At 35.9% G+C, this 72,089-nt stretch overlaps 2 protein-coding genes across 3 annotated transcripts; both read left to right on the plus strand.

Moving 5' to 3' along the window:
* The first annotated feature begins 18,690 nt into the window (after positions 1–18,690).
* On the plus strand, positions 18,691–50,131 carry LOC123528594 (acyl-CoA:lysophosphatidylglycerol acyltransferase 1-like). 2 transcript variants are annotated; one of them, XM_045308420.2, is made up of 6 exons: positions 18,691–18,777; positions 33,244–33,478; positions 34,739–34,953; positions 38,714–38,850; positions 41,241–41,356; positions 43,915–50,131. In XM_045308420.2, exons 2-6 carry the CDS (start codon positions 33,259–33,261, stop codon positions 44,349–44,351), a joined length of 1,125 nt encoding a protein of 374 aa, XP_045164355.2. In that variant the 5' UTR covers positions 18,691–18,777; positions 33,244–33,258; the 3' UTR covers positions 44,352–50,131. The 2 variants fall into 2 exon arrangements, with proteins under 2 accessions (XP_045164355.2, XP_053374934.1); XM_053518959.1 differs by lacking the exon at positions 18,691–18,777 and adding an exon at positions 21,719–21,782.
* Positions 19,057–20,569, plus strand: LOC123540063 (uncharacterized). The gene is made up of 4 exons (XM_053526484.1): positions 19,057–19,071; positions 19,326–19,988; positions 20,344–20,515; positions 20,547–20,569. Exons 1-4 carry the CDS (start codon positions 19,057–19,059, stop codon positions 20,567–20,569), a joined length of 873 nt encoding a protein of 290 aa, XP_053382459.1.
* Positions 50,132–72,089: the final 21,958 nt, after the last annotated feature.

Raw genomic sequence — 72,089 nt, forward strand, 5'->3', positions numbered from 1 at the left:
AAACCATGAGTATACGAAGGTTTTCATAGAAGTAATCGAACGTGTTTGCGAGTAGCCTAAATGAGCGAATTTTGATGTGATGCACACAAAAGTGTAGGTATTTATTTTTTTTTAAAGCTCTAGCTTTTATAAAATAATGGTGGTTGTACGTTGGATAATTTTTTTTCTGAAAAAAATAATTTGACTTGTTTGGAAAATTTAAAATAGTTACGTGACTTTTGTGACTTTTTAAATTAAGATGTTGTCATAAAATGAGACAAAATGTAAGATAGCTTAAATATTTTTCATGATATTCACAGAATAATTATGTAAGCGTATACCAAATTGCAGAAATGTTGCCACGTCTGGCAAAAACAAAAACAATCAAACAACAACAATAAATGTTATGGTAGAAGATTTATTACTGTATGTACGTCATGGAATACCTGTTACCTGGTCTATTTCAAACACCGATTTTCATGATCAGTGAAATGATCGGAATTTAAGGAATTTCTTACAATTAACAATGACACAAAACGGAATGCTTATGATGACGAAAATACAAGTCAGACTTATCATAAATAAATATATATATATTATGGTTACTATCATATAAAACTCCAAGAGAATGCCTGGTCCAAATGGTTAAAACTCTATCCACTGGCTGAGCTGACCACCGGATTAGTGTTATTTTTACTAGTCTGTTAAAATGGTATAATTCAAGTTCAGGTTCAAGTATAATAGGATAGTAATAATAATGAATGAAAAAACGCACGACTAAACCGTATCAAAACCCTTGAATGAAAATAGACAGACAGACAGACAGACAGACATTTTATTTCAAATCAAATAGGCTAAAAAGCCCATGATGACATACATTTGACACAAATACAATAGCGGACAGTGTACAAAACAAATATAGTATTTCAATGACACATACTAATATAGTAACATAAACATCTAGCAAAACTGACATTGAGTTTAATGAAACCCTATTTTCTGAGGAAAGTACATATATTCACCCGGAGAAGGCCGGTAAGAAATAGAAATAAGTTATCAAAAATAATGTCATAGCAGAGTGCATTTCAAATGTATTAACCTTACAGCGATTTTAGAATGTCAACATTACACCTTTTAGTTACGTTCAATGTTTACCGGAAAGAAAGATAATTACGAGACTGGTAAGCCAATTTCAAATAGCAGTTTCACAATCAGTTTAAGGATATTTATGTAACATATTTGAAAACAATTTTAACAGAGACAACAGGACAACAACAACACACTGTCACATTAGCTATATAAATACAAAAGTACATAAACAACATAGTACATTATATTTTTTTGCTACAATATGGATGCAAAGCCTTGTCGAAAATAAAAATACAAGGCTAGCTATCCTACAGATGATTTACATTAAACAACATGTAGCTTAGGAAGACCTTATACGAAATCATCGAAAAATAAGGTCTAATTATTCTTGCTCTAAATAAAACTAATATAAATACTTAAAATTTCCTTTACTTTTCGTGTATGCATACTCAATACCTTGCAATGCATATACAAGTCATCTGTGTGATATACATTTAATTATCTATACGTTCTCAAGTTTCTTAATTCAAAGGCATGATATGTATACATACCTAAGTTTTTCAACAGTGTTTTATTCTCGGAAGTTACTAGCTCTACAAACTTATACATACTAGGATTTGTCCAGAACCTTTTTGGTATATACATTTTTCTAATATTTTGGTATAAAATACATTCAATAACAAAATGATACTCATCTTCTAATCTGTTACAAATTTGACATTTTCTATCGTGTAATGGTATTCTTAGTGGTTTATTCCACCTTCCTGCTTCAATTAGCAATCTATGGGATGATACTCTTAAACGAGACAAAGCTTGACTGAACTTACTGGTATTAAAACTTTCAAGATATGGTTGAAACTTGAATGATGCGATTGATCTATAAAATAATGCTCTACTTGAGTTATTTAATCGATCATCCCAATTTTGCACGAACTGATCATTTAACCGTTGCTTTACTAAAGAAAGAAACATTTTATCATTACCTACTCCTTGGTACACCCACGCTTCTGCCAAACCAAGAGAACAAAGCAAATTTTTAAGTAAAGTACACCAGTTAACCTTGTTTGGATATAACTCCATGTCGTTTCTCAATAACTGATAAACAATATACACATATTTGTCTTGCCTTAATGTCAATATTCTTAACCAATACTTTATAGCCTGAAGCATTTGAGTAGTTTTATAAGAAACCCGTCCAAATTCCCCATAAATAAAATCATTTTGTGTGGTTTTCTTTACTCCAAGTAATTTCTTACAGAATTGCATATGAACCCTCTCTAAAGACTGACCTTTTGCAAAACATGTAACTTCACAGCAATAATTTAAAATAGGAGAAACAAGTTTGTCAAACAACTCTAATTTATGTCTAGGCGGAATGTAAGTGAATTTATATAAATATTTATCTAGTTTATACATGGCCTTAAGGGCTTGTCCGGCTAATGTATCTTGCGCACTACTAAGAGATCCTCCAGTAGTAAAAACAATACCTAAGTAGCTAAATTTATTCACTATTTCAACCACCTTACCATCATAATAAAACGTTGTGTTTCTGGGAACGGAACCACCCTTTTTAAATATTACTACTTTTGTTTTTGAAACATTTACCTTCAGTTTCCATGTGCAGCAATAATCATATAATAAATATAAACTCCTTTGTAATTCTTCAGCAGTATTAGCAAAAATAACTATGTCATCAGCATAAAGCAACATGAATACTTTAAACATATTAACGTTAATACCTTCCATGTTACTATTTATAAACATTTCTTCTAGGTCATTTAAAAACATAGAAAATAAAAAGGGAGACAAACACTCCCCCTGTCTTACCCCAAGCATACATGTATATTCATTACTTAATTGGTTACAATGCTTAACTCTAGATTTGACTGATTCATACATGGACTTTATGACATTTAAAATATTTCCTCTAAGACCTAGCTTAATTAACTTGTACCAGAGATTATCACGTACAACATAATCAAAAGCTTTAGTGTAATCCACAAACAATGTATAAAGGGTTTTTCCTTCATTTAATACATGCGTTATTAAACCATTCAATACAAAAACATTATCGACTGTGCTCATTTTTGCTCTAAAACCTGCTTGTGCCTCAATATACACATTATAGTTTTCGGCCCAATCTTTCAGTTTGTTATTTAAAATACGTGTGAACAGCTTACCTAAACAGCTTAAAAGAGTAATACCTCTGTAATTTTCTACATTGTTTATACTTCCCTTTTTATGTAATGGTATCACATAACCTTCAGACCATCTAATAGGAAAATATCCGATTTCAAAAATCTTATTGAATAATACATATAGTACAGGTAATAATATGTCCTTACCAGCAACAAAAAGTTCATTTACAAAAAGGTCAGGACCTCCGGACTTATTATTTTTTAACTGATTAATAGCAATGTCAATTTCTTCAAGAGATAGCTTACTATTAAGTTCTTCAAACATGACTTTAAACTCATTATTTTCATACCTATGTACAAAATCTATAATATCATCATCCGGTACAAAATATCTGTCCTCAGGATTATTTACTGCTCGAAAATAATGTTCAAAAGTTGATAATGAAATATTTGACTGTTTGATTCCGGCAGTTTCTTTTAACATTTTCCAATATAGGCGGGCATTTTTACCTCTACTGTCCAAAAGTTTCTTTGTTTTATCATTATCATAATTAAATCTACATTTTCTCAATGTTGTCTTATATTCTGATCTCGCTGACACCATATTTACTCTATTTATTTCATTGTTACATTTCCTATAGTTATCTAAACACTTAATAAATTTATTTTTCTTTTCATAACAGTCTTCATTAAACCACGGTTGATGATTGCTTGAATGGGAAATTTCACTATTATTTTGTTTATCCGATCGCTCAATAAACGGAGAAGCCGCATTACTTAATATATTTTCAAAATCTAAAATACAACTGTCAACATTTTCATTAACTGTACATAGATTAATTTCGTCTAACAACTCACTTAATAAATTTGAACATTTTCTGCTACTAAGTTTATCTACATATTCTTGTTTATGTTTAGGCTTCCATGAGCATTTATATTCAATTTGAATCGGTTTATTTTCAGTAGGTACACCTGGACTAGATAATGTATGTTCAGCTTCTTTATCAAATGCATATGTAACAGTTATCAAACAATGATCAGATACAATATTTGGATCACCAATATCAAAAGAAACAATGTTATGAAACAAATCAGATTTACAAAGTAAATAATCTACAATGCTGCTACCCCTACTGGTTACACAGGTATATTTTCCCAAGTTATAATCAGTACCTTTTCTACCATTTACAATTCTAAAACCAGTTTGCTTGCAAAAGTCTAATAATAACCTGCCGTTATTGTTCACGTGACCACGATCACATGGCATACCAGAATCAGTGTCTTTAATCACAGTATCTGTCTCGTAGCCGTCGGGCAATAAATCGATATTACCTGTATTAACACTGTCATGCTCGACAAAATCTGGCAAAGTTGACGTGCGAGAGTTAAAATCGCCAAAAATTGAATAATAAGAATCATCATTTGCTAAGTTCTCCACATATACAACAGACTCTATCAATCTATCAAATACATTGTTATCAACCATTGAGTTCCTGCTACTGTCATCCGGAATAACATAGCATAAACCAATGTAGAAATCTTTTTTAATTGACAATTTTTTACCAGAAAGACGTAACCAAATTATATCATCCTGTGACGCAAAAATTTGACATTCTCCATCAACATATTGACTTTTAACATAAATAATAATACCACCCGAGTTACGTTTCGAATTATATTTAATATTTTGCCTATTTAGAACAAAGTATTCAAAACCATCCATCTGTAACTCTGAAAAGGAATCAGACCATGTTTCTGTAAATAATAGTACATCATTTTTACTAAACAAATCCTTCACAAAATCAGTATTTAGTTTATTTGTGCGTCTACTACACAGACCATTTATATTCATATACGCGCATTTAATCGTGACCTTCTCCTGTATGTCCTAGCTTTTAACTTCACTCCCACGCTCCTGTGAATTCTGCACGTGATTTTCAGATGTTCTATTTTTAGACGTAGGGGAAAACCTATTCATATTGCGTCCATATGGACTCGAAGAATGCGTGCGCCGTTGAGTTCGATCTCCACCCTTAGCCGTCAAAACAATTTTTACGCACGACTTGCATGATTTTTAAATACCGGTCGTCATTGAAATCCGATAATTACCTTACATTTATTTCTACTGCATTATAGAAAGTCCCCCCCCCCCCCCAAAAAAAACATAAAATTATTCACGTTTTTCATCGTCTGCTAACTATTTTGTCTCCAGTTCCCGGTAGTTATTATACCGCGTTTTCTGCTTGCAATTCACGAATTTCTCATGTTTTCAGTGCACTATATAAGTAATTGTTAATTGATATTCTTCACTCGAGGTTGAATATTTGACAGCATAACAAGTATTTTGATTATTTGTTTATTCTCGTAAGAAAACTTTACAAACCCTTATGAGACGAATATTCAGTTTTTGGACATCATTTGCATCTGGAAATGAACACTCAACGTAATACTCAGCGAAAAAGGTAGCAATTTCGGAAAGGTAAAGATTTATTATTTTTTTTCTATGTTCCGTAGTGTTTTGTCAAAATGAATATTTTTAGTTTGAAAATTTGACACGTGTAACGGGAATGTCCTAGAATTTATCAACATACTGTTTCCACAAAATGAGACATTTCATATTGCTTAAAATTTTGATTTTGGCTAGAATATATTTTACAAAGATTATTGACATGGTAAGGTTCATCAACACTAAGGGATATATGCTAATACGGATTTACAAAATATCTTGTTTTAATTTCGGCCTACTGTGTACTTGAATTAGTGGTAATGTTGGCTGTAGAAATTTGAAACAGTTTATCAGTAAACATTTTGAATATTTTAAGCGGCGGATATGTTACCTATATAGCAAATTTGTAAGTGACGAACTTCATAATCCTTTGCTATTCGGTTTTAATAACCGCAGAGAAGGTTTTCGGGTCACGAAGTTTTCGTGCAAATTGTGCAACAGATTACTCCGTCTGGTCAGACTGTTCAAATAAAGAAAACGTGCATATTAAAATTTGTTATCTGTTTTGTATATTTTCAGTTAGTTTTATGTATGGTACATGTGCATAAGGTTTGTATAACACATATAGATGCGTTTATTTGTTTTTCTCTGTGACTTTGCAGATGTTTTCTTGCTTAATGTGTTATTTTATTGTTAATGTTATTTAATATAAATTCACGATGAAAAAACCTGCTATTGAAGGAAAGTAAATATTACATGTATATACTTCTGGGACGAGATTTATGAATTAGTACATAAAAGGAGTGCATATTGTATCAGTAAGTAGAAGCGAAGCGAAGCATACGTATTCGTACTTTAATTTATCGGGCGTAAATGATTCAGTAGTTACAGCTCGGTCGTATTTAAAGCGTTAACAATTCGAGTTAATATAAGATATGTTAATTATTTTTTCTTCAGATGATGCTATTGGCTTTTAGCATAATCAGAGAAAACAACAATAGAAAGTTGCTGATTGATTTTGAATCGTGTGATGTTGTGATTAGCACAGAAGCTTTGACTTGCTTAAATGTAGACCACGTGGTGGATATGGTTTCATAAATTAAATTGCAGTGAAAAGATAAGTATATGTTTAGATAAATTTGGTTTTTAAAGCTAATTGCCCATAGTTTAGGTGAAAAAAATTCAATGTTAATTTCCGCCATGTTTGGCATAGAATGTATATATGACACTGAAAAAATGATGAAGTGGGTGAAAATAAAGTTAGATAGTGGAAACAATGCAAGAATAATGTAAATTGGCTGCAATACTTCGAAAGCGTTGAAACTGTTTGTTCCTTCTGCACACTATATTTGGTTATTTTTAAAGAGGCACCACAAAATAACTGTATTCTTTTGTATTTCCATGGTAATTATACATGTTTTGCATGAAGAAAATGAGAAATAACAAGTATCTAGTTACAAATTGACAGGGACATATATATGGCCAAGACAATGTGTGTAATGTTTTAAGATTTTATTGAATTACTGTAGCAATATGTACATAAATCAGTGTTTTAGTTAAATTTCGATCATATTTTGTTTCAACAGTTTAAGATAGTTATTCATATATATATTTTTGAAACTATGCTGAAAAGAGATTTCCTGAATAAGTTTGCAGATGAAGTTGTCAAAACACATTTATTCAGGAAAGGCCTAAATTGTCCACCTAAAATCTTGAGGTATAGCTGTATTTTAAGAATGATTTTCATGAAGATTTTGTTGGTGAAAAAGTAGGTCACTAGGTCGTGGTGGGTCTTTAGGAGTATCTTTCAAAAATTCTTATGCCACTAGTCACTTCAGAGTACCCTCTTGTTATGGAATTTTGAGAAAAATTATTAGAGATGATCAGCTTAACGTAGAGATCGCTTATTGATGTGCAATTCAGTATTCAGAACTGGTTAGAACTATGATAAAAATTTAGTATTTGTTCTTATATTTTAGTTGTAACATGAAGTCACCAAAACGTCAGTTATGTTGATTTTGAATCGTGTGTTGTTGTGTTTAGCACAGAAGCTTTGATATGGTTAATTGTAGACCACGTGGTGAATATGTTTTCAAGAATAAAATTGCAGTGAAAAGGTAAGTATATGTTTTAGATAAATTTGGTTTTTAAGACTACTCGGCCATAGTGTAGGTAGCATTTTCAATATGTTCATTTCTGCCATGTTTTGCACATGACACTGAAAAATGAAGTGGGTGAAAATAAAAGTTAGATATTGGGAAAAAATGCAAGAATAATGTAAAATGTGTGCATTATTTCAAAAGCGTTCCAACTGTTTTATACTTTCTGCATAATATATTTGGTTATTTATAAAAGTATCTTGCAAAACTCTTATGCCTATAAATTCGTACCACTAGTCATTTCAGAGTACTTTTATGGATTTTTGAGACAATTTATTACTGAGTTAGCTATGTTGCTTTTAGCCTTTCATGCATTAGTACGTGTTCTGCCATTAAGTCATGCATTATTGTGTTGACTGTCTTATTGCAGTTGTGTGATAAATTCAACTACAAAAAGAAGTACATCTGTGAAAGATATTGTTTTGGTATATTGAGCTGTTTTAAAGAACGACCGTGCTATGATGCATTTGTTTTTACATTTTTGCCGTACTGTGAGACCACCGACCGTTTTATTTTTGTTATACTATGAGAGTTTTATATGCAGATCAATCTTCAATCTGTTGATTGTTGTTTTCAGATGTCGTGATTAGGAAAACGTTGATTGGTAGATGATATTTATTTTAGAAGTTGTAAGGCTAACAAAAAACTACAATGTACGAAAAACTGCTTTGAAAATATGAAATATCTAATATATAATGTTCTTTTCAATGACGTTATTAGCTTAACGAAGAAATTGTTTGATTGATATACTGTTTAGATATTTTAATTAAAAATATGTGAAAATTGCGACGGAAGATAAGTATTTGGCTATAATGCGGAAATAGTGACCGTTTTACTTTGGTTGTGCTGGGAAAGTATTTGCGTTTCTTGGTGAAAAAGGAACATTTTACTGTGGCCGTGCTGAGAAAGCGTTGGCTGTTTATTTTAACCGTACATTATTGCGTTGACTGCCTTATAGTCAGTGTTGTGAAAACATTAGCTATGACACTTTTACTTTTGCCATATTTTGAAAGTGTGGGATGCTTTGTTCTAGTCGTGCATAATTGCGTTGACTTTCTTATTATTAGTGTTGTGAAAACGTTAGGTATTGTAATTTACGTCGGCTGTGCTATGGAAGTGTTGGCTGTTTTATTTTTGTCGTGTATCATTTTGCTGACCGTTTAATTTCTGTGTTGTGAAGTCATTAGCTACAGCATTGGGTACTGCATTAATGAATGATTATTATATTTTGATAAATGAAGTTGTTTTGAAAACGACAGTGATTTTGTCTTTTCATTTTTGACATATTCAATTACGTTATTGTGCTGTGAAATATATATATTTATTTTATCTAGATCAATCGTTAATCTTATTATGTTCTTTTCAGATGTAGTGATCAGTGTTACCTTGTTTGGTGGATATTTATTTCTGTTGAGCTAAGAACAACAATGAATAGATAGGTATACATTTGTAATATAGGGAGTCGCTTTAAACTTAATTTAAAAGGATACGCGAAAGCACTGATTTATTACATTGTACTCGTACGGCTAAGTGTTACCTGTTCAAGCTCAATTTGCTAAGGAAGTTATGTCCGTTTTGCTTTAACTGTACTGTAAAAGGTTTTACTGTTTTGACTGGTTATAACGCAAAAGAGCTGACTAGTCAAACAAGTGTTTATATTAAACTCTGCAGTAAGTGTTACTTTTAGATGTTGTGAATAGTTTAACGTATATCGTTTTAGCGAAACTTTGATAACAAGACATGATGTTGTTTTTTTTTTTATATTTCGAGTCCGTGATGCGAAAACATTAGCTGTTTCATTTCTGCTAAACTTTGAAATGTTGTCTGTAATTTATTTTTGCCAAGTTCTTTCCAAATGAAATATTTAATATGTAAATTAATATTTTCAGATGGTGTGCAAGTTGTAGCTTAATGTAGATAGTAAGATGGATATGTAAATCATATAAAACTTGGTGAAAACTGCAATGAAAGATAAGTTTACTTTTTGAGTATCACGCTATGTGTCTATTTTACTTCAGCTGTTCTGTGAAAGCGTTGGGTGTTTGGTAGTGCTGTTGAAGCGTACGCTGTATCGAAAAAGTGACCATTTGGTCGTGTTGTGAAAGCGTTTGCAGTAAAAAGTGATATTTTGCTTTGGCTGTGCTGAGAAAGCATGGGTTGTAAATTTTAGTCGTGCATTATTGCGTTGACTGTCTTTTGAATGCTTTGTCTATGATACATTAATATTAGGCCGTGCTGCGTTTACTTTGGCTAGCGTTCTGAAAACTTTGGATATTTCTAAAAGAATCTTTTGAATTTATTACACTACAATTACCTTCTTTGTTTAGCTCGATTGGAATGCTGTCAAATACTAAGACCTGTATCCTATATTTGTGTTTGTTGTTTTTGTAGTTAGGAACATGAAATTAGTGAATAATTGATTTACTCACGACATAGAGTGAGTAAATAAAATTATTCACGTTTTTCATCGTCTGCTAACTATTTTGTCTCCAGTTCCCGGTAGTTATTATATACCGCGTTTTCTGCTTGCAATTCACGAGTTTCTCATGTTTTCAGTGCACTATATAAGTAATTGTTAATTGATATTCTTCACTCGAGGTTGAATATTTGACAGCATAACAAGTATTTTGATTATTTGTTTATTCCCTCCCACCCACCCTAACAGACATTTCAAGTTTCTTAATAGTTATTGCTGATGGCTTGTAACTGTATTCGAATATCAAAGGCAGATTTGACTTTTTGACTGTGATTTAAACAAGAGTAATCATTTAGTTCTAGAGAGATTCCTCAGGCCAGACATTACGTCTCCTTTATGTTCTGATAGAAAATAAGGTTCAGTTACTGTACCTTATATTTCAAGGGTCTTTAGACATGAACAGTTCCTTGATAATTATTACTGTTGAGTATTCATGTATTACTAGAACTTTAAAGGCAGATATACATTTAACATTATATGAGAACATTTGAATTCTTCATGCCAGACTCGGTATCTACATCTAGAAAAGTAACATTCACAAGTACGCATTTAATTCTATATCTATATATTTTATGCTGTTTTTTCCCATGCAATGTTATTCTTTCGTTATCAAATGGAAATTGCCGTTATCCTCTTTTGAGCTAGTTTTCATTTTATTTTTGATTTTACCTTGAAAGAATGTTATGTTTTATACACTGCACATTTTTTTCTTATTTTGTGGTAATTCAACGAAGCTGAGAGAGACCAGAATTGCCATCTTATATGCTGTTTAACTATTCTAGATAAGATGAGTTCAAGTTTTTACATTTGGTTCATTCGGGACCTAAAAGAAAGCACATTTTTACAGTATAGATTTTCCTGTACATCTGATTGTATGTTTGCCTCAAATTTTGATAGTATGTTTTCAGGCTGAGTGGTGTACAAAGATAAAGATAACCACATTTACCCCACTTCTACTGGTCGATCATCAACACATCGCACAACATCGTACCGTCTGACATTTGCAAGACAAATATATTCGTAATTTTTGTACATTGGAATGCTGTCAAATACTAAGACCTGTATCCTATATTTGTGTTTGTTGTTTTTGTAGTTAGGAACATGAAATTAGTGAATAATTGATTTACTCACGACATAGAGTGAGTAAAGCGATTTATTTTTCTTTTGAATTGATATAAATGATAGCATAAAGGTTTCACCCCCTTTTTCCTTTTTTTTTTCATTCTTTTTCTCATTCTGTTTTTTTTTACCATGCATCTGGTTAAATGATCGTTTTTTAGTTTTCTTCAACTTTTTTACATTTGTACTTACATAAGAAGTGTATACTTGAAAATATATCTTATGTATACCTATACCATGTCACAAAATATCTAAAACATTATTTTCACTGTATACTCATGTGTCATGTATATGATTTGAGTTAATAAAGTTGTGTTCTGTTCTGTTCTGATAGTAAATATGTTAAACTGTAAAATCTGTGGATTAGTATAATGTGTAATTTTCATGCATTTTCAACAATATTGGACAAATAGTGCAAAAAGAAAGCATCCACTTTGATCAACAGAGTACACTGCAATGCTGGTTTTTGTACAGTCAAACATGTAACAGCTATATAAAAGTGACCATAAAGTGATATAATGTGACGGTTTTGTTAGTCAAAAGGCGTAGGGTATGACAGTGTGCAGTAAATTACATTATCACATGGTAGAACACTGCATTTTAACCTTTACCCTGCTATATTTCTAAAATGGACTGGTCCATCCAATTTGGTGAGTACCACTTACCATTCAAAGGGGTGTTCACTGAAAATTTACTGACTGAAAAGCGAACAGTGCAGACCATGATCAGACTGCACGGATGTACAGGCTGATCTTGGTCTGCACTGGTCGCAAAGGCAAAATCACTTGCCGCCAGCAGGCTAAAGGTTAAAAATGACTACCTCGTAAAGGATCATGTCTATATCTCAGGCTAACTTCCGTGGTAAATTAAGTTTGTTGTATGTTTATACTTCTAATTCTCAGCTTTCGAGCGGAAGGCGGTTGTTCAGTCCATTCATTTTGCACTATCGGTGATATGTTAAGTATACATTTACTTCCTAAATAATAAAAACATACAATTATCTCTAGCAATTTTGTTTAATGGATCCTGTTTCTTAAAATAACTTCGAATCAAAATAGAGTACCATATTTAAAATGTCATGACATTTAACTTGACAAAAGTCATTCAATCAATTTAGTTGCACTAAACCGCAGTATTTATATGCGAAAGGTTCAAGAGGTAGTTCGGTGACGGCATTCAGAACGAAAATATTTATAAAAGAGATAAAAACATGTTGATATATAGGTCCTATATCGATTATGAAAAACTTGTTCAAACTAATATAACATTCTATTATAAAACTTCTATAAATCGCCGGCCCATAGTTTGTGCGCTGCTACATGTTCGACTAATGTCAAAAACAAAATAAGAAAACAAAAACGCATCCGCGCAGCACTGAAACCATTACGGTTAATGGTGCTATAAATGGTGATCTATACTTACCATATGATTTATTTATTTTATTTTATTGGGTTTAACGTCGCACCGACACAATTATAATACGACTTACCGGCTTTGATGGTGGAGGAAGATCATAGGTGCCCCTTCGTGCATTATTTCATCACGAGGGGGCACCTAGGTAGAACCATCGACCGTCCGTAAGCCAGCTGGATGGCTACATCACACGAAGAATTCAACGCCTCGGGTGAGGCTCGAAACCACATCGATGAGGGGCAAGTGATTTGAAGTCAGCGACCTTAACCACTCGGCCACGGAGGCTACACTTGCTAGATGAATCCCTTACATGCGCGTACCATGGTACCAAAAAGCATACGGCATATAATAATAAAAATGATTGTGTCAATTTAAATGGAAAGCAAGAATAACGAACCTGAAAGCCTAAAGCTCTATTTGCTTGAGTTAAACACGTTGATTCAGAGCTCACAATGCTTAAAGAAAGACAGTAACAGAAAGCCTGCCAGAAAATCTCGAATTTTCCCTCCGGCCAGAAATAAAAACATTACAATATAAGCTTTTAAAGTAATAACAAAGAGAAGTAATTCTAAAAACAAGGGTACCTCACGGTGGTGAATATTTGTGCCAGGTTACAGCAAAATCCCTCCATGCATAAAGAAGAAATGCTACGGACAAAGTCATTCTTGAATTTGACCTTTAACCTCTAAGTGTGACCTTGACCTCAGACCTAGGGACCTGGTTCTTGCGCATGACAAATCAACTCATTATAGGGAACATTTGTGCCATGCAATTTTAAAATCCCTTGATGAATGGCAGAGTTATTGACCGTACAAGAAGCAGACCATGTTAACCTTTAACCTCTAAGTTAACCTCTTGACCTTAGAACTAAGGGTTGGGGCCTTGCGCATGACGCGTCCTCTCATTATGGGGAACATTTGTGCTAAGTAATTTCAAAATCCCTTGATGAATGGCAGAGTTAGGGACCGGAGACGAAGTGTGACGGACGGACGGAAGGACACAGCCTATTTCTATATCCCCCTTTTTTCTTCGAAAACGGCGGGGGACAATAATTATGGAAACCAATACAAATCACACTTGCTTGTAACACAGTTTTAAAAACCTATAGGCGAAATGTAAGCGTTCCAAGTATGCATACTAAAATTCAAAATCCAACAGTTCATAGACGTCTGGAAGCGTATTTCATAGCATTGCATCCACTCCCAAATAATATAGATTTCTTTTCCGTAATATGAGAGCCACGAGGCTGGTCTGGCTGTTACATATCTTACATAAATCATTTTCATAATGTCGCCCATTCTACAGCTATGACACGATGGTTTAGGTGACATAGTGTGATCAGCAGATGCTATTACGAAAGATATTTGCTGGAATTACACAACGTTTCCTTATGTAAAGTACTGTCTAACTAACACTGTATTAGCTTTAATGCAATGAACAGACCTAATACAATGTAAAAAAAGACCCTTGCTATATAGTAGAACCTGTTATTATTGGAAAATTATATCAATGGACTTTGCTGACACGTATTTTCTAAACTCAGATAAGCTAACGCTTTGAATGGTGAAACGGGAAAAGAAAAGAAAAGGTGACCTTATTACGAGAGTCCTTCAAAATTTGTTGTCATTGAGGTTGAATTTATGAAGTGCAGCTTTTTATCGAAAATATTTTATTGCAAACTTTTTAAGTATCTCCTCCTTGAAAGTAACATATATTTTTATAAACATTTTACCCAGTCGTGAAATTCAGGTAGATGGTTCTTTTCCGTATCTGTTGGAGACACTGGTATATAGCGCTGCCAAGAGAACTTCTTGACTTACATATCATTCCCAAGAAAGCATTTTGTTAAGCCTTTGAAATAAAATTAAATCACGTGGCTTCTGTTCTAGTAAGTAAGGCGGTTGCACACTTTCAGACGCCAAGAAAGCCTTATCATCTTGCACCTGTAGCATGAGTTGTTTTCAGGAATCAGATGGATGACTGTCCATCATTTTCTTGGATGCTTCTTATTTTTCTTCTGCACATAGTTCTTATAGAAACGTCTTGTAACTGCATGACCCAATGGTCAATGCACTAGAACAACTGGCCCGCTAGAATTAAAGATAATAGTGTACATTTTCTTTTTCATTCTGGCAATGCATGTGCGTGCTTCATCGTTTCCATTGCTTGTTATTAACCCTTCTCTGTTGCTCAAACGTGTGCACCCAGGTTTTGTCACCTGTTAGAAAATTAGAAATAACCAGACTATCACAGCTGTTGTATATGTTTAGAAGTTCCTTGACACATTTTTTCGTTTGCTCCTCAGTGAGTAATTGGCTGTTTTTTCACCGACAATTAGGCATACTCTTCCGCCCAAGACGACAAAAATGAAAATGTTGCTGGCTCGAATTGACTCGGCCTTCATGGACGGTAGTGACAGCGCATGCTATCATCAACGCCCTCAGGTCAGGGTTGAGCAGAACTAAACATTTGCACATGCTACGTGTTTCAAAATAAAATATAGAGACAAACGTAGAAATGTTCATGTAGGCTGGCGTCATCTTTGATAGACAATTACACATCTTTAAAAGCTTAATCCTGTCTAAATAATGTGCGCATGGAAATTAACTGAAGTCCATACATATCACATTAATCTAATGAGGCATTTTATATAATAAAATAAAACAGTGGAAAACTACAGGTCACCAAACACAACATAAATGAAAATGTTGCAGGCTCGGTTTGATTGAGCCTGTTCACGGACGGTAGTGGAAATGCAAGCTACCGTACACGCCCTCTAGCCCCGGGTTGAGCAGAACTCAACATTCACACATGTTATAAGTACCAGAATATAATTTAGAGACATCCGTAGATATATTCATACGGCGGTGCACATGGAACCTTCAATGATGCGCAGAATGAAATTCCATGAAAAGCAGCGTATGGTCCCCAGATAAAATAATGACTTTGCCCTAACCGAGAAAACAATGGGCAGAACTAAACAAACTGGAATTTAGAGAGGGGATCTGTGGTTATGGAGCCTGCATATCACAGAAACTGCCAAAAGACAAAATTAAAAAGCAGGCACCATATCCAAGGGGTGATTAAACAATACCCAAAGCTTTTAAAGTTGGAGTGTGGGAACCAACCAATCCGAAAGTTCGAGCTGAAAAAATAAACAGTACACAAACACAACATAACATAAATGTTTTGCTGAACGATCTGAGGAGATCGAAATATAACAGCTCTGATTGAAGCTTTTTCAAGGTAATTTGTGTACAGTCATCAGTGTATATGACATTTAAAAAAAACAACAACAACTGGCGACTGACTCATCAGACACACCCTGGCCTATAGACAAATTCATATAGTTCCAGTTATTTTAAGTTGTATTCTCGTCTTATGGAAAACTCCCGTCTAAAACTGCTCCATTGCCCACGCTTGAATCTTTCCAGCAGGCGGTATGCATATGAAATTTATTCTAGTAAAGTGCGTTTTAACCTGATTTTACTACTCTTGTCGGTATATCTAACACTTTTTACTGTTTTCAGTCTCGATCGCACTTTTTAAAAAATATTTCTCTTGCACTGACTGTGCGTCTTTTAATAATATCCGAAGTGGGAGTTAAACAGCAATCGAAGAGAGAGATATTGCATATAATTCAACCTAATCATATCGGTCATTTGCACGGCACAAACGGGTATCTTTAGCTTTTGAAAACGGGATTGAATAGCAGTGAAGCGTTTAGAAATATACCAGGCGTAAAATTACGGAATACCATTAGTGACAAAGCGTTTACTAGACACTTAGACAGGCTCATATTAGTGGCATTTATTTATTGAATAATAAAGACCTTGAGTGGTTTGTCGCCTGATTTATTACGGTTCAGAGTTAAGATGTACAGGAATTGAACCACGAGGACATTAGCCCGGGTGATGAAATATCTAAGCATCTGAACGATGAACCGTGGTAAACTAAAAAACAACAACAAAAACACGAGATGTCTTATCTATCTCGTTATTCAACAAGATATCCTCTTTTGTTTCGTAGGATGACTGTTAAATAAAAATGAAATATAAATCATGAAATTGTACCAAAAGGTACAAATACAAGCTGTTACTGCTGCTCATTTGTCCTGTTGTAACTGTTCTTCTCTTATGTACACCACAGGTTATGCAGTTGTGAAATATCTATATGACATTTATCAGGGTAATATAAACATGAAAATAAATGTCTTTTAAAAGGTCAAGGTTATGTTTCTTTGCATAAGATCAATCTTTGTAAATCAATAAGATATTTTAAAAGCATAGGATGCAACTTGATTGAGTCTGTGAAAGAGCAAGGTCAATATCCAACAGGAAAAGACACGTTCCAAAAACACAGCCTCCTCAAATCGCAACCCCACAGTGCACAATACCTCAATCTTATCCCCCACCCACTCCCCGCACCATGTGCAACTGAAAGAGGGCATCGAAAAAAGTTATCCCGCCAAGAGAATCCCCAACACACGCACTGATTACAGAAGCCATATTTTGTAAAACACTAAAATGCGTTCGTTAATTTTTGTAAAAAACATGCCAAAAGAACATTAATTGCATGTAATCAGTGCCTTTGCAGAAGATAGAACATGAAACACTCTTAATAGGTCGACGCAGCAGGTCAGGAATTGGATATTACAACAGCTCTGACTGGGTGGGCTTTAAGAGGTACAATCAACAAGGAAAGCGTACCGTCCAACTCTTAAATGTCGCATCTAACCTCTTTTTATTAAATATTTTATACCTTTATTGGACAATTGCAATGACCGAAAATCTTACGAATTTTGTAAACAACATCCCGACTGTTCCAGTATTGAAAAACTAGTTTTCCAAACCTAAACGGGCATGACTAGATACCGGAAAGGGCCCTTTCCGAGGTATTTGATCGGAAAGGGCTTAACATGATCGGAAAGGGCCTGTCATATGTTTATTATGGGAATATATTTAATTATTTCTTCATATTTCATTATGATACAATAAAAGAAAATAAATTATGAAAAAAAGTTATCAATTTGTTATTTTTAGATGAATTATTGACAAAATACGAGTCATGGCATAAACCGCGCTGATCGGAAAGGGCTTAACATGATCGGAAAGGGCTCGTATTTTGTCAATAATTCATCTAAAAATAACAAATTGATAACTTTTTTTTCATAATTTATTTTCTTTTATTGTATCATAATGAAATATGAAGAAATAATTAAATATATTCCAATAATAAACATATAGAAGGCCCTTTCCGATCATGTTAAGCCCTTTCCGATCAGCGCGGTTTATGCCATGACTCGTATTTTGTCAATGGCAGGCCCTTTCCGATCATGTTAAGTCCTTTTTGCGGAAAGGGCCCTTTCCGGTATCTAGTCATAGCGAACCTAAACACTACACAGTCACATATACCCAGTGACTAACCAAATAGTTTTGGGATTTTGTTAAAGTTCTTAGCATACAATGAGTCAATTAATATTGTCGGTTCAAAAGCTCGCATGAGCTTGGTTTGTAGTTTTTAAATAAATCTTATCTTATCTAAACTTATAGTTGGTACCAATTTCAATGTTTTAATTAGTACTGAAATATTTTAGATGCCGTTGTGAAAGGGCAAATGAGAGGTCGGGTTCCAGGCACCAAGTATCTGTGAATTGAATGAATAAAAAAATTATTTCATTCTAAGACTTAATTAAGAGTAGGAAATGTTTTTCTGAATGAATAATTGTTATTGTTTTTTATAAGTTAAGTTGCTAATTAGATCTATACATAGAGCTCCGAATTCGGCTATTCCTATCGGGCCTCAGTCAAACGGCAGCATGTCAGTACTTTTTCGAAGTTCGCAGGGGACCCAGTCTACAGTCTATTTAGCTCTTCACCTAAGAAGATAGAAGGGAGGTTACTCGCACTAACTAATGAATTTTTCTCTGTGCGAAGTGCCCAATTTCTTCTTACAACTGTAAGCTAACAAGCGAATTCCTTAATATTAGAGTTAAAAGGGTCTATTAGTTGTCTGAATAATCAGGCATGTGTTTGATAATCTATTTAAATAGGCTACAGCCACAAACGACACTTGACAGTCATATATCCCTTCGGCATCTCTTTCCGACGTACTTGTCTTTCTGACGGTTGGCATTTAGGGCTTTCTGTAATCTCGCGAGACGATATTTCACGCTTGATTTGACCGCACTGTAAACAAGGGGAGGAGTTTCGTTCATTTTGACAGCCGGATAAAAAAATGGAAATAAGACAGGTAATTCTACTCTAAAAAATATATAACTTACCTTCTTACATGTTCTTTTGTTAATTCCAAAAATTCCAATTAAAAAATCATAAAATTCATCATTATAAAGTATTTTTTCAATAACCAAAACATTCCTCGTCTGCATTGTGACATCATATGCATTGATGACGTCATCAACTTTTGTGTTTCATGTACAGGGTGTTTCCAAAAATTCGATCCATTTTTACCTACCTTCTTATGAGTGGTAGTATTTTTTCTTGTAGTTTCAAAGTACTGTTAAGAGGAAGTACAGAACTACTTACACCCCTCAGGATGTTACAGATGCATATAACATGGTAAAAGAACACCATCTACCTGTGGAACGTGTTGCCAAACAGTTTGGCATACCAATTACAACATTAAAAGATAGAATAAGAGGAAAAACATCAGTAGATGTCCTTAAGTCTGGTACTCCTCCTCTATTCTCACAAGAACAGGAAGCATTTCTGAGTCAGCACCTTATTACAATGGCTGAGATTGGTTTTGGATATACCCGGCAGGAAACAATTAACTTAGCCTCAGATTATGCTGTGCATCTTGGCCTAAGAGAACAAGACAAACCTCTTTCTAAACAGTGGTTTTATAACTTTCTGAACCGATGGCCTAGCATTAAAGTTGTGAAACCTAGATCTTTGGAGATGGCAAGAGCAAGAAGTGCAACCCGCCCGGCTATTGACCAGTACTTCAATGAACTAAACAAAATTCTCACCAAATACAACTTAAAAGATAAACCACATTGCATTTATAATATTGATGAGAAAGGTCTTTCACTTGAACATAAGCCACCAAAAATTGTCACAGGTACTCATTATAAACCACAGGCTGTTACATGTGGAAAGTCGAAAACAGTCACTGTGATTGGTGGAGGAAATGCTGTTGGAAACCAAGTAAATTTTCACATAACGTATTTTTATGTTGCACTATTAATTAAGATATTTTCACTTAAGAATTTGCAAATTTTTAATGCATACTGTTATTTATAGTTAACATACATGAAATACACAATCATATATACATAGATTTTTTAAATTTTGTATTATGTATAATTTTTCCAAACAATTTGTTAGATGCAAAAAATGTAGTTGTTGCAATACTAAATTCTTAATATAACTGACTAATAATAGTTAGGTAATCTATAACTGACTGGTTATAATTAGGTAATCTGTCTATAAATATCATATAAAATGATAAAACAATGTTCATGTTGTTTTATTGATCACCTCCCTTTCATTTTTTATACAGGTGCCGCCCTTTTTCGTATTTCCTGGTGTTAGGATGCTTCCAGGTCTACTTGAAGGCTGTACTTCTGGCACGTCTGGAACAGTATCAGAATCTGGCTGGTCTAACACTGAAGTGTTCACAAAGTATATGACAGAGCATCTAGAGCCACATCTACCCTCTCGGGCTGACGGCAGTAAGGTGCTCGTATTGTATGATGGTCACAGAAGTCATGTTTCCTTGGGGCTGATTGAGTGGGCACAGAAGAATGGTATTGTTTTGTTTGTTGTTCCCCCTCACTGTAGCCATTTACTACAGCCTCTGGACGTAAGTTGTTACGGGCCTTTTGAAATTGCCTGGAATCATGCCTGTCATCAACACCTTCGACAGTCTGGAGGTTGTTTGATTACCAGATTTGATGTGTGCAAGATTGGCTGTAAGGCATACACTTCTTCTCTTTCTGCAAGTAACATCCAGTCCGCCTTCAAACATTGTGGGGTATATCCATTTAACCCAAATGTAGTGCCAGATTCTGCTCTTGCACCTGCTTCAGTTTTTAGACCAGCACCTGATACCACAGAGAACCATGAACAAGAACAGGCCCTGGCTGTTGATGACTGCAATACTGATGCAAGGCTCTTCCTGGAAAAGAGAGGTGGGGAAATTTTGAAACATGTTCCAGTTAAAAAGGTAAGAAATACCTTAAGTAAAGTTGTGAGTGGGAAACCTATTACTGAACAAATTGTCTATGAAAAAATCAAAGAACATGTAAAAAGTAATGCCAAACCAAGTCTGAAAAAAAGCAAACTGCTCCAGGGAAAAGAGTTGTAGCAGCAGATAAAAAGAAAACTAACTTAAAGAAAACACATACCGTCACTGAACCCATTCCGAGTACATCTGGTATTCAGGCAGCCCAGACAGAATACTCTTCCTCTTCTGAATCTGAAGATGACACTGATGTGTGCTGCATTTGTCAAAAATTCCATCCTGAGGAGCTCAAGAATTGCATCAGTCTAACCATAGTCTCTTGGGCATGCTGTGATAAATGCAATGGCTGGGTACACCTTGGATTCTGTTCCCCAGTCAGGGTTATTAGAAGAGGTGACTCCTTCCTGTGTCCAAAGTGCACAGGTACAGAGGAGTAAACTGTAACATTAACATTTGCCATTACATTGTACATAGTGTTCTGTTGTGTTCACATTTATAAAAAAAACTGCTAAAAACCTAAAGAAGTGATAAAACGTTACAAATTTAGTGTTTAGTTACTGTTGGACATGTGTCAAATTTAAACTTTGAAGAAAAAACATGTACTGCCGTATTTTTGGGCAGTGACTGTAGCTTACATCATATCGGCGGAAAGTGATGACGTCATACACATATTACACTAATGTGAGTGCCGCCATATTTGTTTTGATTTGATAAGGATGGAAACCTGTTTTCAGGAAGATATTCAAACAATATAGGTAGGACACTTTGTTGTTTACAGTTTTACAGTTTTTTTTTAATTTATAAGGTTTGTGCTATAAATACCTCCGTTTGTTTGCTTATACCGTCAGAAAGAGATGCCACCGGGATAATTTTTGCATTATTCATAAGGTCAAAGTGTATAATGCAATTTGCACACAGCCGGTAATAAAATTTGTTCAGAGTGCGGAACTGAAGTTAGTTTAGAATAAAAATATTTGTTTTTTGTAATTGCTTTTTAACTTCAAAGTGTAAAGTTTTTTTTTAAATTTGATTTGTCAAAATAAAGTAGTTCTAGAACTGAGGGCTTCAAGTCTGCCCTCCTTCACGATTAAGCGCCTCCCTCCAGTGTGCGAAGCTGTAACAGGCCCTACACTGTAAAACATACAGATACAGATAGAACATGTAGAAGTGCTCAAATAATCAGTATTGGCACACTTCCTGGATTTCTAATCAGTAATAACAGGCAGAGAAATAGGTTCTAGCATAGCTTTTCCCTGGAATCGCAGTTCATGATATAATGCCATTTAATATAATAATGTTATTTATAAAATCTTACAGCACATGAATAGCAATGAAATATAGCAATGTCTTGGGCTAGTCTAAATAATGAGACCTCGGGCAGACCGATTTTACATTTTGATATTTTACGTTGTCTACCTAGAGGTCTCAACCAGAAACAATCAAAACTGTGGTGGAAACTGTGGTCAATTGAAATTACGATTTATCAGTTGTCGCGATTTTTCTTTAGCCCTAACTGCTTACCTGTTGTTTTAAATCATAAATAGTAAATAAAAAACATAAGAACAGGACATATTTATCAAGAATTTCTGTTGTAAATAATTTAAACCTCTAACGTTTCAATCGTCTTCATGTAATGGCGGTCGGAGGCGTGACCAATGAAAACGCTTCGTGTAGTGATGTGTTTACCGGTGATTTGCCATTTTCCAATACGTAGTACACTCGTGTTAAACCTTGGCATTTTGTTAACTGCCATAGTTTGAATTTTTCTCAAGAAATCTCGGTAATATATACATCATTGAAAAGGAAAAATTACAGGCTTTCTATGTATGTATTTCTTTTTTTATCCGTTGCATTATTATAACATAATTCCCGCCCAACGGATTCCATTGGGTGTTACTTACGCAAAGAAGAGGACAGTGCTACCACATTCTTTACCTTTTCTGGTTTGTACTCGGAGGCGGATATCGACAAGTCAAAATAATATAACGATATTCAACTCTCGAGTACAATTATTTGGACTATGTCTTGGGCAAAACCACTGAATTTTATGGCAGTGGCTACGATTACGGTACCGTATTCCTAGCCTCCGGTTCTAGGATTACGGAAGTTCCGTATTCCTAGACAACCCTATGAGGATAGGCTAGGATTACGGAAGCATTTAAGAGACATCAAAAATATGTTAGGACATGCATAAATGATGTTGTAAACTTCTTATTTCACTTTATTAAAATAGCGATTTTTGATGCCTGCCTTATACTGTTATCTATCCGCCATTGTGGGTTAGTATAATCTTAAACGCTACATTAATGGCGGCCCGCGGAAATATTATAGAAAAATGAGGGTAAAAGTTAAGTTTAAAAAATATTCTATACTTTGATTTTTTTTATTTATAACCATATTGTATGTTATTAAAGACCATTTGTGTTGATTTGATGACAAAAATTGCAGGTATATATGAAACATAGATAATTCTATAATATTTCCTCGTGCCACCATTAAGATAATACTAACCCAAACCAGCGGATCGATAGCACGAAATAATAGTGAAATAAGTAATTTTACAACGTCATTTATGCATGTCCTAACATATATTTGATGCCTCTTAAAGGCGTACGCTAGAATTCCCTGTATATGAGATGGGCGAAAATTTTCCCAATAACAGAATTTCTTTAAACTTTGGATATTGAAGGACAATCATCTAAGAAACAAAAAAATGCAATAAAAATCATAGGTTACCGGATTTGAAAAAGAGTTATCTGCCCTTGAAAACGTCATTTTTTGGGGAAATGCCATTTTCAAGGGCAGATAACTCTTTTTCGATACCGGTGACCTATGGTTTTTATTGCATTTTTTTGTTTCTTAGATGACTGTCCTTCAATATCCAAAGTTTGAAGAAATTCTGTTATTGGGAAAATTTTCGCACCAAATTCTAGCATACGTCCTTAAATACTTCCGTAATCCTAGCCTATCCTCTTATGGTTGTCTAGGAATACGGAACTTCCGTAATCCTAGAACCAGAGGCTAGGATTACGGTACCGTAATCGTAGCCACTGCCGAATTTTATACCAAATGATTAGATGATTTCACAATGTCTTCTAAAAGTTTGATAAATCTTAATACATACTGGCTTAGACCAACTGATATGACGTGATTCTAGGAAATATTGAGATAATTTTTTCATATGGGCAATATCCCCACTCGCGTCAAACACTCGAAAGACCAAAATAGTTTAAGCAATTTCCGATGAAATTTTCATTGCCGCCGACGCTAAAATTACATGCTACAGGTTTAAATGCCGATTATTTCACGAATTGGCCATAAATTCAAATAAAACTTACATGTATTGAAAGGGGATTCAATTCCTCACTGATCTGTGTAAAAATGATCAAATAATACCCAAAATTACGAATTTTCTGGTGATTTAAACCTATGCATGTACTGTACACGATTAATGTTTACCGACTGTCTACACGCCAGTATGCGCAAGTGATAAAACCAATAACTTTACATGTCTGTTTACTGTGATTCATCTTCCATTATTTTGGTCCTTCAAAGTTTTCAAGTTTAGATTGCCCGTCACAAATATAAAACAATCTGGACGTCGAATTATTTTGACTAATACTGGCTGGCGACCACCAAATCCGGACGACCACCAAACTGGACAGTCTCGTAAACGCTTTATTTCGGTCTTTAACCTTGCTTATCTGTTTACGATCAAATGGACGCTTGATTTTCAACAACACAGCGAAGTTACAACGGATAAATTTAAGTATTTTACAAGAAATGCTACATTTCATTTCATCTGCACTCACGAAGCATGTTTACATGTTCAGGAAAATCGGAAGTGGCGCGGTGCGCATGGCCCATGCGCAGTATTTCCGTAGGGTCCGGCTATTAAATCTAAAGGCCCCATGCAAATTTGTGGTAATCAGACAAGATGTTTAGTAAATTTCGCACTTAAACCGGGGAAATACAGCTTTGATAATTATGTCTCCCCCAGGAGACATATTGTTTTTGACCTGTCCGTCCGTCCGTCCGTACGTCACACTTCATTTCCGAGCAATAACTGGAGAACCATTTGACCTAGAACCTTCAAACTTCATAGGGTTGTAGGGCTGCTGGAGTAGACGACCCCTATTGTTTTTGGGGTCACTCCGTCAAAGGTCAAGGTCACAGGGGCCCGAACATTGAAAACCATTTCCGATCAATAACTAGAGAACCACTTGACCCAGAATGTTGAAACTTCGTAGGATGATTGGTCATAAAGAGTAGATGACCCCTATTGATTTTGGGGTCACTCCATCAAAGGTCAAGGTCACAGGGGCCTGAACATGGAAAACCATTTCCGATCAATAACTAGAGAACCACTTGACCCAGAATGTTGAAACTTCATAGAATGATTGTACATGCAAAGTAGTTGACCCCTATCGATTTTAGGGTCACTCCATTAAAGGTCAAGGTCACAGGGGCCCGAACATTGAAAACCATTTCCGGTCAGTAACTTGAGAACCACTTGACCCAGAATGTTGAAACTTCATAGGATGATTGTTCATGAAGAGTAGATGACCCCTATTGATTTTGGGGTCACTCTGTCAAAGGTCAAGGCCACAGGGGCCTGAACATGGAAAGCCATTTCCGATCAATAACTAGAGAACCACTTGACCCAGAATGTTGAAACTTCATAGGATGATTGTACATGCAAAGTAGATGACCCCTATCGATTTTGGGGTCACTCCATTAAAGGTCAAGGTCACAGGAGCCTGAACATTGAAAACCATTTCCGGTCAGTAACTTGAGAACCACTTGACCCAGAATGTTGAAACTTCATAGGATGATTGTACATGCAAAGCAGGGCTAGCGCTGGGTTGAAAAAAGTTTGAGCCAAATTTTTACGCTGCGGATCGAAGAGGCTTGCATGCCCATTCGCGTGTCCACGACAGGGTTTTGGTGGGGTTCACAGGGGGCTTTGACCCCAAAGCTTTTGGGCTTTAAGGTATTTCAAATGCTTAGATTGCAGCAGAAATCACCATTATCTGAATGGTCTGTCCTTGTGTAATAATAAGCAAAACAGTGCATCAAGGATAAATTTATTTTTAACCATAATTTATACCATTTCTCAATATATTAACAATATAGGCTCGCACGCCCATTCGTGTGTCCATGACAGGGCTTTGATGGGGTTCACAGGGAGATTTGCCCCCAGAAGCTTTTGGGCTTTAAGGTATTTCAAATGCTTAGATTGCAGCAGAAAACACCATTATCTACAAATGTTAAATCATACTAAATGCTTCATTACTGAATGGTCTGTCCTTGTGTAATAATAAGCAAAACAGTGCATCAAGGATAAAAATACAACGGATTTGTATACAAACGCGATCTCGCTTATAATCCATTTTTTAGCTGAATTTAGAGTCCTAGTTTCACTTTTCAAAGATTTTGCTTTCTTTGCAGGAGGTAAACTACCTGATTCAAAACTACGTTTCTCAGCCATAATGACAAGCAAGAAATTTATTAAAAACATTTTATTATATACTTATTGGCATCAATAATGAATTACTCATTTGAAATAATTTTATTTAATTGAACTTTTTTGAACAAAAAAGGCCTAACTAAAGTAAAGGAACCAGCGTGGGAGCCATCTGGTCTAGTCGCGTAATGGCTGCCAGGTATTTGAACACTAATTTTTCACTTGGCATGGCAACAGAGGTCTAAATTAAAGCTACTTTCTGTTTAAATTTCATTGTGGATGTATTTTTGACATTTTGGTAGGAAAAATGGGAGAGCAGGTTGTATTTGGTGATGTGAAGCTCAATTTTAGTATGAGTAGTACTTCTAGGTCACAGCAGTGTGATTTTGATGTGATTTTACAGTAAGTAAATGCGATCAGAGAAATCTCTCTTAGAAGATACATGACCCCTACTTTTCTCTTCATTTTATATCAGTTTTATAAGAACTAAGGATTTGTTCTCTGAAATGGGTCTAGCTATGTTTGATAGCTCTTTAAAAATGTCAGTTTTATATAGAATATATAGGGAAAACTATTTACCTGTTTGTGAGCTAAAGATCAAACACACTTACCTTTCAACATTTTTTAATCTTGTCTTTTGATGAGATAATAAAAGATGGCCAATTATTCAATCAAGGAACTTCAATCAAGGCATGTGCCACAAACAAACACCTTTGATCCATGTATATTCATTAATCAGTACCAACTGTGAGAGATGCTTTTAATTACCCCAAGGGCACAGGTTTATTGTCACTTGATGGTGTTAATGGACCATGGACTGTGCCTCTTGTTTATTGCATGTTTTGTCACAGTCTGTCTTGGCACTCTTTGGTCCAAAATAACATTATATAAAAATTGACTGGTTTTAATTCTTAAAGTAGGGTTTTTTAGAGTTTGAGCCATTTCTGAATTTTCTTGAGCCAAAATTAGCATTTTAAGCATTTTGCTCAAAATGCCCATTCCAGCGCTAGCCCTGCAAAGTAGATGACCCCTAACCATTTTGGGGTCACTCTGTGAAAGGTCAAGGTCACAGGGACCTGAACATTGAAAACCATTTCCGGTCAGTAACTTGAGCCAGAATGATGAAACTTCATAGGATGATTGGTCACGCAGAGTAGATGACCCCTAACGATTTTAGGGTCACTTTGTTAAAGGTCAAGGCCACAGGGGCCTGAACATGGAAAACAATTTCCAGTCAATAACTTGAGAACCTCTTGACCCAGAATGTTGAAACTTCATAGGATGATTGTTCATGCAGAGTAAATGACCCCTATTGTTTTTGGGGTCACTCACTTAAAGGTCAAGGTCACAGGGGCCTGAACATTGATCAATAACTTGAGAACCACTTGACCCAGAATGTTGAAACTTCATAGGATGATTGAACATGCAGAGTAGATGACCCCTATTGATTTTGGGGTCAGTCTATTAAAGGTCAAGGTCACAGTGGCCTGTTCATGTAAAATCATTTTTTGGAAATAACTTGAGAACCACTTGACCTACAATGTTGAAACTTAATAGGATGATTGGACATGCAGAGTAGATGACCCCTATTTATTTTGAGGTCACTTGATCAAAGGTCAAGGTCACAGAAGCCAGAACAGTGACTTGAGAACCACTAGGCCACGAGTGTTGAAATTTAGCGGGATGATTGGACATGCAAAGTAGATGATCCCTATTGCAGCCAACCATCAGTGTCTCTTTGACTTACGCTCCTGACCCCTATTGACTTCTTGCCTATAGGACTTTGCATTGGGGGAGACATGCGCTTTTTTACAAAAGCATTTTCTAGTTTAGTGCATGATTTTAATACACCCTAAAACACATTTTCATATAAGTGAAATTTTAACAGATTTAGTCGGTAGAGATACGATCAAATTATCGATTCAAGAGAGGTAATTCGAACAATTCTATGACTCAGACACTGTACGACTACTTTCCCTTGGATGAAAATAAAGTTTAATTCAGTGTTGAACGTAAATTGAAAATCAATAAAGTGACAACTCGCTGTCCATAAACATGGTACTGTTTGACCTTAAAACGTGATTTGGTGGCCCTTCGTTCGGGCCTCGCAAAAGTACTTGACCTAATTTTAGAAGTAAACAAATTAGCTCTTTAGTTTGGAGGAGAACCTAGCTTTGTTCATGTGAAATTTCAATCACTAGATGTATCTATTTCCCGAGTTATCGTGAAAAATATTCCAAAAGTGTCCGGATGTAGGACGCTAGCCAGTATGGTTTCTTTGTTAAAATGACAAACAAAAACATGTGGGTTCAAATACAAGAACAGATGAAAAAAATTTATTTTTAATATTATACTATATGCATGAATACAGCTCGGCATTCTTTAGAGAACATAATGTAATCTTGCATAATGCCAAAATGGTCTTTCTGCTCAAGTCTTTATATTTAGAAGTTTATATATCACACAGGGTCCAGGTTACACTTTTACTGTCCTTAAGAGAGTATCTCAGGTTTGATTAAGCTAACCATCAGATAGTCCAACTAATTGTACGCGTGTCGCAATATTGTGATAATTTTTGCACAGGTCAGTATCTCTCCTCCACGTACAACCCACTTACGATTCGAAACAATGCGGAAAGTTTTCCTTCTATGTGTAAACATGTATAACCAGGGACGCAATTCACGTCCCTAACTTTGGCTGCTTCAAATATAAATATTTAAACCCAATTTTTATACGCCCTTTTGAAAAATGGGACGTATTATGGGAACGCCCCTGGGCGGGTGGCGTCCACAGACTTTGTCCGGAGCATATCTTCTACATGCATGAAGGGATTTTGATGAAACTTGGCACAGTTGTTCACCATCATGAGACGGCGTGTCATGCGCAAGAACCAGGTCCCTAGGTCTAAGGTCAAGGTCACACTTAGAGGTTAAAGGTCAAATTCAAGAATGACTTTGTCCAGAGCATATCTTCTACATGCATGGTGGAATTTTGATGAAAGTTGGCACAGTTGTTCACCATTATGAGACGGAGTGTCATGCACAAGAACCAGGTCCCTAGGTCTAAGGTCAAGGTCACACTTAGAGGTCAAAGGATACAAGAATGAAAACTTTGTCCAGAGCATTTCTTCTTCATGCATAGAGGGATTTTGATATAACTTGTCACAAATGTTCACCACAATGAGGCGGAGTGTCATGCGCAAGAACCATGTCCCTAGGTCTAAGGTCAAGGTCACACTTAGAGGTCAAAGGATACAAGAATGAAAACCTTGTCCAGAGCATTCTTTCTTCATGCATAGAGGGATTTTGATATAACTTGTCACAAATGTTCACCACCATGAGGCGGAGTGTCATGCGCAAGAACCAGGTCCCTAGGTCTAAGGTCAAGGTCACACTTAGCGGTCAAAGGATACAAGAATGAAAACCTTGTCCGGAGCTTTTCTTCTTCATGCATAGAGGGATTTTGATATAATTTGTCACAAATGTTCACCACCACGAGATGAAGTGTCACGGCAAGAACCAGGTTCCTAGATCTAAGGTCAAGGTCACACTTAGAGGCCAAAGGTCAGATACATGAATGACTTTGTCCGTAGCATTTCTTCTTCATGCATGAGGGATTTTGATGTAACTTGGCACAACTATACACCATCATGAGAGGAAGTGTCATGCACAGTTCCTTTCTTTAGAATTACTTCCCTTTGTTGTTACTATAAATAGCTTATATTGTAACTTCTTCATTACTAGTCGTAGGGAAAAATCGAGACCACTTTTCTGTAGTACAACATGCATGCTACATCCAATTTTGAGGTGTATTTTGACCAATCTCTACCTGGTAAAGATTTTTGTGTGGACACAATTTTTTTTTGGATTTTTTTTTTTTTTTTTTAAAGATTAACTTCCCTTAGTTGTTACTATAAATAACTTATATTGTAACTTTTTTATAATTGACCATAGGGAAAAACCAAGACCACTTTTCTGTGGTACAACATAGATGTTACTTTCAAATTTTAGGTGTATTTTAAGGTCTCTCTACCTGGTAAGGAATTTTTTTTGTGGACTTAGGAAAACAAAAGACTTACAGTGATGCACCTGTCAATATATTGCCCGCCCGGGGGAGCGGCGGGCATACACGGGACTTTAGACAGAAGACCATTCCCGACAGGCGGGAATTTGATAAACATTTGATGTACCAACCAGGCTCTAGGGTGGGATTTAGACAAAAAAGGTTGTCTGTAGGGTGGGGATTTAGACAACAAAATTTTTGAAATGTCAAATTCCCCTGGGTCAGCCCGCCGCCCCCCTGGGCGGGCAAAATATTGACAGATGCATGATTACTAAACAACCACAAAATTAAAATTCATTTGCAATACAGCAGCTAGAGTAAAGAAATTTGTTGTGACAGGTGTATATTGTGACATTCTGGCACTCTTGTTCACACTAAAAATTGCATGTCTGGAAAGCTCATTCCAAATACAATCATTATATGTCCTAACTATGAAAAAACCTCCATTTTATAGGGAAACACTTTTAAACTCCATGTATGTCAGTGTGTTTTCCGCTTACACGGCACCGTTAAATTTCTACTTCAGTCATGTAAAGCTGTGTGTGCATCGATTATTTATTTTTAAACCCTGTTATACGTTCCGTGCATTTCATTGGTTACACCAAAGAAGTATAAAATACACAGAATGGCAACTGGCTGTAATCTTGCGTGATCTCGTGTCAGAGTGTGAATCGGCATTATCTTAGTAAAAACAAACATCGGCGAGCATGGAGTTACAATTTGTACCTTTAAAACTACATTTAAAATACATGTTAGGTTCTAAAACAACATTAGTTTAATGTGAAATAGTCTTAAGACACAAAGTACACGTTTCTTACCATCAAAAGAAGCGTGGTCATAGGGTGATAATTAATTTACCAATGAATAATTGCTTTCGCATATAAAATGGCGCGTGGAGAACGTGTCACTTCCGGTAAACGAGATCTCATTCAGTTGTCACGTTTTTTTGGCGAGATTTGCTCTGTATGCCTTTCAAGTTGCCGATCTATTTATTTTTATAGCTCTTTGGTTACACGTTTATACATTTCAAATGTTCAGTATGTATACGGAAGGTGTTATGGTAGGTTTAACATGCCATTTTTATACGCCCGTTTGAAAAACTGGACGTATTATGGGAACGCCCCTGGCGGGCGGGCGGGCAGCGTCCACAGACTTTGTCACGAGCATATCTTCTACATGCATGAAGGGATTTTGATGAAACTTGGCACAGTTGTTCACCATCATGAGACGGAGTGTCAAGCGCAAAAACCGGGTCCCTAGGTCTAAGGTCAAGGTCACACTTAGAGGTCAAAGGTCAAATTCAAGAATGACTTTGTCCGGAGCATATCTTCTTCATGCATGGAGGGATTTTGATGAAAGTTGGCACAATTGTTCATAATGAGACGGAGTGTCATGTGCAAGAACCAGGTCCCTAGATCTAAGGTCAAGGTCACACTTAGAGGTCAAAGGATACAAGAAAGAAAACTTTGTCCGGAGCATATCTTCTTCATGCATGGAGGGATTTTGATATAACTTGGCACAAATGTTCACCACCATGAGGCGGAGTGTCATGCGCAAGAACCAGGTCCCTAGGTCTAAGGTCAAGGTCACACTTAGAGGTCAAAGGATACAAGAATGAAAACCTTGTCCAGAGCATTTCTTCTTCATGCATAGAGGGATTTTGATATAACTTTGCACAAATGTTCACCACCACGAGGCGGAGTGTCATGCGCAAGAACCAGGTCCCTAGGTCAAAGGTCAAGGTCACACTTAGAGGCCAAAGGTCAGATACAAGAATGACTTTGTCCGAAGCATTTCTTCATGCATGGAGGGATTTTGATGTAACTTGGCACAATTATACACCATCATTAGAGAAAGTGTTATGCACAGTTCCTTTCTTTAGAATTACTTCCCTTTGTTGATACTATAAATAGCGTATATTGTAACTTCTTCATTACTAGTCGTAGGGAAAAATCGAGACCACTTTTCTGTAGTACAACATGCATGCTACATCCAATTTTGAGGTGTATTTTGACCAATCTCTACCTGGTGAAGACTTTTGTTTGGACTTACATTTTTTTTTTGGATTTTTTTTTTTTTTTTTAAGATTAACTTAGTTGTTACTATAAATAACTTATATTGTAACTTTTTTATAATTGACCATAGAGAAAAACCAAGACCACTTTTCTGTGGTACAACATAGATGTTACTTTCAAATTTTAGGTGTATTTTAAGGTCTCTCTACCTGGTAAGGAATTTTTTTTTGTGGACTTAGGAAAACAAAAGACTTACAATGATTACTAAACAACCACAAAATTAAAATTCATTTGCAATACAGCATATAGAGTAAAGAAATTTGCTGTGACGGGCGTATATTGTGACATTCTGATTATGCTTGTTTAACTTTTGTTTATATTTTGGCGTTTTAAATCATTGTTTATGTTTTCCTAGTGAAAGATAACCACACTAGTGAAAAAATGTGTATGTAAAACTATAAATCATGAAGTTTAAATTGCGTCGATTTCCACCACAGTTTTGATCCTAACTACTTGAGACATAGAGGCAGACATACCGTAAATGTCAGTCTGTGAAATCGGTCTGCCCTGCAGTGGAAAAATTGAGTCTAACCATCAGAGTGATCGATCTTGTTTATTCTTTGAATGATTAGATAAAATGTGTTTTAAAATGCAGTTTTCATACTTTTTTAGATAATTTATGATAAAATGGGGTTTCCTGGTCTCTGGAAAGTCTTGTACTACATTTTGCGTGTAGCACACATGACTGTCAACAACTTCATGGCACTCCCAGCTTACGTTGTCTGGTATCTTTTGTTGACACCATTGCGCCATTTCTACCCACCCCTCTACTGGAAGATAGAGAGAATTCTTTTCAAGGCTCTCCTCAGCTTCGTGGTTATGTGGGCTAACTCAGGTGGATATAAAAGTAAGTTTAGTATATCTGTATGATTTGCTTTGAAGATTTTAATGAAGACAATATTTTTCTCAGTTATTAGTGCATTGCTCAAATTCAGTGTTTACTGGCTGAGAATAGTTTCTGTCTGACAAAACTTTATAAAATAGAGAAAAGTGGAAACTTCACAGGTCGCCCAACACGACAAAAACGAAAATGTTGCAGGCTCGGTTTGACTGAGCCTGTTCATGGACGGTAGTGGAAATGCATGCTACCGTCCACGCCCTCTAGCCCCGGGTTGAGCAGTACTCAACATTTACACGTGCTAAAAGTACAAAAGCAATTTAGAGACATCCGCAGATGTATTCAAACGGCGGTGAACATGGAACCTTCAATGATACACGTGTTGAGGCATGTAATTCCATGAAGAGCGGCGTTTGGTCCCCAGATAAGTCATTTTGATCAGTATTTTCTTCAGAATTAAAAAACCCAACATGATTTATGTCACTCTTTTAAGTAATTTGTTGTTACTGCTTATTTTTGACTACATAATTATGAAATTTCATCTTATGTAGCATTTTCTAATTTTGGAAAATTTTCTAATTTTGAAAAAAGCTAAGCTTGTTGATTCATGAGAGAGTTTCTATGGGAGTGGATGAGTTAGTAAGTAGATAATGGTCCTTGATTTGCTGATTTTATTAAATGTGAAAAAAATGTGTTTTTTGTCTTTCTGTTTTATGTATGTTACCTGTTCCATATTTTCTGGAAATAATGACAAATGTTTTGATTTGCAGACATGTTCAGTTATAGAACCTTACAGATTTTTAGCTTGACTTTTCGAAGATAAAGTGAGCTATTGCACTCTCATCAGCATTGCCGTTTGTTAAACTTTTTGATAAAGTCAAATATCTCTGTTACTATCAAAGCTATTGACTTGAAACTTAAAACAGTTATTTACTATCAAAGTCTACATCAGGAGAAATAATCCACATAACTATGATTTGAACTTTGATAGAGTTATGCCCCTTTTTAACTTAGAATGTTTTTTTTAAAGTTTTATAAAGTTTTTACTGGCAAAGCTCTAATTTAGAGTCAAGCCCTGAGGAAAGTTGAGCATGCTGTCTTACGACCAGCTCTTATTTTGTATAATATCCTGTTTTCTGGATATAATGTAAAATACTATAACATGCAATTTTTCTACATTTATTGTAATAGCACCTTTCAGTTTTATGTATGGTATCATTATGTTTTCTGGAAGTAAGAATAAGCATTTTGATTGCTGTTTATCTACAGTTATAGAATCTGGAGACGATCTGAGTAGTCTACATGAGAAGCATGTCCTTCTGCTGGTGAATCATCAGTCAACAGCAGATATACCATGTGTGATGTCAGCTTTATTGCCAAAATCTCTTGTGATTGGACAGATTATGTGGATAATGGATTATATTTTCAAATTTACTAACTTTGGTTGGGCCTCCAACCTTCATGGAGATTTTTTCATACAGCAGGTTAGTTTATTGTGCATTGTCACTCATACTAGTAAGTGCTTGCTCCAGAAGGCTGTTTTGGCAAAAGTGACCTTTAAGTTCACAATCTATTACCCAAATAAATTTTGCTGATAACTTGAAGATTCAATCTTTCAGAAGTAGCATAAAATATTCCTATCTAGAAACACACAACCACACACTAGGTCCTTTAAGAATCTTTCAGTAATTTGAACCATAAATGTCTACTTAGTTTTGCATTGACTGACATCTGCCTTCTCTTACTCAAAACTAGTACTAAGTAATCTAGAAATGATGGTTTGAGAGCAGGAACTTTATAAATGAAGTGATTGAAGTAGGCAAAATAGATCAGATATAGTTAAGCAAAGCTCCAGATAAGCTTTTGGTGCAATTGGGTATTTACCCACCACTTTTTTTCTGAATTGGGTATTGGAAATCTGAATTGGGTAAAAATAATATTATTACCAAGGCTTTCCAAAAGTAATCAGGTATTTGGTAAAACCAGTTGGGTATTTAACCAATCTTGCACAAACAATTGAGTTTTTTTTGTTGTGGCTAAATTGTACTCGATGAAACACGCTTACTGTTACAGTGTACAAAATGTATATAATTAACCAGGTTTGACTACTTTTCTACATGCCTGTAAGCAAGGTAAACATGTATATTGTAATTTATAGTTCTAATTATGTGTGACTTTACCCAAGGATATTTTTTTTCTCCAATTGTTTCATGTTTTCTGGGATACTTTCGTTCCTTCGTACTTTTTGCACTTTAAATGCAGTCGGAAATCAATTCATCCACAATACCTCAAAGTTCAAATGATGTATTCACCACAAGTGCTCTCCCGTAAGATGTCGGCCAGTATCGGTGGCACTGTATTATCACACACAGATAAACTGTCTTTGTTGAACAAAAAAATATGCTTCTATTTTGTTTGTTTGTGCTGCAACAATGTTTTTCTGCGACCTCTTTAGTACTAGAAGTGGTCATTTTATCGGCTTAATTTTTTGTTTACAAAGCATCCAAATAACACCGATCAGACTGAATGGTCCAGTGCTTTTTCCGATAAATAGCTACCTGTTCTGCAGTAATGTATAACCAGTCTGTTGTCTAGCGTTAAAGTCTCGTACCAATTCTATAATACAGAAAATGCGATATGCAAGCAATTTTTAATGAATAGGGTATTAGGAATTTTAATTGTGTTTCAGTATGCGCGCGGTATGAATTCCATTGGATTTTCTGCAAATTTAATTGCGCAAATAAGCAGCTTATCTGGAGTTAAGATAATAAGGGCCCAGATACAATAACGCTAAAATTTTACTTTAAGACGGTCTTTAGCTCATATGTCACATAGTGACAGGGTGAGCTTTTGTGATCGCCCATCGTCTGTCGTCCGTCGTCCATCCGTTCACAATTTCTTGTGAACACGATAGAGACCACATTTTACATTTGATTTTAACCACACTTACACAACTTAAGTCACAATAATATCTCGGTTCCTTCCGAAAACCGGCTAGATTCCATCATGTGTTAATTTTCTATTGTGGCCCTTTCAGCCATATAGCGGTTTCATTTATGCTTTGATTTGACACAAACTTGCACAGAATGTTTATCTTGATGATCTCTAAGCTAAGTTTGCAACTGGGTCATATGGAGTCAAAAACTAGGTCACAAGGTCAAATCAAAGGAAAAGCTTGTTGACACCCTATAGGCCACATTTATGACTTCATTAAACTAAGTCATAATGTTTATCTTGATGATTCCTATGCCAAGTTCAAAACTGGGTCATATGGGGTCAAAAACTAGGTCACCTGGTCAAATCACAGGAAAAGCTTGTTAAAGATGGATAATCAGATTTTGGCCATGTATCGGATTTGTCTGAAACTTTAGCATCTGATCATTTACACTCATTTATGTTCACTTAACACTTAATACAAATTAGATTTTCACTGGAGGTATTTTTAAAATTTCATTTTCCTATCCTGGTTGCCCAACCAAGATAGAGTTATTTTATCATAAGTATAAATTTGATAAACATACTTTGCCTAAGGAAATGTATAAATATTAGACATATTGTAATATATTTGTAAAATATTTGCATTAAAAATTATGTATTTAGATGGAATTCATTAGAAACGCAAGTTTGAAAAACTATTATTACCTCCCTTTGCCTATCTTGGTTGCGCAACCAAGATAGATTGGAAATAAATGAATTCAGAAGCTACACACAGCTTTAAAACTTGCATTTTGGTTCAGATTGTTCAATAGTTGATATGTCTATCAAATGCAAATGTAAAACTAGACATTGTATCGAAATAAAAAGAAATACCCAGCTTTTTATATACTTTCATATTAAAGGGGAGTAATTACAAAATTTTATAAAAATAATAAAATATACATTTCAAATAGGAATCTAACCTTATGTAATCGGTCTTTTTGTTCCTTAAATAATTCTCTACCAGAATATACAAAAAGTAAAAAATGTCATTAAATGTTGATTAAATGTGATTGACCACCTTTAACACTCTTGAGGCCACATTTATGACCCTAGTATCTTCATGAAACTTGGTATGAATGTTTATCTTGATGATTCCTAGGCCAAGTTCGAAACTGGGTCATGTGTGGTCAAAAACTAGATCACCCGCTCAAATCAAAGGAAAAGCTTGTTAACACTAGAGGCCATATTTATTACCCTACCTTCATGAAACTTGGTAAGAATGTTTATCTTGGTGATTCATAGGCCAAGTTTGAAACTTGGTCATGTGGGGTCAAAAACTAGGTCACCACTCAAATCAAAAGACACTCTTGATGCCATATTTATGACCCTATCTTCATGAAACTTGGTCAGAATGTTTATCTTGATGATTCCTAGGCCAAGTTTGAAACTAGGTCATGTGGGGTCAAAAACTAGGTCACCCGCTCAAATCAAAGTAAAAGCTTGTTATCACTCTAGAGGCCTTGTTTATGACCCTATCTTCAAGAAACTTGATCGGAATGTTTATCTTGATGATTCCAAGGCCGGGTTTCACATGTGAGCGATATAGGGACATAATGACCCTCTTGTTAATACATTAAAACATTTGGTTATATCTACATGTAAGTGCACTGTTTAAAGAAGTTCTGCTCGTTTGATAAACTGGAAGTAATGACATAATGTTATTTATCTTGATAATGTAAAATAAAGCTCAGACCTGGCATATGGACATGGAAATTATTTTATGAATAAATGGTAACCCATGAATGGCAATGTTACAATCATTCTAAAGATAAAATTTGATATTGAAAAAGTTTGAAATTTTATGTAATTCCAACTTGTCTAAAAATCAGCTTGAAATGTGTGGATCTCTTGAATTATGGGCAAATATTTCAAAAACAAAAAATATACCTATTCATTTTATTTCATCATGTTATAGACGATATGTTTATTTACAAGTGTGAGAAGTTTCATTAAAATCTACATTGTAGAAAAAATCTTCTTGCAAAAATGTCATTGAAATTGTGATTTTTCATAGTCTCTCATTATGAAAACTTGCTTGAGGGTCATAATTTTTAAATCATTTTAACAAAAATTCAAGCACACAACCCTATCGTTTTTTATTTGCCGTATTTTCTAAGTATATTCTAAAGTGTTGAAAAATCAGGATGTTATCAAATTCTACATTGTAGAAAAGTTTTTTCCCCAAATGTGCAGAGCTACCTTTGTTATACAGCTTTTAATGTACCTTACTATCATGTTCATTAAACTATTGTTCCCTTTCTACAGGGTAAAGAGTATAGGGATCAGCAATTAGTTAGACTCAGGGAGCATTTATTAAACAACTACCTCAGTCAGGACAAGAGATGGCTTGTATTATTTCCAGAGGGAGGTTTCCTTTACAAGCGTAGAGAGAGGGGACAAAAGTATGATTTCCTTTTGTATTATATTTGATATATAAGATAATTTGCCTGACTATTCAAAGAATAGGGAGGGCTATTGTACTCGTATCAGTGTCAAAAGTTTCATGATATTCTTTTCAGTTTCACTTTATATCTTTTTAACTACTGCTGCTATTTTTACATAAATGTACCTCACATATGGATTGGTCTTAGTACAGGGCAGGCATGTTTTGGTTTAGGGTCAGGAACACAAAAGGTCAAGGTATTTTGGGTCAGATATTGTATTGGTGTTTGTTATTGTTTTATGGCATGCTCTTCAATTTCTTCGTTTCTTCCTAACCACTGCACCTATAACCATTAAATGTCACATAAGGATTTGTCTTAGTATGGGCAGACATCTTTTGGGTTCGAGTCAGGTACCCTAAATGTCAAGGCCATTGTGGTCAGATATTGCGATAGTGTTGGATGAAAATCCATGGTTCTCAGTTTCGCTGTTGCTGCATAACTACTTCCTGTATTATTATTATTATTATTATTATTATTATTATTATTACTGTTATTATTAAACCTCACATGGTGACTGATCAACTCATAATGAGAGGGAAGGCAGCTTTTGGTTTAGGAATGCCAAACATTAAGGTCGCAAGGGACAACTTCCTCATAGTTGTTTTCTTTGTCATTCTTCCCGTTATCACTTTCTTCTCATTCCCTACCCCCTTCATTGCCTTACCTTGCAATCCCCCATCACCCTCTCACCTAACCCTTCTCATAACACCATCCTTTTAACCAGAAAGTGGAAAAGTTCTCATTCACTTTCTAAGAAATTTTTTGCCATTCATCCTCATATTCTTTTCGATATTGTTTTTTAGCATCACCCTTACACACTATCCCTCTTCTACACTGCCACCATTAACCCCCACAACCTATGTTAAAAAAGTAAAATATTTTCTGTGTTTTTAGCTCACCTGAGCCAAAGGCTCAAGGTGAGCTTTTGTGACCACTTGATGTCCATCGTCTGTCTGTCAACAGTTTATTGTCTGTACAATAGTCACAATATTAGTGGTTTCATTTATGATTTGATTTTAACCAAATTTGCACACAACTTGTATCACCATAAGATCTTGGTTCCTTTCTTGAACCAGCCATATTCTGTTAGGCCTAAAAAAAATTGTTTGTTTCCGGTATCCCGACCTACCCTAAATTGTTGGCCCAAACCTAAATGTTTTTATCAAATTTATGACCTTGGAGACATTTTTTTCCAACTTTTTAACAAAGAGTTGCAAAACTGTACTTTTAATGCTTTAAACATGGTATGTGATGTTAGTAATCAACTTTATGATGCTGTAAAGGCATAACCCCCTTATTTGTATTTATTTTTTGACACAAAAATAATTTCCGTAAAGTCCCACTTTATGAAAAAAAAAATCCAAAAAAAAAAAGGTTCACCAACCTACCTACCCTATTTTTTTTGAGCATGTTACCGGAAACAATTATTTTTTTTACGCCTTATGGATTTTAGAGCTCTTGAAAGGGCCAGAAATTTGCTATTTTGGTCTTGTCTGCATGATGGTGGTTTTATTTATGATTGGATTTTAACCAAACTTGCACACAACTTGTATCACCATAAGGTCTTGGTTACTTCCTTAAACCAGCCATATTCCACCATGGGTTCTAGAGTTACGGCCCCTGAAAGGGCCAGGAATTGGCTGTTTTGGTCTTGTCTACACAATAGCAGTTTCATTCATTTATGATTGGATTTTAACCAAACTTGCACACAACTTGTATCACCATATAATCTTGGTTCCTTTCTTGAACCAGCCATATTCCACAATGGCTTCCAGAGTTAGGGCCCCTGAAAGGGCCAGAAATTGGCTATTTTGGTCTTGTTTGTACAAAAGCGTTTTCATTTATGGTTGGATTTTAACCAAACTTGCACACAAATTGTATCACCATAAGATCTTGGTTCTTTTCTTGAACCCAAACTTGCACACAACTTGTATCACCATATAATCTTGGTTCCTTTCTTGAACCAGCCATATTCCACAATGGGTTCCAGAGTTAGGGCCCCTGAAAGGGCCAGAAATTTGCTATTTTGGTCTTGTTTGTACAAAAGGGTTTTCATTTATGGTTGGATTTTAACCAAACTTGCACACAAATTGTATCACCATAAGATCTTGGTTCCTTTCTTGAACCAGACAGTTTTTTCTGCTTTCAGTTTTTAGCTGTGTTTTTGGCCATATATTGTTTCTTCGTACCTTAGCTTCTGTTGTATTAATTTGTTGTCTGAGAATTTAGTTAATATCAATCTGTTTTCAATTTGATAAAAAAAAATGGAACTTAACATTTTTGTACACAATTTTACAAGGGATGACATGCATTAAGTAATACTATATTCTTTTTCTCAAACTTTACAGATTTGCAAAGCAGAAAAACTTGCCAGTTTTGACACACTGTACTTTGCCAAGGCTTGGTGCTTTCAGCACTATTGTAGATACTGTGGGATATATGCACCTGAAAAATGGAACAAAAGGTAATTTCCTTTTGAAAGAAAAAAATACATGGAAAAGCAGCAGGAAATGACATTTAAGAACTTGTTATTGAAACTTGGTAGTTGTTATTGAAACTTGGTAGTTGTACTGATAGAATGAAATAGGTCAGTTGTACCATATAAGATATGTAGGTCTTGGATCAGAAAACATCATTACAAAACAATTTGACAGGTTTTTAGCCCAACTATATGAAGTATAGAGAGCTGTCCTACTCAACTGGGTGTCGGCGTCTTTCGGTGTCTGCACCTTGGTTACAGTTTTTATGCACTTCCTCTTTATCTCTGTAATTACTTGATGGATTTTTTTCAAACTTGTAATAGTTATTCCTCATCATTGTGCGCATCATATGGCACAAGGGTTATAACTCTTGCATCAATATTTTATGAATTATACCCCCTTTCTACTTAGAATTTCAGGTGAAAAGTTTTGGTGCACTTTCACTCTTTCTCAGTTATTACTAAATGGATTTGACTCAAACTTAAAATAGTGTTCCACATCATCACTCACATCATATGACACAAGGTCCGTAATTCTGGCACCAATTTTTTATGAATTATGACCCCTTTTTAGTTAGAATTTAAGGTTAATTTTGATGCATTTTCACTATATCTCTGTTATTACAGAATGGATTTTATTCAAACTTCAAAAAGTTTTTGTTCCTCATCATCATGTAGGTTATATGACACAAGGGCCATTTCTCTCCCACCAGTATTTTATGAATTATACCCATTTTTTACTTAGAATTTCAGGTTAAAGTTTTGGTGCACTTTAACTCTGTCTCTATTTTTACCAAAGAATTTGATTCAGACTGAAAATAGTAGTTCCACATCATCACACACTTCATATGACACAAGGTCCGTAATGCTGACACCAATTATTATGAGTTATGCCCTTTTTTACTTAGACTTTCAGGTTCAAGTTTTGATGCACTTTTGCTTTATCTCAGTTATTACTATATAGATGTGGTTCAAACTTAAAATATTTTTTATTGCACATTATTAGTCACTTGATATGACACATGGTGCAATATTCTTGCAGAAGTTTTCAATAAATTATGTTCCTCTTATACTTAATTAATGTTTTGATACACATTATATCTGTTATACTTTATACTTTTGACTCAAACATAGGCTATTGTCCAATGTCTTCATCCACATTGGAGTTATTAAACACTCCTGTGACTGCTCCAGCTTCCTTAGAATGCCCAATTTCACTATCCAGCATTGAAATTGTCAAGTGCACTGTCTCCTGTGTCAGCTCTTGTGTCACCCAAGAATTCTTTTAGCTTCAATCTCTACATGTAGGTCAAAAAATTTTCTCTTTGGATAATTGAAGCTTTTACATAACATTTGAACAAATTATGTAGCGTGTATTTAGTAAAAATTCTCCTCATCAGAAACTGCTGGCTCAATTTCAAAATAATTTCACAGAAATTTTTGTTGGGTGACACTGCCATATCTGTTCAACTTCACAGCATCTTGATTTATCTAATTTAAAAATGGTTAGTGGGTTGGTTAGTTTTCCAAAAAATCTCCACTTCATCTGCAGACCCATTTCCAAAGTATTTTGGCAATAGTTATTTCTTTGTTAACTCTGTACAAAATTTATCATGCTTGACCTGTTAAATTTAGGTGAGCAATCTAGGGCCATCTTGGCCCTTTTGTTGATCAATAATTCATCAATATCTTTAGGTTTCTTTATAATGCAGGGTTAAAGTTTCAGTTATTCAGTGAAATAGTGAAATTTTGCAAGGAATTAACAGAGCAGAGTCTTTTGCTGGTCTGTTTTTATTTTAGAGTCAATGTAAAGTTGATAAACATGTTCATATATATATAATGGTGAAGTGTTTTACCTTTGGGTGAGAAAAGTTAATCTTTGTTATGTATAACACAGTTTGAAATAATTTTGTGACATCATAATTCATTTAAGCAGATATTTTTTGGGTCCTCAAAATAAAAGAAGGAAATAAATATGGGGTTCTTCTCATGACTTTGTCAAATATGGATGCAAAAAAATCACAGTTTACTGGTTTTATCTGTGTTTGTACCAGAATGCAACTCATGCACACTGGTATATTTCTGGATATTCCCTTAATAATTGCCAAAGTTTGGAAATTAGCACTTTGAAAATACTTTGATTTTTTTTTTTACTGTAAAATTGTTTTTGTATTTTTGTCTTTTAATATTGAAAAATGATATTGTATGTCCTTTCTGTCAAACATTGTCAGCATAGAGCAAGATCTACTTTGTGTTGTAAACATTGAACAAACTAAGCTTGGATTCAGACAAAATTCAGTATGAATTAGTCACCCCAAAATACAGTACAGACTTACAATAATGATAATTGGATCAGGATAACGTTTGTGCAGGCTGATCATGGTCTGAACTGGTCGCAAAGGCAGAATCACTTGCTGTCAGCAGGCTAAGGGTTAAAGTAAGAAGTAAATAATTATTGAATTTTTTGCCGTTAATGTGTTATAGCCATGACTATTACAGAATCATAGAAGTAATTGTTAATAGTTTCTTTTATCATATTTTAGAAATCAGAGAAACCAGTGATCATAATGGTATAGAATGGGTTGTTGATATGACACTGGCCTACCCAAATGCGGAGCCCATTGACATGCCAGGTATTTGTATAGGCTGGTGGGAACCCCGGAACATGCATGTGCATTATCGCGCATACCCATTGTCGGAAATTCCATCAGACACTGAAGGGAGAACAAAGTGGCTTTATGATAGATATGTGGAAAAGGAAACAATTTTGGAACATTTTTATGAGCACGGAAGTGGTCTAGATGTGATGGATAAACAGGAAAGAAGTTTACCTCGGGTAATTCCTCATGAAGTGCCTTTCGATAAAGTCTGGTTTATGATATCTTACGCATTTTATGCGGTTTCAGCCTATATATTTTGGTCAAACATCTATGTCCCAGTGTGGAATTTATTTTGGTATTTCATCAGTTTTATTTTGTAACTTTCCAAGATTTTTTTTAATACATCAGATCACTTTATTCTGTAAAATTTGTGTTGCAACACAGTTTCTGTCAAGTCTGTTGTAAATTTATTGTTATGTTTGAAAAGAAATGTCTTGCAAAAAAATTATCATGTAATGAGAATGCATTTTTTTTTAATGTTTTTACATACCTTTTGTGACAGACGTTTTTCTTCATATTTTCTTTAAAGGATTAAAAAATATTAGAAAGCAATGCATCAACAGAAATTGGAAGAGCATGTATATGATTCCCTTTTGTGTAGTAGTAATGCTTAAATCTCAGGGGTTGATGTTAGGGAAATGGGTCCTTGCATGTTTTGAAGACATTGTAAGTCTCTTGGTTTAAAATAGTTATTCATAATGAAGTTAGGAAAATGGTTTTTGACTTGATTTTTTTAAACATTTTCATCTACTGTTAATTATTCAGAAATATGAATTGTTAGTCATTTTTATTACTTCTTTTTAATATGTTTATTTGATAGGAATTTATTTCTACATGTGAATATGTTTAACAGGTTGAGACCTTAGCATAGGTATGTGCTGAAAAAGGCCTCCACACAGTAATAAACATCTTTCAAATATTGTCTAATATGATAATGGAGTGTTTACTGGATGTCCATATATACACAATAGCAAGCTTCATAAATGGATTTTACAAGTTCGTTTTAACAAGCGTGATGGAAATGCCATGTCTAGAACTGTGACACATGAGACGCTTGTTAGAATACTTCGAAATCATTTATATTTGTTTGCATAAAATTTTTGTGGTTTTGGTCAAGACAGTTATCTCCTGGGGACATGAATTTATGAATTTCAAATTTTGAAGTTTAAATAGATAGGAATTAATTGTGTTACTTCTAAGGAAGTGGATGAAATTTCAAGGATTTCACAAAATCTACAAAGAATACAGTTAAGTCTCCCTTAACGGTATATAATTTCAAGGTAAATCTTACAGTCATGAACCAATTAACATCTAAGGAATCTCAACCTTTATACCATTTAGTGTAAATGTTATACACTTAGGGACCAAGTTTGCTTTTAGCCTGACTGCTAGAAGAACAGATAGAGTTATTGTACTCACTCCGAAGTCGTCATTGGCATCTGAGTCACCATTGGTGTTCCTACTCAGTTAAGTTTTTTTATGTAAGTTGGTGTCTCAGTAACCACTTTTGATTGTGTTGAAACTTCACACTCTTTTTTTTCCCTGTGATGATTAGACATGAACTTAGTAGGTTCCATAACCCTATCTTGTATTTTACAAGGTTATACTCCCATTTTGACCTGTTAGTTTGGTTTTTTTGTTAAAATTTTATATGTAAGCTGGTATCTCAGTAGCCACATGTAGCATTGGCTGTTGTCGCCTATGATGATCTGCCATGCAGTTTGAAGACTCCTTAACCCTATTCTGCATTTTACAAGGTTATGCCCCCTTTTCATATTGGCTTTTTGTATGTAAGCTGGTATATCAGTAACCACTTGTGGGCTGGATTGAAACTTCACATTATTGTTTCCCATGATGATCTGACATGCAGTTTGCAGGTTCCATAACTCTTCTGCATTTTTGAAAAGCAAAAGTTTGTTTCCCATGTATCTCAAAATGTAGACCTAGAGTTATAAACATAAGAGGATTGTTTTATAGCATGTGAAGTTGTGCACCTGATGTTCTCTTTGGGATTTCACACAGGTAGGCGAGAGTAATGGTCCTTGACCTTAATAATGGAAAGCTTAAAGGTTTGTGTTGCATATATCTTAAAAAAATATTTCACCTAGATTCATGAAACCATGTACAGTGAAAGGAATGGGACACCTGTGTCTTATGGACACACATCCAGTTATAAGCTAATACCCCCTTTTGGACTAAGCAGTTTTTAGAAAAGTTTTTTTTTGGATTTAAGCTGGTATATCAGTAACCACTAGCAGGAATGGATTGAAACTTAGCACACTTTTCCTCTGTGATAATCTGACATGCAGTATACAGTTTCCTCAACTCTAGTTTGCTTTTTCACAAGATTATCTCCTTTTTTCCAACAGCAGTTTTTTGTTTAGTTTTCATACGTAAGCTTGTATCTCAGTAACCACTTGTGGGCATTGTTTGAAACTTCACACACTCATTCACCATGTAGGTATGACAAGTATTGTAAAGGTTCCATAACTCTGTTTTTTTTTGACAAAGTTATGCCCCTTTTTGGCTTACAGATATTTTTGAGGTCTTATCACATTTATCAGTATAATTGGGGGAAGTTGTATGTTTCAGAATTACTGCCTGTTTTGTACTTGTTTATGTCTTTGTTTTCATTATTTTATCATTTTAAGTGACAAAAAACTTGAATAGTTGAGCATAGCTGTCCAAGGACAGCTCTTGTTATTGGTTGTTTTTTCTTCCAGTGACATTCGGCTTTAAAAACACAGCTTTATGACTATATATCTTTATATTTTCTCATCTGAATCCAATGATGCTTTATCTACCGTAGTGCCCAGAACTGGCTTAGACCAATAATGTTTGATCAAGTGCACAGAACTTGCACAGTCCGAAAATGCCTTTTCTAGTGCCCAGAACTGGCACACTCCAAGATGCTTTATCTAGTGTACAGAACTGGCACAGTCCAAAGATGCCTTTTCTAGTGCCTAGAACTAGCACAATCCAAAGATTTGTTTTCTTGTGCCCAGAATGATGCTTTATCTAGTGTACAGAACTGGCACAGTCCAGAGATGTGTTATCTTGTGCACTGAACTGACATATACAATTGAATTTTGATCTAATGTACAGAACTGGCACAGTCCAGTGATGCTTTATTTATTTCACAGAACTAGCACAGTTCATCGATGCTTTATCTAGTGCACGGAACTTGTACAGATCACAGAATCTAGTGCACTGAAGAGATACAGTTCAGTGATAATCATGTCACAATTTACTGCTGTGTTGTTTGAATTTTGTCTATTGTTTAATGTACCTGCATTTAAGTGTTGTAAATATTTTGTTATTTTTTTAACGAAGATTTTGAATGTTGAAGGAATAGCTTTTGATTTACGAAACATCTTTTTTCCTGCATGTCAATTTGTTTGTTGTGAAGCTACTTCCCATTCAAGCATAGTTAAAGCTACTCGCTCACAGTGTGGTTGAAATTTTTCAACATGTACATTTTCACAAAGTTCGGCATAAAATGTTTAACAATATGATACTGAAAAATGATAATGCAGGCGAAAATAAAAGTTAGATTTTGGTAAAAATGCGAGGAGAAAGTTAATTTCCGGCATTATGTAAAAAGCATTGCAACAGTTAGCTACTCTCTGCAAAATATTTTGGTTATTTATAAGAATATCTTTCAAAAATCTTATGTCAGTAAGTTTGTACCACAGGTCACTGCAGTTTATGGTCAAAGTCTGGTTTAGGTGGTCTGTTTATTCGGGATATCTTAAAAGAGGCATGATAAGCCTTAATGACCTGAAGGTCTTGTGTGTATAAATATGGTGCATACATATCAGTACTTGTTTTCCATTGATAAACAGTTACTGTTTTGTGTAAAATGTGCTACAAACTTTAGACTGAAAAGAAAAATGAAACTTGATAAATGTCTCATTGAGAGTTCCTTAATTTAAGTTGTCCTGGTCCCGTGTTCACAAAACATTTTCAGTCTCAGCTGAGTTTGATAATGAAACTTAATTTCTCATTTATATCAAAATAGCATGTTTAACACAAACTTTAAGTTAATAAGCATTTTAAAGTGAGTATTCCGTATTGATGGTCAGTCTAATTTGGAATTTAAGCTTGAAGTTTCAGTAAAACTGATATTAAAATTTCAAACTCAAACTCAGCTGAGATCGAAAAATGTTTTGTGAACACGGGGCCTGGTTCAGTGTTTACCTAAATCTTATAATGTACATTTTTTCTCTCAAATATGTGTTGTTAATGCAAATGTCTAAACCTTTGATTTGTCATTTGGCATACCTTCATATCAGTAGAACATTCGCGAGTCTTACTATACTGTGTTGGTGCCCCGTAAAACCCAAATAAATAAATAAATAAAATTACATTTAGTAAGGAAGAACTATATGTTTTGAACTTTTGATACTGTATCGTAAAACCACTGTTGTTGCCATAGATATTTAATGGGGACATGGATTGATGGTGGAATTTGATATTGCTGACTGTGCGACACTACTAATCATTTTCCATTTTCATTTTCTCCACGCAACAAGCAATAAATTAATTAGGGCAGTTTTCCATTGATAATCTTGTTTTTCAACCTTAATGTGATGCCATTTTATTTTAATCTAATCTGTCTGTATGTTTAGTATCTTTTGGTTGTAGAAAGACCGAGGTTACCCTGAAAAAAAGGTCATAACTTATGTGAAAGGTCCACACAGAAGGTCACTAATTAAGAAATAATAAATCTGTTCCTGTATTTTATCAGTTAATAAAATATGGGCAGGAGTTTGGATGCGTAATAATTAAATCAAGAGTGCGTAGCACGAGTGATTTAATTATTTGCATCCAAACGACTGTCCATGTTTTATTAATTGATAAAATTATTGGAACATATTTATTATTTCGATTGTAACAAAGCAAATAATTCGCATTTTACAGTACTACATTTTCAGCATAATACGTCATTCGGATCAAATGCTGTTACAATTTACCCCCTATGGTTAGAGAGTGTTGCATAGCCAATGGAACGTATAGATATTTGTTTCTTTTTTATCAGAATTTTGAGAAGTACATGTGTATTCATAAATCAGTAATCTGACATCTCGCAAACTAATTATGAACATAATCAAATTAGGCGAGTTAACCCTGTGTTGCGAGTGACGAGCTTAACTTTTATATGACGTCACATCATTATGACGTCATACTTTTATGTCATACATTTATGACGTCACCGCTGAATCATAATTGAGCTAATTGAATTAGCTCGTAGAGATAAGAACGTGTTTTACGGACCTACATATAAGTCATTATGACTTTTTATTATATTTATGTTTTTGAAATGCTGTTTTCAACCGTTTGTCCCTGAAATAATTCGTATGTAATGGAACTGAAGTAGAATCTCTTATGTTACAATCATAGGGGGGTGAAATGTAACAGCCAACAATATTTTATCGTAGATTCATGTATAGGTGATTTCGCTATATGTTTATATAGCAATTGCTGCGGATTGTGTTAGAATTAAGAAATAATGTGTAGAAAAACCATGTTTTAACATTATTAATGCACAGAAAGAGGTATTTAGGTAAAACACAATTTTGCTATACATTAATTCTATTCTAATATGCCCTCAATCTAAAACAGTAAATAAAATAAAAAAGCACTCTTTGACATTGACGTCATCTCACGTTAAGTGATGTCATTTTAGCGTGTGTTTTAACAGAAGCAAGCATATTTGAATGAAACTTAATGGAAGACATTCACTTTATGATGATATAATTATGCCTGGTTTTGTTGACTTTTGTATATTGGTGCTGTTTTATTATTAAGTTGTGTTCTGGATAAGAATTTATGTGCAATAATTTTTTAACAGTATTTTAATTTGTAGCCATCTTTATCAGAGCAAATATCAAAGATTTTTTGTAAAAAAATAGACTAAAATTAATGTTTATCTGAAGGAGTAGTATGTTTTTTATATGTAATATTCCTGTGTTAACAACAGCAACTTAGACATGTGTTACATAAATTTGGTTTGTTATATAAAGTTGCTTTTATGTGTTGTGTTAAGGTAGTTCTGTATGTTGTGATCATTTTTTCTCAACATTATCCAGAAAAATGACATTATGCTATTTCTTCCAGTTTATCAGACATGAAAAATCACCTGAAAATAAGATTTTACTGCTGTCACGCTGTAGACTGAATGTAAAATTTTCAGAAGTGATATTTATTATTGAATTAAGCAAACAAGTTTTAAGGTTACCATTTCTTGATGTTCTTAGTATGTAGCTGTTCCTGTTGGATCTTTGGCTGTATTATACCCCTCCGAGTGAAACAAGAAGGGACTTAAGGTTTGCCAACCATCTGTTCATCACACAGAATAGAATCTTGCGATAACTGTAACAGTATAAGACTTTTTTTTCACAATCCTTGTTACATTAAAGATGGCAATATGGAAAGTATACAACTATTTTTATTTTATTGCAAGTTCAAAATTATAACCCCCAAAAAATGGATTTTACAGTACCTTTAGAAGTACAAGAGACTTTTTCCTTAAACTTGGTATATATATAGAAGACAACATGGAGAACAAATGAGCTGCACCGTGAGAAAACCAACATAGTGCATTTGCGACCAGCATAGATCCCAGACCATCCATGCAGTCTGGTCAGGATCCATGCTGTTCGCTAACGTTTTCTCTAATTGCATTAGGCTTTGAAAGCAAACAGCATGGATCTTGACCAGACTGTGTGGATGCGCAGGCTTGTCTAGATCCATGCTGGTCACAAATGCACTATGTTGGTTTTCTCATGGTGCGGCTCAAATGGAGAACACGCACATTATGTTAGTTTCTCTGTTTGTCAGTTATTTTGTCCATCGGTCTGCCCATACATCATTCACCATTGCTGGATTCTGCCATAACTATAAAAAAAACAGAGATATTTTCATGAAATTTGGGACATATAAGGCTAATAATGTGGAGAATATTCACAATATGTTATTTTGTTCTTTCATTTGTCCATTCACGGGTCTGTGTTGTCCATCTTTCAGTCTCAAAAGATAGATCTTGCATTAACTTAAAAGGTTTGAGAGATTTTTCCATGGTTTATAAAATGTTTTATGCAGGCCCTTTTTTTGGCTTCAATTTGGCTTCAAGACAATAAAATATGATCCTTAATAAGGGCAAAATATGACAAATAACCTTTACTTCAGGGAACTGTTATTGTCTGGCAATAGGCTTGTTTTAATCCATTGTGTATGTTTTGTGAAACTCTGCTTTTTGTCCATATTTTTCTGGATATGAATATAGTTTGCACATCACGTTATTGTACCCCCCAACAACAAAGTTGTAATAGGGGGTATACTGGTTTCAGGTTGTCTGTCTGTCCGTCTGGTCGTCTGTCCGTAGACGCAATATTGTGCGCACCATCTCTCCTTATCCCCTTGACAGAATTTCATGAAACTTCACACAAGTGATCAGTACCAACAGTAGTTGTGCATGGGGCATGTTAGGTTCCTTTAGAAAAAAAATTTGCAGAGTTATGGGAATTTGGTTTTTTGTTACTATACTATATACACAGACACAATCTTGTGTGCACCATCTCTCCTCATCCCCTTGACACAATTTAATGAAACTTCACACAAGTGATCAGTAACAACAGAAGTTGTGCATGGGGCATGTTAGGTTCTTTCAGAAAAAAAATTTGCAGAGTTATGGGACTTTGTTTTTTTGTTACTATACTATATACATAGACACAATCTTGTGCACACCATCTCTCCTCATCCCCTTGACACAATTTAATGAAACTTCACACAAGTGATCAGTAACAACAGTAGTTGTGCATGGGGCATGTTAGGTTTTTTCAGCGACAAAAATTTGCAGAGTTATGGGACTTTGTTTTTTGTTAACATACTATGTACATACAGTCTGCATATGCAATCTTGTGCGTGCATAATCTACCAAACCCTTACACACAATTTAATGAAACTTCACACAAGTGATCAGTACCAACCCTAGTTGTGCATGGTGCATGTTACATTCTTTTAGATAAATATTCTGCATAGTTATGGGACTTTGTTTTTTGTTACTATACTGTATACATACAGTCTATATACATACAGTCCACATAATTATGCAATCTTGTGTGCGTCAAATTGCAATGTACTGTGTCAGTGCATGCGGGGGGGGTACATTCATCACCTTTATTGATAGCTCTAGTTGATGTTGTAATGATTAATGAGCCATGCCATGAGAAAACCAACAGTGGGTTTGCGACCAGCATGGATCCAGACCAGCCTGCGCATCTGCGCAGTCTGGTCAGGATCCATGCTGTTCGCTTTCAAAGCTTATTGCAATTAAAGAAACCTTTAGCTGGTCTGGATCCATGCTGGTCGCAAAGCCACTATGTTGGTTTTCTCATGGCACGGGTCATTTTATTCTGAATTGTTTGCAAGCAGTAACTTATTTTAATTGAGCTTTAAGCTCACCTGAGCAATGCTCAGGTGAGTTTTTCAGATCACTCGATGTCCGGCGTCTGTCTGTCTGTCGTCTGTCCGTCAACATTTGGCTTGTGTATGCGATAGTGGCTGTATTTTTCAACTGATCTTCATGAATTTTGGTCAGAATGATTACCTTGATGAAACCTAGGCCGAGTTCGAAAATGGGTCATCTCGGGTCAAAAACTAGGTCACTAGGTCAAATCAAGGAAAAACCTTGTGTATGCGATAGAGGCTGTGTTTTTCAATTGATCTTCATGAAATTTTGTCAGAATGATTACCTTGATGAAATCTAGACCGAGTTCGAAAATGGGTCATCTGGGGTCAAAAACTAGGTCACTAGGTCAAATCAAGGAAAAACCTTGTGTATGCGATAGATGCTGTATTTTTCATTTTATCTTCATGAATTTTGGTCAGAATAATTACCTTGATGAAATCTAGGCCGAGTTTGAAAATGGGTCATCTGGGATCAAAAACTAGGTCACTAGGTCAAATCAAGGAAAAACCTTGTATATGCGATAGAGGCTATATTCTTCAATTGATCTTCATGAAATTTTGTCAGAGTGATTACCTTGATGAAATCTAGGCCAAGTTCAAAAATGGGTCACCCGGGGCCAAAAACTAGGTCACTAGGTAAAATCAAGGAAAAACCTTGTGTATGCGATAGAGGCTGTATTTTTCATTGTATCTTCATGAATTTTGGTCAGAATGATTACCTTGATGAAATCTAGGCCGAGTTTGAAAATGGGTTATCTAGGGTTAAGAAGTAGGTCACTAGGTCAAATCAAAGAAAACCCTTATGTATGCGATAGAGGCTGTATTTTTCAACTGATCTTCATGAAATTTAGTCAGAATGATAACCTTGATGAAATCTAGACCAATTTTGAAAATGGGTCATCTGGGGTCGAAAACTAGGTCACTAGGTCAAATCAAAGAAAAATGTTTTGTATGCGATAGAGGCTGTATTTTTTAATCGAGGTTGATGAAATTTAGTCAGAATGATTGCCTTGATCAAATCTAGGTCAGATTTGAATATAGGTCATCTTAGCTCAAAAACTAGGTCACTAGGTCAAATTGAAGAAAATGCTTGTTTACACTTAAGAGACCACATTTTTGATCCAATCTTAATGAAAATTGGTCAGAATACTTGTTACCATGAAATCACTATGTCAAACATGTTTACACTGTTATGGTGTGTTTATCAGGTGAGCGACCTAGGGCCATCTTGGCCCTCTTGTTCATTTTATTTCTGTTTTCATTTATTGTTGAGAGTTGTCTTGCCATGTTTGTTCCTATTTATTTGAGATTTTGATGCCAGAGCTGTTTGTTATGTTGGTCTGTAATAAATTTTCTGTTTTTAGCTCACCTGTCACAAAGTGACAAGGTGAGCTTTTGTGATTGCGCGTCGTCCGTCGTCCGTCTGTCCGTGCATCCGTAAACTTTTGCTTGTGACCACTCTAGAGGTCACATTTTTTGTGGGATCTTTATGAAAGTTGGTCGAATGTTCATCTTGATGATATCTAGGTCAAGTTCGAAACTGGGTCACATACCATCAAAAACTAGGCCAGTAGGTCTAAAAATAGAAAAACCTTGTGACCTCTCTAGAGGCCATATATTTCAAAAGATCTTCATGAAAATTGGTCAGAAACTTCACACAAGTGATCAGTAACAACAGTAGTTGTGCATAGGGCATGTTAGGTTTTTTCAGCGGCAAAAATTTGCAGAGTTATGGGACTTTGTTTCTTGTTAACATACTATGTACATACAGTCTGCATATGCAATCTTGTGTGTGCCTAATCTACCAAACCCTTACACACAATTTAATGAAACTTCACACAAGTGATCAGTACCAACCCTAGTTGTGCATGGTGCATGTTACATTCTTTTAGATCAATATTCTGCATAGTTATGGGACTTCGTTTTTTGTTACTATATTGTATACATACAGTCTATATACATACAGTCCACATAATTATGCAATCTTGTGTGCGTCAAATTGCAGTGTACTGTGTCTGTGCATGCGGGGGGGGGGGGGGGGGGGGGGGGGGGGGGGGGGGGGGGGGGGGGGGGGGGGGGGGTACATTCATCACCTTTAGTGATAGCTCTAGTTGATGTTGTAATGATTAATGAGCCGTGCCATGAGAAAACCAACATGGATCCAGACCAGCCTGCGCATCTGCGCAGTCTGGTCAGGATCCATGCTGTTCGCTTTCAAAGCCTATTGCAGTTAAAGAAACCTTTAGCTGGTCTGGATCCATGCTGGTCGCAAAGCCACTATGTTGGTTTTCTCATGGCACGGCTCATTTTATTCTGAATTGTTTGCAAGCAGTAACTAATTTTAGTTGAGTTTTCAGCTGCTCAGGTGAGTTTTTCAAATCACTTGATGTCCGGCGTCTGTCTGTCTGTCGTCTGTCCGTCAACATTTAGCTTGTGTATGCAATAGAGGCTGTATTTTTCAACTGATCTTCATGAATTTTGGTCAGAATGATTACCTTGATGAAATCTAGGCAGAGTTCGAAAATGGGTCATCTCGGGTCAAAAACTAGGTCACTAGGTCAAATCAAGGAAAAACCTTGTGTATGCGATAGAGGCTGTGTTTTTCAATTGATCTTCATGAAATTTTGTCAGAATAATTACCTTGATGAAATCTAGGCCGAGTTCGAAAATGGGTCATCCGGGGTCAAAAACTAGGTCACTAGGTCAAATCAAGGAAAAACCTTGTGTATGCGATAGATGCTGTATTTTTCATTTTATCTTCATGAATTTTGGTCAGAATAATTGCCTTGATGAAATCTAGGCCGAATTTGAAAATGGGTCATCTGGGATCAAAAACTAGGTCACTAGGTCAAATCAAGGAAAAGCATTGTATATGCGATAGAGGCTATATTTTTCAATTGATCGTTATGAAATTTTGTCAGAGTGATTACCTTGATGTAATTTAGGCCAAGTTCGAAAATGGGTCACCCAGGGTCAAAAACTAGGTCACTAGGTAAAATCAAGGAAAAACCTTGTGTATGCGAAAATGGTTTATCTGGGGTTAAAAGTAGGTCACTAGGTCAAATCAAAGAAAACCCTTATGTATGCGATAGAGGCTGTATTTTTCAACTGATCTTCATGAAATTTTGTCAGAATGATAACCTTGATGAAATCTAGACCAATTTTGAAAATGGGTCATCAGGGGTCGAAAACTAGGTCACTAGGTCAAATAAAAGAAAAACGTTTTGTATGCGATAGAGGCTGTATTTTTTAATCGAGGTTGATGAAATTTAGTCAGAATGATTGCCTTGATCAAATCTAGGTCAGATTCGAATATAGGTCATCTTAGCTCAAAAACTAGGTCACTAGGTCAAATTGAAGAAAATGCTTGTTTACACTTAAGAGACCACATTTTTGATCCAATCTTAATGAAAATTGGTCAGAATACTTGTTTCCATGAAATCACTATGTCAAACATGTTTACACTGTTATGGTGTGTTTATCAGGTGAGCGACCTAGGACCATCTTGGCCCTCTTGTTCATTTTATTTCTGTTTTCATTTATTGTTGAGAGTTGTCTTGCCATGTTTGTTCCTATTTATTTGAGATTTTGATGCCAGAGCTGTTTGTTATGTTGGTCTGTAATAAATTTTCTGTTTTTAGCTCACCTGTCACAAAGTGACAAGGTGAGCTTTTGTGATTGCTCGGCGTCCGTCGTCCGTGCGTCCGTAAACTTTTGCTTGTGACCTCTCTAGAGGTCACATTTTTTGTGGGATCTTTATGAAAGTTGGTCGAATGTTCATCTTGATGATATCTAGGTCAAGTTCGAAACTGGGTCACATACCATCAAAAACTAGGCCAGTAGGTCTAAAAATAGAAAAACCTTGTGACCTCTCTAGAGGCCATATATTTCAAAAGTTCTTCATGAAAATTGGTCAGAATGTTCACCTTGATGATATCTAGGTCAGGTTTGAAACTGGGTCACGTGCCTCAAAAACTAGGTCAGTAGGTCAAATAATAGAAAAACCTTGTGACCTCTAAAAGGCCATATTATTCATGGGATCTGTATGAAAGTTGGTCTGAATGTTCATCTTGATGATGTCTAGGTCAAGTTCGAAACTTGGTCACGTGCGGTCAAAAACTAGGTCAGTAGGTATAAAAATAGAAAAACCTTGTGACCTCTCTAGAGGCCATATTTTTCATGAGATCTTCATGAAAATTGGTCAGAATGTTCACCTTGATGATATCTAGATCAAGTTTGAAAGTGAATCACATGCCATCAAAAACTAGGCCAGTAGGTCAAATAATAGACAAACCTTGTGACCTCTCTAGAGGCCATATTTTTCATGAGATCTGTATGAAAGTTGGTCTGAATGTTTATCTTGATGATATCTAGGTCAGGTTCAAAAGTGGGTCACATGCCATCAAAAACTAGGTCAATAGGTCAAATAATAGAAAAACCTTGTGACCTCTCTAAAGGCCATATTTTTCATGGGATCTGTATGAAAGTTGGTCTGAATGTTCATCTTGATGATATCTAGGTCAAGTTCGAAACAGGGTCATGTGCAGTCAAAAACTAGGTCAGTAGATCTAAAAATAGAAAAACCTTTTGACCTCTCTTGAGGCCATACTTATGAATGGATCTCCATAAAAATTGGTCAGAATGTTCATCTTGATGATATCTAATTCAAGTTCGAAAGTGGGTCACGTGCCATCAAAAAATAGGTCAGTAGGTCAAATAATGAAAAAACCTTGTGACCTCTCTAGAGGCCATATTTTTCATGGGATCTGTATGAAAGCTGGTCTGAATGTTTATCTTGATGATACATAGGTCAGATTTGAAACTGGGTCAACTGCGATCAGCAATTGGGTCAGTAGGTCTTGAAATAGAAAAACCTTGTGACCTCTCTAGAGGCCATACCCTTGAATGGATCTTCATGAAAGTTGGTCAGAATGTTTACCTTGATGATATCTAGGTCAAGTTTGAAACTGGGTCACGTGCCTTAAAAAACTAGGTCAGTAGGTCAAATAATAAAAAAACCTTGTGACCTCTCTAGAGGCCATACTTTTCATGGGATCTGTATGAAAGTTGGTATGAATGTTCATCATGATGATATCTAGGTCAAATGTTTGAAACTGGGTCAACTGCTGCCAAAAACTAGGTCAGTAGGTCGAAAATTAGAAAAATCCTTTGACCTCTCTAGAGGCCATAATTTTCAATGGATCTTCATGAAAATTGATCTGAATCTTCACCTTGATGATATCTAGGTCAGTTTCGAAACTGGGTCACGTGCGGTCAAAAACTAGGCCAGTAGGTATAATAATAGAAAAACCTTGTGACCTCTAGAGGCCATATTTTTCATGAGATCTTCATGAAAATTAGTGAGAATGTTCACCTTGATGATATCTAGGTAAAATTCAAAATAGGGTCACGTACCTTTGAAAACTAGGTCAATAGGTCAAATAATAGAAAAACCTTGTGGCCACTCTAGAAACCATATTTTTCAATGGAACTTCATGAAAATTGGTCAGAATTTTTATCTTGATAATATCTAGATCAAATTCAAAACTGGGTCACATGAGCTCAAAAACTAGGTCACTGTGTCAAATAATAGAAAAAATGACGTCATACTCAAAACTGGGTCATGTGGGAAGAGGTGAGCGATTCAGGACCATCATGGTCCTCTTGTTACTATTTGTTAAAAGTATGCTAGTAAAGAAGGTATGAATATATATATTTCTTGCTATTTTTATTAGCTTGACAATACACAGTATATGGAGAGCTATCCTACTTGCACCAGTGTTGGCATTGGCGTCCTTCCGCGTCCAGACCTTGGTTAAAGTTTTGATGCACTTTCTCTTTTTAGCTCACCAGAGCCAAAGGCTCAGGGTGAGCTATTCTGATCAGTCACCGTCCGGCGTCCGTCATCCGTAAACTTTTACTTTAAATGACATCGCCTCATAAACCGCTAGGCCATTTTCATCCGAACTTCACAGGAATGTTCCTTGGGTGAAGCTCTACAAAATTTTTTCAAAGAATTGAATTCCATGCAGAACTCTGGTTGCCATGGCAACAGAAAGGAAAAACTTTAAAAATCTGCTGAAAAACCAGAAGGCCTAGAGCTTAGATATTTGATGTGATGCATTGCCTAGTGGACCTCTACTTAGTTTGTTTAAATCATGACCCCGGGGTCAAAATTGACCCCGCCCCAGGGGCACTTGATTTTGCATAGGAAAATCTTAAAAAATCTTCTTCTCAAAAACCAGAAGTCCTAGAGCTTAGATATTTGACACGTAGCATTGCCTAGTGGACCTCTACTAAAATTATTCAAATCTTGACCCCGGGGTCAAAATTGATCCTGCCCCAGGGTCACTTGATTTTTACATAGGAAAATCTTAAAAAAAATTCTAAAAATAAACAAGAAGGCCTAGAGCTTAGATATTTCACGTGTAGCATTGCGTAGTGGACCTCTACAAAATTCATTAAAATCATGACCCCGGGATCAAAATTGACCCCGCCCCAGGGGTCACTTGATTTTACATAGGAAAATCTTCAGAAAATTTCTAAAAATAAACCAGAAGGCCTAGAGCTTAGATATTTGACATGTAGCATTGCCTAGTGGACCTCTACAAAAGTTGTTCAAATCTTGTCCCCTCAGGGTCAAATTGACCCAGCCCCAGGGGTTACTTGATTGTACATAGGGAAATCTTCATAAATTTTCTAAAAATAAACCAGAAGGCCTAGATCTTAGATATTTGAAATGTAACATTTCCTAGTAGACCAACAAACTTTGTTCAAATCATGTCCCCCGGGGTAAAATTGGCCCCACCCCAGGGATTACTTGATTGTACATCGGAAAATCTTCCAAAAAATTTCTAAAAATCATCAGTTTGACATTTGAAACATGTAGCTCATATTACTCTGGTGAGCGATCCAGGGTCATCATGACCCTCTTGTTTCTCTTTATCCCTGTAATTACTTGATGGATATGCTACAAACTTAAAAATTATTTCTCATTATCAGCCACATCATCTGGCACAAGGGCCATAACTCTTTTCACCAGTATTTTATGAATTTTCCCTCCTTCTTACTTAGAATTTCAGGTTAAAGTTTTGATGCATTTTCATTCTATCTCAGTTATTACTAAATGGATTTGATTCAAACATAAATACTGTTCCACATCAACACCCACATTATATGACACAAGGCCCATAACCCTGGCACCAATTTTTAATGAATTATGCCTCATTTTTAGCTCGACTATTCATAGAAAAGTAGAGCTATTGGACTCGCCCATGCGTCGGCATCCGCGTCCCGATTTGGTTTAGTTTTTGTATGTAAGCTGGTATCTCAGCAACCACTTGTGGGAATGGATTAAACTTCACACACTTATTCACTGTGATAAACTGACTTACATTGCACAGGTTCCATAACTCTATTTTGCTTTTTTACAAAATTATGCCCCTTTTTTGACTTAGAAATTTTTATGCCCCCGAAGGGAGGCATATAGTTTTTGAACCGTCTGTCGGTCGGTCGGTCTGTCGGTCTGTCAGTCTGTCCGCAATTTTCGTGTCCGGTCCATGTCTTTGTCATCGATGGATGGATTTTCAAATAGCTTGGCATGAATGTGTACCACAGTAAGACGACGTGTCGCGCGCAAGACCCAGGTCCGTAGCTCAAAGGTCAAGGTCACACTTAGACATTAAAGGATAGTTCATTGATGGGCGTGTCCGGTCCATATCTTTAACATCGATGGATGGATTTTCAAATAACTTGGCATGAATGTGTACCACAGTAAGACGACGTGTCGCACGCAAGACCCAGGTCCGTAGCTCAAAGGTCAAGGTCACACTTAGACATTAAAGGATAGTGCATTGATGGGCGTGTCCGGTTCATATCTTTGTCATCGATGGATTGATTTTCAAATAACTTGGCATAAATGTGTACCACAGTAAGACAACATGTCGCGCGCAAGACCCAGGTCCGTAGCTCAAAGGTCAAGGTCACACTTAGACGTTAAAGGATAGTGCATTGATGGGTGTGTCTGGCCCATATCTTTGTCATCGATAGATCGATTTTCAAATAACTTTGCATGAATGTGTACCACAGTAAGACGACGTGTCGGCGCAAGACCCAGGTTCGTAGCTCAAAGGTCAAGGTCACACTTAGACATTAAAGGATAGTGCATTGATGGGCGTGTCCGGTCCATATCTTTGTCATCGATGGATGGATTTTCAAATAACTTGGTATGAATGTGTACAACAGTAAGACGACGTGTCACACGCAAGACCCAGGTCCGTAGCTCAAAGGTCAAGGTCACACTTAGACGTTAAAGGTCATTTTTCATGATAGTGCATTGATGGGCATGTCCGGTCCATATCTTTGTCATTCATGCATGGATTTTAAAATAACTACGCATGAATGTGACACAGTAAGACGACGTGTCGCGCACAAGACCCAGCTCCGTAGGTCAAAGGTCCTAAACTCTAACATCGGCCATAACTATTCATTGAAAGTGCCATCGGGGGCATGTGTCATCCTATGGAGACAGCTCTTGTTGGTTAAGGTTTTGTATGTAATCTGGTATCTCAGTAACCGCTCATGGGAATGGATTGAAACTTCACACACTTATTAACTGTGATAAACTGACTTACATTGCACAGGTTTCATAACTCTATTTTGCTTTTTTACAAAATTAAGCCCCTTTTTCGACTTAGAATTTTTTGGTTAAGGTTTTCTATGTAAGCTGGTATCTCAGTACTCACTAACTGGAATGGATTGAAACTTCACACACTTGTTCACTGTCATGATCTGACATGTACAAAGCAGGTCCCATAACTTTATTTTGCTTTTTTACAAAATTATGCCCCTTTTTCAACATAGAAATTTTTGGTTAAGGTTTTGTATGTAAGCTGGTATCTCAGTATCCACTAATGGGAAAGGATTGAAACTTCACACACTTGTTCACTGTCATGATATGATATGCAGTACAAAGGGTCAATAGCTCAACTTTGCATTTTACAAAATTATGCCCCTTTTTAAACTTAGGAGTTTTGGGTTAAATTCTTATATGTAAGCTGGTATCTCAGTACCCACTAATGGGAATGGATTGAAACTTCACACACTTGTTCACTGTCATGAGGTGATAAGCACTATGCAGGTTCCATAACTCTATTTTGCTTTTTTTAAATTATGCCCCTTTTTCAACTTTCGTATTCATTCAGTCGACAAGGCTGTTGAATAGTCGAGCGTTGCTGTCCTCCGACAGCTCTTGTTACTTAGAATATTAGGTTAATTTTGATGCATTTTTAGCTCACCTGTCACAAAGTGACAAGGTGAGCTTTTGTGATCGCGCGGTGTCCGTCGTCCGTCGTCCGTCCGTGCGTCCGTAAACTTTTGCTTGTGACCACTCTAGAGGTCACATTTTTCATGGGATCTTTATGAAAGTTGGTCAGAATGTTCATCTTGATGATATCTAGGTCAAGTTCCAAACTGGGTCACGTGCCATCAAAAACTAGGTCAGTAGGTCTAAAAATAGAAAAACCTTGTGACCTCTCTAGAGGCCATATATTTCATAAGACCTTCATGAAAATTGGTCAGAATGTTCACCTTGATGATATCTAGGTCAAGTTCGAAACTGGGTCACGTGCCATCAAAAACTAGGTCAGTAGGTCTAAAAATAGAAAAACCTTGTGACCTCTCTAGAGGCCATATTTTTCATGAGATCTTCATGAATATTGGTCAGAATGTTTACCTTGATGATTTCTAGGTCAAGTTCGAAACTGGGTCACGTAGGGTCAAAAACTAGGTCAGTAGGTCTAAAAATAGAAAAACCTTGTGACCTCTCTAGAGGCCATATTTTTCATGAGATCTTCATGAATATTGGTCAGAATGTTTACCTTGATGATATCTAGGTCAAGTTCGAAACTGGGTCACGTAGGGTCAAAAACTAGGTCAGTAGGTCTAAAAATAGAAAAACCTTGTGACCTCCCTAGAGGCCATATTTCTCAATGGATCTTCATGATTATTGGTCAGAATGTTCACCTTGATGATATCTAGGTCAAGTTCGAAACTGGGTCACGTGGGATTAAAAACTAGGTCAGTAGATCTAAAAATAGAAAAACCTTGTGACCTCTCTAGAGGCCATATTTCTCAATGGAACTTCATGAAAATTGGTCAGAATGTTCACCTTAATGATATCTAGGTCAAGTTCGAAACTGGGTCATGTGGGGTCAAAAACTAGGTCAGTAGATCTAAAAATAGAAAAACCTTGTGACCTCTCTAGAGGCCATATTTCTCAATGGATCTTCATGAAAATTGGTCAGAATGTTCACCTTGATGATATCTAGGTCAAGTTCGAAACTGGGTCACGTGGGGTTAAAAACTAGGTCAGTAGGTCTAAAAATAGGAAAACCTTGTGACCTCTCTAGAGGCGATATTTTTCAATGGATCTTCATGAAAATTGGTCAGAGTGTTTACTTTGAAGATATCTAGGTCAAGTTCGAAACTGGGTCACGTGGGGTTAAAAACTAGGTCAGTAGATCTAAAAATAGAAAAACCTTGTGACCTCTCTAGAGGCCATATTTTTCATGAGATCTTCATGATTATTAGTCAGAATGTTCATCTTGATGATATCTAAGTCAAGTTCGAAACTGGGTCACGTGGGGTTAAAAACTAGGTCAGTAGGTCTGAAAATAGAAAAAACCTTGTGACCTCTCTAGAGGCCATATTTCTCAACGGATCTTCATGAAAATTGGTCAGAATGTTCAGCTTGATGATATCTAGGTCAGGTTTGTAACTGGGTCATGTGCGGTCAAAAACTAGGTCAGTAGGTCGAAAAATAGAAAAACCTTGTGACCTCTCTAGAGGCTATATTTTTCACGAGATCTTCATGAAAATTGGTGAGAATGTTCACCTTGATGATATCTAGGTCAAGTTTAAAAGTGGGTCACGTGCCTTCAAAAACTAGGCCATTAGGTCAAATAATAGAAAAACCTTGTGACCTCTCTAGAGGCCATATTTTTCAATGGATCTTCATGAAAATTGGTCAGAATTTTTTATCTTGATGATATCTAGGTCACATGTGCTCAAAAACTAGGTCACTATGTCAAATAATAGAAATAATGACATCATACTCAGTTCAACACTGGGTCATGTGGGGATAGGTGAGCGATTCAGGACCATCATGGTCCTCTTGTTATTTTATCTGTGTTATTACAAAAGGGATTTGATTCAGACTTAAAACAGTTGTTCGATATCATCACCCACATCAAATGACACAAGGATCATAACTCTGGCACCAGTGTTTCATGAATTGTGCCCCCTTTTTACATCAAATTTCAGGTTTAAGTTTTGATACACTTTCCCTCTGTATCTGTTATTGCCAAATGGATTTGATTCAAACTAAAAATAGTTGTACCAAATCACCACCCACATCATAATACACAAGGGCCATAACTCTGGCACCAATATTTCATGAATTATGCCCCCATTTTACTTAAAAATATCGGGTAAATGTTGTTGCACTTTCACTTTATCTTTGTTATTACTTAATGAATTTGATTCAAACTTTAAATATACTTCCACATTGTTGTCTTCAAATATGACACAAGGTCCATAACTCTGGCGGAAATATTTAGTGACTTATGTCCCTGTTTTACTTAGGAGTTCAGTTTAGTTGTTATGCTTTTTCACTATATCTCTATTGTTACTAAATAGATTTTATTTAAACTTGAAGTAGTTGTTCCACATGGTCAACCACATAATATGACACAATGTTCATGATGCTGGCTCAAAAATGCTATGAGTTATGCCCCCTTTTAACTAGAATTTCTGGTTCTGGTTGTGATGCACTTCTGCTCTATCTCGTGTATTTGATTCAAACTTTAAACAGTTGTTCCACATTATTAGCCACATGATATGACACATGGTGCATCACTTTTGCAGAAATTTTCCAGGAATTATGTCCCTTTTATACTTATTTGATGTTTTGGTACACTTCTCTATTTCTGTTTTTACTAAATACATTTGACACAGATTTAAGCTATTGTCCTATATCTTCATCCACGTTGGAGTTATTAAACACTAGTGACATCTCCAGCTTCCTCAGATGTGCCCAGTTTCACTATCCAGCATCGAAATAGTTGAGTGCGCTGTCTCCTGTGACAGCTCTTGTTATTTAATTATGTTAAAAGGTACAGAATCATGATTTACAATTCTAGGATTTAAATTTATTGTATAATACCGGTACTGTACAAGCCTGGACTGTTAGCTCAATAGGTAGAGTAGAAGACAGTGAATCCTGCTTGGTAAACTTTTTAACTCAGTAGCTATTGTGATGGTGCTGTGTTCATTGTCTGTCATCAGCTCTTCTCAGTTTTATTTAATTGTTCTGCTTGACTGATTTTAGGGGCCAGCAGAGTTAAAAATGAAAAAATTGTAAAATGACGTCCTGCCTGAATCACTGATGGATCATCACTTTGCTTGGTCCATAGCATCCTTGAAGGTCCACTCTCAGATTTCAAATGGTTCTGTTTAGCAGAGATTATAGGCTTTCAGAGCTGAAACAAGAAAAACATTCAAATGATGAATTCTCCTGATCCGCTTGATGGCTCATCAACAAACCTGTTCTGTAGTATCCTTGTCATGGTTCTGCTTGACTGAATAAAGGGGCCTTCAGAGCTAAAAATAAATAAGTAATTTACGACTGTTTCTCATTAACCACTTGATAAATAATTGCTAAACTTGGTCTGCATGGTTTTGTAATGGTTGACTTAGGGATCACCAGAGCTAGAAATAGAAGAACTTTCAACAACTTCTCCTCTTGCACTGCTTGATAGATCATCACCTTACTTAGTCTGTAGCTCCTGTGTAAGGTCATCTCTCATACTTCTTCGAATGATTCCACAGTATTCAGTTTTTGGGCTGCCAGAGCTAAAAATAGAAAAAAACTTAAAACATTTTCTTCTCATGAACCACTTGAAGGATCATCTTCAACTTGGTCTGTAGCATCCTAGTAAGGTCCTTTCAGTTTTGTTCAAATGGTTCCATTTGATTGATTTTAAGGACAGTCAGAACTAGAAATAGAAAACTCTTCAAACAACTTCCTCTCTTGAACCACTTGAAGGATCATTGCCAAACTTGAAGGGTAGCATCCTAGTAAAAGGCCAAAAAGTATGTGTTACGCGTATCTGAAAAAATGTTATACATAGAGCCTTGAAACATATAATTATTATAAAGCATGTGAATTTTTAGCTCACCTGTCACATAGTGACAAGGTGAGCTTTTGTGATCGTGCAGCGGCCGTCCGTGCGTGCGTAAACTTTTGCTTGTGACATCTCTAGAGGTCACAGTTTTCATGGGATCTTTATGAAAATGGGTCAGAATGTTCACCTTGATAAATTCTAGGTCAAGTTCGAAACTGGGTCACGTACAGTCAAAAACTAGGTCAGTAGGTCTAAAAATAGAAAAACCTTGTGACCTCTCTAGTGACCACATTTTTCATGGGATCTTCATGAAAATTGGTCAGAATGTTCACCTTGATGATATCTAGGTCAAGTTCGAAACTGGATTACGTGGGGTCAAAAACTAGGTCAGTAGGTCTAAAAATAGAAAAACCTTGTGACCTCTCTAGAGGCCATATTTTTCATGAGATCTTCATGAATATTGGTCAGAATGTTCACATTGATGATATCTAGGTCAGGTTCGAAACTGGGTCACTTGGGGTTAAAAACTAGGTCAGTAGGTATAAAAATAGAAAAACCTTGTGACCTCTCTAGAGGCCATATATTTCATGAGATCTTCATGAAAATTGGTCAGAATGTTCACCTTGATGATATCTAGGTCAAGTTCGAAAGTGGGTCACGTTCCATCAAAAACTAGGTCAGTAGGTCAAATAATAGAAAAACCTTGTGACCTCTCTAGAGGCCATATTTTTCATGGGATCTGTATGAAAATTGGTCTGAATGTTCATCTTGATGATATCTAGGTCATGTTCGAAAGTGGGTCACGTGCCTTTAAAAACTAGGTCAGTAGGTCAAATAATAGAAAAACCTTGTGACCTCTCTAAAGGCCATATTTTTCATGGGATCTGTATGAAAGTTGGTCTGAATGTTCATCTTGATGTTATCTAGGTAAAGTTCGAAACAGGGTCATGTGCGGTCAAAAACTAGGTCAGTAGGTCTAAAAATAGAAAAACCTTGTGACCTCTCTAGAGGCCATATTTTCCATGAGATCTTCATGAAAATTAGTGAGAATGTTCACATTGATGATATCTAGGTAAAATTCATAACAGGGTCACGTACCTTCGAAAACTAGGTCAATAGGTCAAATAATAGAAAAACCTTGTGACCTCTCTAGAGACCATATTTTTCAATGGATCTTCATGAAAATTGGTCAGAATTTTTATCTTGATAATATCTAGGTCAAGATCAAAACTGGGTCACATGAGCTCAAAAACTAGGTCACTATGTCAAATAATAGAAAAAAAACGACGTCATTCTCAAAACTGGGTCATGTGGGAAGAGGTGAGCGAATCAGGACCATCATGGTCCTCTTGTTTAGCTCACCTGAGCACGAAGTGCTCAAGGTGAGCTTTTGTGATCGCCCTGTGTCCGTCGTCGTCGTCCGTCCGTCATCAACAATTTGACTGTTAACACTCTAGAGGTCACAGTTTTGACCTAATCTTAATGAAACTTGGTCAGAATAAAATCTTGGACGAGTTCGTTATTGGGGTCAGAAACTAGGTCACCAGGTCAAATCAAGGAAAAGCTTGTTAACACTCTAGAGGTCACAATTTTGGCCCAATCTTAATGAAACTTGGTCAGAATGTTACCCTCAATAAAATCTTGGACGAGTTCGATATTGGGTCTTGTGGGGTCAAAAACTAGATCACCAGGTCAGATCAAACGAAATGCTTGTTAACACTCTGGAGGTCACAATTTTGGCCCAATCTTAATGAAACTTGGTCAGAGTGTTACCCTTAATAAAATCATGGACGAGTTCGATATTTGGTCATCTGGGGGTCAAAAACTAGGTCACCAAGTCAAATCAAAGGAAAAACTTGTTAACACTGTAGAGGTCACATTTATGACTATATCTTCATGAAACTTGGTTAGAATATTAATCTTGATGATCTCAAGGTCCAATTTGAATCTGGGTTATATAGGGTCAAAAACTAGGTCACTAGATCAAATCAAAGTAAAAGCTAGTTAACACTCAAGAGGCCACACTTATGAACTTATCTAAATGAAACTTGGTCAGAATGTTAATCTTGATGATCCATAGGTCAAGTTCAAATCTGGGTCAGGTGAGATCAAAAACTAGGTCACCAGGTTAAATCAAAGGAAAAAGCGTGTTAACACTCTAGAGGTCACAATGTAGGTCCAATCTTAATGAAACTTGGTCAGAATGTTACTCTCAATAAAATCTTGGATGAATTTGATATTGGGTCATCTGGGGTCAAAAACTAGGTCACCAGGTCAGATTAGAGGAAAAGCTTGTTAACACTGTAGTGGCCACATTTATGACCATATCTTAATGAACCTGGTCAGAATGTTAAACTTGATGATCTATAGGTCAAGTTTAAATCTGGGTCAGGTGGGGGTAAAAAAACTAGGTCACTAGGTCAAATCAAAGGAAAAGCTTGTTAGCACTCTCGAGGCCACATTATGACTGTATCTTCATGAAACTTAACCAGAATGTTAATCTTGATGATCTTTAGGTCAAGTTTGAATCTGGATCATGTGGGGTCAAAAACTAGGTCACCGGGTCAAATCGAAGGAAAAGCTAGTTAACACTTTAGAGGCCACATTTATGACCATATCTTAATGAAACTTGATCAGAATGTTGATCTTGATGATCTTTAGGTCAATAGGTCAGGTGAGTGATACAGGGCCTTCATGGCCCTCTTGTTTAATATACAGCCTTGAAATTTTGTCGCATACACAGTTTTGCATACAAATCGTAAAACTGAATTTCATTGACCATGAATGTGACCTACTGACTTCCTTAATATTTTATCATCAGTTTGACATTTGAAACATGTAGCTCATATTACTCAGGTGAGCGATCCAGGGTTATCATGACCCTTTTGTTTTAAGTTGTATATGCCTGACATCTGTTGTAGATTTCTCTCTGCCAGACCAGAGTATTGGCCCTTGACTTAGCAAAAATATGCATTAAGAGGCTAACTTTCAAACTTCATAGGGTGGTAGGGCTTATGAAGTAGACGACCCCTATTTTGTTTTTGGGGTCACTCCATCAAAGGTCAAGGTCACAGGGGCCTGAACATGCAAAACCATTTCCGATCAATAACTTGAGAACCACTTGACCCAGAATGTTGAAACTCCATAGGATGATTGAACATGCAGTGTAGATGACCCCTTTTGATTTTGGGGCCACTCTATTAAAGGTCAAGGTCACAGGGGACTGAACCTGGAAAACCATTTCCGGTTAGTAACTTGAGAACCACTTGACCCAGAATGTTGAAACTTAATGGGATGATTGGACATGCAGAGTAGATGACCCCTCCTGATTTTGGGATCACTCAAAGGTCAATGTCACAGGGCATTGAATATGGAAAACTGTTTCCAATTGATAACTTGACAACCACTAGGCCCAGAATGTTGAAACTTAGTGGGATGATTGGACATGCCAAGTAGATGATCCCTATTGCAGCCAACCATCAGTGTCTCTTTGACTTTTGCTCATGTCCCCTATTGATATCTTGCCTATATGACTATGCATTGGGGGAGACATGCGCTTATCTACAAAAGCATCTTCTAGTTACAGTTGAAGGCAGAGTATGAAGCTTTCCACTCCATAATTTTTAATTTTATTGAAGGATTTTTCTATTACTACGCAGAAATGTTCCCATGATTAGAATATGTGTCGCGCAAATGACCCATGTTTGTCGGTCACAAGTCAAGGTCACTACTGGAGGTTAAGTAAAAGTGTTTCTGTTTCATAATTTTATGTGCATTGATGGATTATCTTAGTACTGCACACAAATGTTCCCCATGATGAGAAAATGTGCCTTGAACATGGTTTACGCTTGTAGGTCAAGGTCACTATTGAAATTTAGGTAAAAATAGTGTTTGTTTCTTGGCTCCTTAATGCCATGAAGCATTTTTCGTACCCTACCAATGGAAGACCCGAGGGGACTATAGGAATGCCCTCCTTCCCGTCCACCTGCCGGTCCTCAAATCTTGATCTTGCAATTACTCAAACAGTAAATGTTGCGCAAGGGACGTACACTAACAAAGTTTTTCAACGGTAGGGTACTTCTGTATATCCACTGCATTACACAGTCACTGTTTAAATTTATTTGATACATTTAGAAACGATGGTTTCATTGTGCTACTGGAAGGATGACATTATTTGTTTTTAGCTCACCTGAGCACGAAGTGCTCAATGGTGAGCTTTTGTGGTCAGTGATTGTCCGGCTTCCGGTGTCCGTCAACACCTCCCAGCCTAAACCACCAGTCCAGTTTTGATGAAACTTCACAGGAATGTTCCTTGCATGATTCTCATTGAAAATTAGTCAAAAAATGAATTCCATACAGAACTCTGGTTGCCATGGCAACTGAAAGGAAAAACTTTAAAAAACTTGTCCAAAACCACAGGAGCTAGGGCTTTGTACTATTTGGTATGTGGCATCATCTAATAGTCCTTTAGCAAGGTTTACATAGGGAAAAACTTTGAAAATCTACTTGTCCAAAACCACAGGGCCTAGGGCCTTGATATTTGGTGTGTAACATCATCTAGTTGTCCTCTACCAAGATTGTTCAAATTATCTCCCTAGGGTCAAATATGGCCTCGCCCCGGTGGTCACATGTTTTATATCGACTTACATAGGGAAAAAACTTTGAAAATATTCTTGTCAAAAACCACAAGGCATAAGGCTTTGATATTAGGTATGTGACATCATCTAGTGGTCCTCTACCAAGATTGTTAACCTCTAGGGTGAAAAAGGTCCCGCCCCGGGGCTCTCAAGTTTTACATAGACTTGTATAGGAAAAAAATTAAAAAATTTTCTTGTCTTAAACCACAAGACATAGGCCTTTGATATTTGGTATGTAGCATTTCCTGGTGGTTCTCTACCAAGATTGTTCAAATTATTACCCTGGGATGAAAAGAGGCCTCGCCCCGGGGGGTCCCAATTTTATATAGACTTGTATAGAAAAAAAAATTTTAAAAATCTTTTCTGAAACCACAAGACCTAGGCTTTTGATATTTGGTATGTAGCATTGCCTTGTGGTCCTCTACTAAGTTTGTTCAAATTATGTCCCAGGGGTGAAAAGAGGCCTCGCCCCGGGGGTACCAAGTTTTACATAGATTTATATAGGGAAAAAAAACTTTAAAAAATCTTTTGTTCTGAAACTCCAAGGCCTAGGCTTTTGATATTTGGTATGTTGCATTGGTCCTTTACCAAGATTATTCAAATTATGCCCCTGAGGTGAAACGAGGCCCCATCCAGGATTTTTTTTAAAAGTCTTCTTGCCTGAAACTGCAAGGCCTAGGCTTTTGATATTTGGTATGTTGCATTGCCTAATGGTCCTCTACCATAATTGTTCAAAGTATGCCCCTAGGGTGAATAGAGACCCTGCCCTGGGGCCCCCAAGTTTTACGTAGACTTATATAGGAAAAAAAATCTTCTTGTCTGAAAGTTCAAGGCTTAAGCCTTTGATATTTGGTGTGTAGCATTGCCTAGTGGTTCTCTAACAAAATTGTTCAAATTATGCCCCTGGGTTGAAAAGAGGACTCGCCTCGGGGGTCACTTGTATATGAGTTATATAGGAAAAAATACTTCAAAAATTATCTGATCATATTTCCTAGATTGTTTAATAAAAATTACCTGATGACCCCAAGTAATAAGGGATCACTTGACTGTAACCTTGATCTACTGACCTACTTTCTTGTTTTTTAAGATACAGCCTTGAAATTTGGAAGACATGTACAGTTTTGCACACCGATCATAACAGCATAGAAATTTGGACCACGTCAGTAACTTTCGATAAAGATTTCAATACTCATCTTTAAATAATGTTCTTAGTCCTGACCTACTTTCTTGTTTTTGAAGCTACAGCAAAGAGATTTGTATATTTTTTGAAAGATTTCTGTACTTATCTTGAAGAATCTTTACAATGACCTTCTCACCTAGTTTTTTTTTGTGTTTGAAGCTTTAGCAAAACAAAATTGTTTAAGCAAGCAATTAAACTCAGGTGAGCGATATAGGGCCATCATGGCCCTCTTGTCTTCAAAATATGGATAATATAATTAAAGCTGGTTAGAAAAAAGGTTTGTTAGTTTACAGCGTCATAATCAGGGCTGCCAACAGAATGTATAACGTGTCAGAGCTATCGATATGCAATTCATTTCATAGCGCTTGCCGCGAAACCAGCTGCTCATATACAGAAGATTGTGACATTTAGAAAAGTGCGATCTATCGTCGTAAACTAATTAAAATAAGACATTTCTGTATCCCATAACTAAATATGTCTCTGTCAGACAAGGACGTTATCAGGTATTGTATGATTAAGTCTTCGACCTACCTGGCCTTGGTTTACAGACAAACTTCATGGCGTGAAGCATTTGAAGCTTGAGCG

Source organism: Mercenaria mercenaria, chromosome 1 (assembly GCF_021730395.1).
Source record: "Mercenaria mercenaria strain notata chromosome 1, MADL_Memer_1, whole genome shotgun sequence".
Taxonomy (NCBI): domain Eukaryota; kingdom Metazoa; phylum Mollusca; class Bivalvia; order Venerida; family Veneridae; genus Mercenaria; species Mercenaria mercenaria.

What these genes read in the sequence shown, in the direction of transcription:
- LOC123540063 (XM_053526484.1), top strand. An exon ending in GAAATGCTGTTGGAAACCAA is followed by an intron (nt 19,989 to 20,343) that starts GTAAATTTTCAC and finishes TTTTTTATACAG; the next exon opens with GTGCCGCCCTTTTTCGTATT. An exon ending in ACCCTCTCGGGCTGACGGCA is followed by an intron (nt 20,516 to 20,546) that starts GTAAGGTGCTCG and finishes TGATGGTCACAG; the next exon opens with AAGTCATGTTTCCTTGGGGC.
- LOC123528594 (XM_045308420.2), top strand. Translation starts at nt 33,259, where the DNA reads ATGGGGTTTCCTGGTCTCTGGAAAGTCTTGTACTACATTTTGCGTGTA. An exon ending in GAGATTTTTTCATACAGCAG is followed by an intron (nt 34,954 to 38,713) that starts GTTAGTTTATTG and finishes CCCTTTCTACAG; the next exon opens with GGTAAAGAGTATAGGGATCA. An exon ending in CCTGAAAAATGGAACAAAAG is followed by an intron (nt 41,357 to 43,914) that starts GTAATTTCCTTT and finishes ATCATATTTTAG; the next exon opens with AAATCAGAGAAACCAGTGAT.